This window comes from Zingiber officinale, chromosome 9A (genome assembly GCF_018446385.1).
Source record: "Zingiber officinale cultivar Zhangliang chromosome 9A, Zo_v1.1, whole genome shotgun sequence".
Taxonomy (NCBI): Eukaryota; Viridiplantae; Streptophyta; class Magnoliopsida; order Zingiberales; family Zingiberaceae; genus Zingiber; species Zingiber officinale.
This window is the reverse complement of record NC_056002.1, coordinates 130,199,750-130,271,838: the sequence shown is the minus strand read 5'-3', so window position 1 is coordinate 130,271,838 and position 72,089 is coordinate 130,199,750. Positions and strand designations below refer to the sequence as shown.

Sequence of the window (72,089 nt, the reverse complement as noted above, 5' to 3'; positions counted from 1 at the left end):
GGAAGTCTTCCTCGAGACGGATTGGGACACAATGATGGTCGTCGAGGAACCATTTGAAGTCCCAAGAGACAAGAAAGGAAAGAAGCTCCGATCACAACATTGGACGGAGGAGCAAACGACACGATCGGAGGCAAATTCAAAGGTAATATCAATATTGATTGAAATTTTGCCTTCTAACGTGATAAGTCGTGTAGGTGAATACAAGAATGCCCACGAGTTGTGGAGCAAGGTAAAGAAAGTTCTAGGAGAAGAATTTTTGCCTACACATGAGGAGATAGAGCCCAAGGAGATGGGCTTAGTAGCTCAAGAAGAGGAGAAGGAGAAACCGGAAGTTGAGTCATGCTCAACATCCGAGGAGGAGAAGCAAGATGAGGCATCATCTACATCCTCAAAGGTTGAAGATGAATCCAAGACAAGTGAAGAGGATGAAGAAGAAATCTTGGATGAGGTCAACCTAGTGAGCACCTCCACCGAAGCAATGTCAAAAGATCACATAGTATGCTTCGGTTGCAATGAGAAGGGACACTACAAGAGTAGGTGTCCATTGGGTAAGAAGAAGGTAACTCCTAAACCCAATCAAGTTATTTTGAATACTAACATGGGTTGTAGGAGTGAAGAAGCCCAAAGGAGGAGATTGCGCATCATATGCTTCACGTGTGGAGAGAAGGGCCACTACCACACCAAATGCCCCAAGAAGGGAGAAATTAAGAAGCTAGCGCATCTAAAGAAATGGGAGAAGAAGAAGAGAAGCAAGAGTCAAGGGGGAGCTTCAAGGGTAAGGGAGGTATATCCTAACTTGAAGTTTAATTCAAATTTAAACTCCTCCATGCATGTTAGAAATAATTCTTATTATTTACCCATGCAAAATTTTGGTTTTAGATATCATGATAGGAATAGGGTAAATATCGATCATAACCCTAAGAGGCCTATGCATGATAGACCTAGGCAAGTTAAATTCTCATTACCTAAGGAGAAGAAGGTAATAGAGAACCAAGGCATTAATCCCAAGAAGGGGAGACATATGCCTAGAAAGGGTAGGTCTAGGAATGTCCAAGGTGGACATGTTGACTCTAGGGTTAGGAACCTAGAAAGGGAAAATCAAGCTTTGAAGTCAAAGCTTGATAATTTGGAGAAATTCCTTAAGAGATTCACTATTGGATCTAAGGAATTAAATATGGTGTTGGGTAGCCAAAGACCCAACCATGATAGATCGGGCTTGGGATACCGATCTAGTCCCTCCAAGGTCAAAAGGAGACCATGTGCTAGGGTGGCACATGATAAGGGCAAGGGAGAATCATCTAAAGACAATGAGAAGAAATATGCTAGGGTTGCGTATGATTATGGCAAGGATGATGTGTCTAAGGTGCACCATTGTGGCCTAGCCATTGTGGATGAGTCACCTAGGGAGGTGGCTAAGACAAAGAGCTCTAGGGGGAGCTCTAAGAGTCAATTTGGGACCCATGGCCAATGGATCTCAGGTGGGTACTACTTGGGAGTCTAGAGGAGCCATGGAGTGTGCCAAAAGGTTTGGAGATGGATTTGAGTCTCAAACCTAGGGATTTGGCACACATGGATTATGTTTCATGCAAGGAAATATGACATTGGGGTCATTTTGCATGATAATTGGTTTTGGATGTATAGATTCCATATAAACCAATGCTAGGGATGCATTGTGGGTTGGTATGGCCAAATATATCAAGAGGAAGCCAAAACTAGGACTTTAGGTCAAGGATCAATTGAACCATTTAGCTAGTTTTGGATTTTTTTTCAATCTTGGGATTGGTGATAGATATATTTTGTAAATATATTTTTCCCAGGTAGACAAGGGTACAATAGACCTCTCCACAAAATTTGGGAATTTTTGGAGGTCTAGGGAATTTCTGGTGCATTTCTGAAGTTGGCCTGAAAAGGTTGATTTTTTCAGAAATAGGGTACCAGTCGACTGGTAAAGATACCAGTCGACTGGTAACAGTGTTTTTCGATCACAAAATGGTTCTGTAAAGTTGTGTCGAAGGGGCCAGTCGACTGGCACTTAGGGCAGTCGACTGATGCCAGTCTGAAACTGTTTTCAGCATTGGTTTATGACCATGTCAACTCACTTAGATGTATGAGATCCAAGGGGGATTAATACATGAGTTTAGGGTCAGTTTGGATGAAAAGTTTTCAACAATTGGGATATTGTTGGAGAACTTTTTGGATGTTAGGCAAAGGGGGAGAATTAAGGTTTAGTTGGGAAAACCTTTAGTGCCTTTGCGTAGGGGGAGCCTTGGGATAGGTTCTTAAAAAGCCCTGTGGGAAAATCCTAGCTCAATGGGGAGCTTAGGTGTAGGGGGAGCCTTGGGATAGGTTCCAATACATTTGATTTGGCGGTTGCCAAGTGTGTAGCCTTGGCAACGTAAGTCCATTCGGCATTATAAGTCCAAGTGTGTAGCCTTGGCATCGTAAGTCCATTGTATTAGCATGTTTATTTGCTATTTGTTTTCCCTAACTTAAACGTATTGCCAAACACCAAAAAGGGGGAGATTGTTGGAGCAATCCCTATTGTCCGTGGGACCATGTGTTTTGGTGTTTGGGCAAAGGGTTTAAGTTAGGATTGCCCTCGTTATTTGATATGTGTACTTGAGTTGTGCAGGACTGCAGGTGACACATGTGACTCAGGTTGACGGCTTCGGGTCCGGTGAAGGATGGAGCATCCGAGGGACCGTGAACAAGGCAGCAAGGACAAGGGCCGAGGGAAGCGACTTCGAGGCATACGCGAAGGATGGCATTGGGGACGAGCCACGGGCTTGGATGCATCCGAGGGACGAGAGCCAAAGGAAGTAAGCTTGAAGGCAAGAGGTCAAGGCTGCAAAAGAAGAGTCAAGTGAGTCGTGAGGGTACGAGTGCATGAGAGAAATGTACTCGGGATGGGAAACCCTAAGTTTAGGGTTGTACCAGTTGATTGGTACTGGGACCAGTCAACTGGTGGTGAGCACAGAAGCTCTCTGTGCCCAAAACGGCTGGGACCAGTCGACTGGTCCAGGGACCATTCGACTGATAGATAGCCGTTGAGAGAGACGTTGGGTTGGCACCAGTCGACTAGTGCAAGGACCAGTCGACTGGTAACGGGCAAATCAGCAAGGCTGATTTCCCCAAGCTCTATAAGAGGGAGCTTGGGATGGCCGGTCAACCTGACGAAATTAGACTTGGTTAAAGCCTAATTAATAGTCATCTAGTGATCTAGCAATCCAAGTGTTCTTGATCGAGTTGTGGCGAGGTTTCTCCACCGACAAGGAGGATTGTGCTAGCCGGAGTTTCCAGGGACTAATCCACCGACGGATTGAGGGATCGTCCACCTTACGGACAGCCGTGGAGTAGGAGCATCATCTCCGAACCACGTTACATCGAACGTGTTAGCGATTTGGTTTGCATTTCCTTTCTTTGTCTTGTATTTAGTTTAGCTTGTTTGTTTTTATTTGTATTCCGCTGCGCAAGCTAACAATAGTGTAGGAAGCTAACGATTTGGGGGTGCCGTCTATCCAACACCCCTTCAAGCCGACCGCAAGATCCTCCAACAAGTGGTATCAGAGCAAAGGTCGCTTTTCAACGGACTAACTACCGAGAAGAGCAACGCATAAGAAGATGGCCGACTTGATTGTCCCTCCAAAGTTTGAAGGAGGAAGCCTTGGGGACATCTCATTTTGGATGATGAAGATGGAAGTCTTCCTCGAGACGGATTGGGACACAATGATGGTCGTCGAGGAACCATTTGAAGTCCCAAGAGACAAGAAAGGAAAGAAGCTCCGATCACAACATTGGAGGGAGGAGCAAACGACACGATCGGAGGCAAATTCAAAGGTAATATCAATATTGATTGAAATTTTGCCTTCTAACGTGATAAGTCGTGTAGGTGAATACAAGAATGCCCACGAGTTGTGGAGCAAGGTAAAGAAAGTTCTAGGAGAAGAATTTTTGCCTACACATGAGGAGATAGAGCCCAAGGAGATGGGCTTAGTAGCTCAAGAAGAGGAGAAGGAGAAACCGGAAGTTGAGTCATGCTCAACATCCGAGGAGGAGAAGCAAGATGAGGCATCATCTACATCCTCAAAGGTTGAATATGAATCCAAGACAAGTGAAGAGGATGAAGAAGAAATCTTGGATGAGGTCAACCTAGTGAGCACCTCCACCGAAGCAATGTCAAAAGATCACATAGTATGCTTCGGTTGCAATGAGAAGGGACACTACAAGAGTAGGTGTCCATTGGGTAAGAAGAAGGTAACTCCTAAACCCAATCAAGTTATTTTGAATACTAACATGGGTTGTAGGAGTGAAGAAGCCCAAAGGAGGAGATTGCGCATCATATGCTTCACGTGTGGAGAGAAGGGCCACTACCACACCAAATGCCCCAAGAAGGGAGAAATTAAGAAGCTAGCGCATCTAAAGAAATGGGAGAAGAAGAAGAGAAGCAAGAGTCAAGGGGGAGCTTCAAGGGTAAGGGAGGTATATCCTAACTTGAAGTTTAATTCAAATTTAAACTCCTCCATGCATGTTAGAAATAATTCTTATTATTTACCCATGCAAAATTTTGGTTTTAGATATCATGATAGGAATAGGGTAAATATCGATCATAACCCTAAGAGGCCTATGCATGATAGACCTAGGCAAGTTAAATTCTCATTACCTAAGGAGAAGAAGGTAATAGAGAACTAAGGCATTAATCCCAAGAAGGGGAGACATATGCCTAGAAAGGGTAGGTCTAGGAATGTCCAAGGTGGACATGTTGACTCTAGGGTTAGGAACCTAGAAAGGGAAAATCAAGCTTTGAAGTCAAAGCTTGATAATTTGGAGAAATTCCTTAAGAGATTCACTATTGGATCTAAGGAATTAAATATGGTGTTGGGTAGCCAAAGACCCAACCATGATAGATCGGGCTTGGGATACCGATCTAGTCCCTCCAAGGTCAAAAGGAGACCATGTGCTAGGGTGGCACATGATAAGGGCAAGGGAGAATCATCTAAAGCCAATGAGAAGAAATATGCTAGGGTTGCATATGATTATGGCAAGGATGATGTGTCTAAGGTGCACCATTGTGGCCTAGCCATTGTGGATGAGTCACCTAGGGAGGTGGCTAAGACAAAGAGCTCTAGGGGGAGCTCTAAGAGTCAATTTGGGACCCATGGCCAATGGATCTCAGGTGGGTACTACTTGGGAGTCTAGAGGAGCCATGGAGTGTGCCAAAAGGTTTGGAGATGGATTTGAGTCTCAAACCTAGGGATTTGGCACATATGGATTATGTTTCATGCAAGGAAATATGACATTGGGGTCATTTTGCATGATAATTGGTTTTGGATGTATAGATGCCATATAAACCAATGCTAGGGATGCATTGTGGGTTGGTATGGCCAAATACATTAAGAGGAAGCCAAAACTAGGACTTTAGGTCAAGGTTCAATTGAACCATTTAGCTAGTTTTGGATTTTTTTTCAATCTTGGGATTGGTTATAGATATATTTTTTAAATATATTTTTCCCAGGTAGACAAGGGTACAATAGACCTCTCCACAAAATTTGGGAATTTTTGGAGGTCTAGGGAATTTCTGGTGCATTTCTGAAGTTGGCCTGAAAAGGCTGATTTTTTCAGAAATAGGGTACCAGTCGACTGGTACAGATACCAGTCGACTGGTAACAGTGTTTTTCGACCACAAAATGGTTCTGTAAAGTTGTGTCGAAGGGGGCAGTCGACTGGCACTTAGGGCAGTCGACTGATACCAGTCTGAAATTGTTTTCAGCATTGGTTTATGACCATGTCAACTCACTTAGATGTATGAGATCCAAGGGGGATTAATACATGAGTTTAGGGTCAGTTTGGATGAAAAGTTTTCAACAATTGGGATATTGTTGGAGAACTTTTTGGATGTTAGGCAAAGAGGGAGAATTAAGGTTTAGTTGGGAAAACCTTTAGTGCCTTTGCGTGGGGGAGCCTTGGGATAGGTTCTTAAAAAGCCCTGTGGGAAAATCCTAGCTCAATGGGGAGCTTAGGTGTAGGGGGAGCCTTGGGATAGGTTCCAATACATTTGATTTGGCGGTTGCCAAGTGTGTAGCCTTGGCAACGTAAGTCCATTCGGCATTATAAGTCCAAGTGTGTAGCCTTGGCATCGTAAGTCCATTGTATTAGCATGTTTATTTGCTATTTGTTTTCCCTAACTTAAACGTATTGCCAAACACCAAAAAGGGAGAGATTGTTGGAGCAATCCCAATGGTCCGTGGGACCATGTGTTTTGGTGTTTGGGCAAAGGGTTTAAGTTAGGATTGCCCTCGTTATTTGATATGTGTACTTGAGTTGTGCAGGACTGCAGGTGACACATGTGACTCAGGTTGACGGCTTTGGGTCCGGTGAAGGATGGAGCATCCGAGGGACCGTGGACAAGGCAGCAAGGACAAGGGCCGAGGGAAGCGACTTCGAGGCATACGCGAAGGATGGCATTGGGGATGAGCCGCGGGCTTGGATGCATCCGAGGGACGAGAGCCAAAGGAAGTAAGCTTGAAGGCAAGAGGTCAAGGCTGCAAAAGAAGAGTCAAGTGAGTCGTGAGGGTATGAGTGCATGAGAGAAATGTACTCGGGATGGGAAACCCTAAGTTTAGGGTTGTACCAGTCGACTGGTACTGGGACCAGTCGACTGGTGGTGAGCACAGAATCTCTCTGTGCCCAAAACGGCTGGGACCAGTCGACCGATAGATAGCCGTTGAGAGAGACGTTGGGTTGACTGGTGCAAGGACCAGTCGACTGGTAACGGGCAAATCAGCAAGGCTGATTTCCCCAAGCTCTATAAGAGGGAGCTTGGGATGGCCGGTCAATCTGACGAAATTAGACTTGGTTAAAGCCTAATTAGTAGTCATCTAGTGCTCTAGCAATCCAAGTGTTCTTGATCGAGTTGTGGCGAGGTTTCTCCACCGACAAGGAGGATTGTGCTAGCCGGAGTTTCCGGGGACTAATCCACCGACGGTTTTAGGGATCGTCCACCTTACGAACAGCCGTGGAGTAGGAGCATCATCTCCGAACCACGTTACATCGAACGTGTTAGCGATTTGGTTTGCATTTCCTTTCTTTGTCTTGTATTTAATTTAGCTTGTTTGTTTTTATTTGTATTCCGCTGCGCAAGCTAACAATAGTGTAGGAAGCTAACGATTTGGGGGTGCCGTCTATCCAACCCCCCTTCAAGCCGGCCGCAAGATCCTCCAACACACACTTCCATCACACTATTTATATACACAAGATTTATCTGGACACTGAATAAATCCACAGATCTGGATTACTTCATTAAACCAGATGAACCAAGAACTTGAAGCTTTTCTTCAGTCCATAAACTGATTGAGCTTACATACTAGATGCTCTTTGCTCTTTGCAATGAACCCTTCTGGTTGCTATGTATGGATGTTTTCTTCAAGACTTCCATTAAGGAAAGCTGTCTTGACATCCACTTGCCAAAAAGAATCCGGATAGACTTTAGCACGACTGCCGGTAAAAGGTTTCCCTTTTCAACAAGCCTTCCTTTGAAAGTATACACCTTCCCGTCTGCCCTTCCTTTTTCTACTGTAGACCTATTTGCACCCAATGGTTTTTATACTATCTGGTGGTTCTACAAGCTTCCAGATTTTATTAGAATACATATATTCTAATTCTGTATTCATTGCTCTTTGCCAAGATGCTGCATCTTTATCTTGGAGTGTGTCGTCATATGTCTGGGATCAGGCTCATGTTCATTTGGGATCAAGTCCAAAGATTTTCCCAAAACATGAATCTTTTAGGTTGTTTGACAACCCTCCCACTACGATGAGACACTGTCTATAATTGTGTATCAATTATGATATGTGTTGTAGTTTCTTGTGATATTTCATCTTGTACAGTTGGTAATAGATTAGACATGTCCTTTATTAAGAACAAATTTACTTATGGGCTTGTGGTTCATTATATAGTCCTCTTCTAAAAATCAGTCATTGATGCTAACAATGACCTCTTGATTTTTAAGACTATAAACCTACTTTCGTTTCTCTAGGATAACCCACAAACAAGTGAATTCCTATCCAACTTATCATTGTCTCTCTTCAGCATATGTGCTGGACTACGCGAATCCGAATATGCTTCAAAATAGGCTTACGCCTATTCAGCAATTTTATATGAGTAGAGAGTTCTGACTTTGGAAGGTACTATGTTCACTTCCATTTTCAGAGTATATCCTTAAAACGAATTTGGTAATTTTCTGAATAACTCATCATCAATCTAATTATTTCCAAAAGAGTCCTATACCTTCTTTCTACTATACCATTCTGTTGGGGTGTACCAGGTGCAGTTAGTTGGGATTGAATCCCTACTTTTGATAAGTGACTCCTAAATTATCCCAAAAGGTACTTGCCACTACGATCTTACCATAGTGACTTGATACTTTTACTTTAACATTTCTCCGCATCAGCCTTGTACTCTTTGAACTAATCAAAGCACTTAGTCTTGCGGCACATCAAGTAAATGTATTTGTATCTTGAATAGTTGTCTATAAAATAGATGAAATATTCGATACTACCTCTTGTCTGGATAGTCATAGGATCACACAAATCAGAATGAACCAATTCCAATATATCTTTGGCTCCATACCCCTTAGACTTAAAAGCTTCTTGGTTATCTTTCCTTCCAAGTAAGACTTGCAGGTTGGAAAGATTTCCACTACTAATGAACCCAAGAGTTCATTGGTTATTATCCTTTGAATCCTACTCAAGTTAATATAACCTAGCCTTAGATGCCAAAAATATGATTGGTTTATTTCCGAAGATTTCTTTCTCTTAAAGTTAGAAGATGTGTTACTAATTTTTATTTGTTGCATCGTGGGAGTTATTGGATTTATAAATTGCCAACCAACGTACCAGAACAGATAACTTCCCTCTTTTTCTTGATAACAACTTTGTTATTAAAAGAGGCAGAATATCAAGTTATTTGAATAGTTTAGAAACTGAAAACTAGTTCTTTCTAAACTTGGTATGTAAAGACAATTACTCAAAAATCCATGTTTTATTCTTATCAAAGGATAAACATCTCCCACTGCAACAGCTGCCACTTTTACAGCAGTGCCCATGTGGACAGTGTTTTTATTTTCATTTAGTTGTCGGGTTTCCTGGAACCCTGCAATGAATTGCGGACATGATTAATGGCATCTGTATCTACACTCCAGGTTATGGTAGATAACACCACTAAACATGTTTCAACTTGTAACGACCCGGCCCTCTTGGTCCATTTGGCGGCCCATTTGGCGACCTCTCATGTCATCGACTGTCGGCCCTTATGTTTCAAGTGAGATGATCTCACTTGGTTATCAGGATTCATAAACTCTAGTACTTAAGCCTGGAGGTCTAGAGTTCGAATCCTGGGGGAGGCAAAAATCCACTGACCAGGGGTGGAAAGTCCTAGTGAGTAACGGCACGGCCAAGGGTCGTCGGTCGACGACATTAGAGGTCGCCAAATGGGCCGACGACATAAGGGCCGACGGTCGACGACATGAGAGGTCGCCAAATGGGCCAAGAGGGTCGGGTCGTTACAATAAAAAGGCGCCTTTTATTGTAACGACCTGGCCCTTTGGCCGCTTGGGCAGCCCTTATGTCGTCGGCCCATTTGGCGACCTCTAATGTCGTCGACGGACGACCCTTTGACCGTGCCGTTACTCTCTAGGACTTTCTACCCCTGGCAGTGGATTGCCTCCCCCAGGATTCGAACTCTAAACTTCCAGGCTTAAGTATTAGAGTTTATGAATCCTGGTAACCAAGTGAGATCATCGACAACATTCTGGTCTATTCAAGGACTCCAGAGGAGCATGACACGCACTTGAGGATAGTACTGCAGACTCTTCAGCAAAAGCAGCTTTACGCTAAATTCTCAAAGTACGAGTTCTGGTTAGATCAGGTGGCATTTCTAGGTCACATAATTTCTAAAGAAGGCATCCAAGTAGATCCAGCCAAAATAGAAGCGGTCAGCAACTGGAAGAGACCCAAGAACGCCAAGGAGATCAGAAGCTTCCTTGGTTTAGCTGGGTACTACATGAAATTCGTGGAGGACTTTTCCAGGATAGCCTCTCCACTAACAGCCCTCACCAGGAAGAACAAGAAGTTTGAATGGTCAGATAAATGTGAGCAGAGTTTCCAAGAGCTCAAGAAGAGACTGACCAGTGCTCCTATCCTGACAGTTCCAAAAAGTGACAGGAGTTTTGACATCTACAGTGATGCTTCCAAGATGGGCTTAGGAGCTGTACTCATGCAGGAAGGAAAAGTGATAGCTTATGCTTCCAGACAACTCAAATATTATGAAAAGAACTACCCCACTCATGATCTTGAGTTGGCAGTTATGGTCTTTGCACTAAAACTCTGGCGACATTATTTGTATGGCGTTCAGTGCAGAATTTTCACAGACCATCAGAGTCTTATGTACTTCTTCACTCAGAAGGACTTAAACATGAGACAGCGTAGGTGGCTAGAGTTGGTCAAAGATTATGACTGTGAAATCCTCTACCACCCAGGCAAAGCTAACAAAGTGGCAGATGCACTAAGCAGAAAGTCCAGTGCATCCCTGATGTCTCTGTCATCATTAGCCCTGCCACTGCAGAAGGAGTTGTCAGATTTTGGACTTGAAATTATTTATGGGCAGCTCTCCGCATTGACCTTAGAGTCTACCTTGCTTGAGGACATACAAAGAAAGCAAAGTGAAGATCCAGACATTCAGAAGATCAAGCAAGGGATACAGAAAGAAGACAAATCAGAGTTTCGAGTAACAGATAGCGGGATTCTTTATCAGGGAAGTCACATTTGTGTGCCCAATGATGAAGAACTGAGAAAGAAGATTTTAGAAGAAGCTCATAGCACACCATACTCCATGCATCCTGGTTCTACCAATATGTACCAAGACGTGAAACAGAGGTTCTGGTGGTCTGGACTCAAAAGAGACGTTGCCAAATATGTCAGTACCTGCCTGACGTGCCAGAGAGTCAAAGCAGAACACCAGAGACCAGGAGGAATGTTACAACCTCTCCCAATACCAGAGTGGAAGTGGGAAAACATATCCATGGACTTCATAACAGGTCTTCCAAGAACTACAAATGGATATGACGCAATATGCGTAGTAGTGGACAGATTGACTAGGTCTGCCCATTTCCTAGCCATCAAGGTGTCCCACTCCATAGAGTAGTTGGCACAACTATACATTAAGGAGGTGATCAGACTTCATGGAGTTCCTAAATCTATCATTTCTGATAGAGATGGGCGCTTCACCTCACACTTTTGGGAGTGTGTTCAGACTGCACTAGGCACTAAACTCAAGTTTAGCACAGCCTTCCATCCTCAGACTGATGGACAGACAGAGCGAGTAAATTAGATCTTAGAAGATATGCTCAGGGCTTGTACACTGGATTTCAAGGGAAGTTGGTGCAAGTATCTATGCTTAGCTGAGTTTGCCTAGAACAATAGTTATCAGGCGACCATCAAGATGGCACCATATGAGGCACTGTATGGCAGAAAGTGCAGATCACCCATATGCTGGCAAGAAGCAGGTTAGAGAAAAGAAATGGAAGTAGAGCTGGACATTCAGGCAGAGCTAATAGATGAGACTACTCAAGCTATCTAGAAAATCAGACAAAGAATTGAGACTGCCCAGAGTAGACAGAAGAGTTATGCTGACACACGCCATAGGCCACTTGAATTCCAAGTAGGGGATTCAGTCTTTCTCAAGGTCGCTCCTATGAAGGGAATGATGAGATTTGGCAAGAAGGGCATGTAGGACCTTACCTGATCATAGAAAGGATTGGGAAAGTAGCTTACAAGCTGGACTTATCACAGGACATGTTAGTAATATATAATGTATTTCATGTCTCCATGCTAAAGAAGTGTCTCCACGACCCGAGCCAAGTGATTCAGCCTCAGTCAGTGCAGATCCAAGAGGATCTTAGTTATGAGAGCAGACCTACACAGATAGTGGACAGAGCAGTTAAGAGACTAAGAAATAAAGAAGTACCACTAGTGAAGGTCATCTGGCAGAACCAGAAGCACGAGGAAGTCACTTGGGAGCGGGAGGACAGTATGAGACAGAAGTATCCAGAACTATTCTAAGTTCGAGGACGAACTTTTTATAAGGTATGGGGGATTGCAACGACCCAATTTTCCCTATTTCAAGTTCTAAAAGTCCATAAAAATATTTGGAAATACTTTTAAAATATTTTAGAGATTTTTAGGAATTTTTAGAGTATTTTTACGTAATTTTTGGAGGTCATTTAGTATGTTACAAAAAGAAAGAAGTTTTGACCAAAAATGTTGAAGGTGAGATTCGAACCCACGACCTCAACTTGAGCCGAACCCAGCCAACCAACTGGTTTGTGGTTGATTTGTGATTAAGAAGGGGAGCGAATTTAATTAAGTTGTAGTTGGAGCAGAATTTAAACCTAGTTATAAGTTTTCCCTTTCTCGCCGAAAACCCTATCTACCCTTCTCCCCGATCCCGACTGCGTGCGGCGCTCCTGCTCGGGCGACAGTGAAGAAGAAGCTAGGTTTTGGTCTCCGGCGGCTGGCGAAGGCCTTCTTCCGGCGAACCTTGCGGATCCGAGCTCCCCTCGCCTAAGAGAACGTGTGAGCACGAAAGGGAAGCCGAAGTCTTCATCTTCCCGGAAGCCCTAGCAGCCCTACCGCCGGTTGTAAGTCAAAGAACAGTAGGTAAGTACTACTCACCTGCGGTAGGAGTAGTTTCGCGATTTTGCTTTCTTCTTTTCCTTGCCGAGCATGAACAGATTCTGTATTGACTTTGATCCGGCGGTAAGAACAAGGGACCCCCGTTCTGGGAAGTCAACGCCACATGGAAGTCAAAGGGCAAGTGGCCGACCGGATAAGGGTGGGTCGACCGCCCGGACGACCCACCGATGTCTAACGGCAAAAGGCGCCCCGGCAGGAAGCTGGGTCCCGGCGCTCATGGAACAGGATCGTAGGGCCGAGCGGGGGGCAAGCTCAACCGAAGACAGGAGGTAGCATACTGCTAACATTCTCCACAGAGCACATTACTGAGAATCTCCCAAGTAGCCCATTATAGGTGTCCGGTCGGCTGATGGGCGTAGGCCGGCCGGCCGGACGCCCGGCCAGGAGTAAGGGGAAAAGGACAAGGGACATCTTTTCTGACAGCGGGCATGTTTTACGTTTAGGCCATACTCAAAATCCTTCGACAGAAGGATCCGCTGTCCCATCAGAGACGTGCTCAAACTGTAGCGATATGGTGTCAGGTAAGCTTCTCTGACAAACCCACACTACGGTATGGGAAAGGACACGTGTACACCTTAGCATGTGTGCACTCTCTTCTCCATAACCCTATATAAAGGCCCTCACCCTTCGCCGGAGGTACGCATTCGATGATTCTTGGAGCCACTTTCTTGTTGAGCTTTGCCTGACTTGAGCGTCGGAGGGTCGTCGCCGGGAACCCCTTCCCGGCCCGACTTCTGTGCAGGTTCACCGGAGGTCCGGGCGAATAGTCAGCAGATCTACGTTAGCCGCTTGGAGAGCGCCACGTGCCCAGCGTCCGTTGATTCAGCTTTCGGACAGGATCAATTTGGCGCCGTCTGTGGGAACGCTCCTGCATCCGATCGGAAGCAATGGACGAAGCTGGATGACAACACTCGGTGATGCTCTCCACAGAGGAACTTGACGCTTTGATCGAGACAAGAGCCGCCAAGCTTATGGAACAGAGACAAAAGTCACAAGCCAAGCGGGCTGAGCAACAAGCAACATCAGCCTTAGGAGGCCGAGCGGAAGCACCTCAGGCCACCGTTGCATTCCATCGGGCCCTATTCCGCACTCCTGAAGCCGCAGCAACTAATCGGGATCGGGGATCTTCTTCGGATGAAATGCCAAGACGAGATAACAAAAAAGGGAAAGCCCCCCTGAGCGGACGCCTCGCACGAGCGGATCAACCGTCAGTTTTCAGAGGCTATTCTATGAGACCCTTTGCCCAAGCACTATGTGCCCCCGGCGATCGGTGAATACAATGGAACCACCGACCCGGATGATCACTTGGGTAAGTTTGATAACACGGCTACCCTTCATCAATACACGGATGAGGTGAAGTGTCGGGTTTTCCTCACCACCCTTTCTGGATCGGCTCAACGGTGGTTTCGGAGGTTGCCGGACGGATCTATCACAAGCTTCAAAGACTTCCGTACGTCCTTCCTCCACCACTTCGCCAGCAGTCGGCACTACCAGAAGACGAGTGTCAGCCTATTCGCCATCAAATAAGAGCCCAGGGAATCGCTCCGAGCCTATATCCAGCGGTTCAACTAGGTGGCCATGGACATTCCAACAGCCACCTCGGAGACCATGATGAATGCCTTCACACAAGGCCTCGTGGATGGCGACTTCTTCCGATCGCTCATTCGGAAACCGCCCCGAGACTACGACCATATGCTACACCGGGCCAACGAATACATCAACGTGGAGGAAGCCCAAGCGGCCCGAAGAAAGGAAACCCCAACCGAGCGGGCTCCCCATGCCGAGCGGAAGCCTCACACTTCTCATCAGCCGCCCAGAGGACCGAGGGCCGAAGCGATCCGCTCCCCCCATGTGAGGACCCACGTGCAAGAGGTAGCTGCCACGCGGCCCAAGCCAAAGAAGAAATGGACCCCAATGTTCTGCTCTTTCTACCGGACGGACACCCATAACACCAGGGATTGCCGGAGTCTTCCTCTAATCGCCCACCCCGTTCCCCGGAGTGGCGGTCGTCGATCGCCATCAGCCGATCGGGCGATAGCCGACAGGCGACAACAACCGACTCCCGATCGACACCACACTCCGAGGCATGAAAATCCTCGGATGTCTAGGGAGCGGCCCCGACCGTCCGCTCGGGAAGAAGAAAATAGAAGTAATACTTCCCGAGGAGAAATCAACATAATAGCTAGCGGGCCGACCGGAGGCGACTCTAACCGAGCAAGGAAGTCGAGCGTCCGGCAACTCCAGATCCATGCGGTCGGCTGCATCCAGGAACGGGCAAGCGGACCCGAAATCAGTTTCGGGCCCAGGGACTTGGAAGGGGTTGAAGTTCCCCACGACGACGCTCTTCTCATCAAAGCGGTAATAGCCAATTATACTATTCACCGCATTTTTATTGACACAGGAAGCTCGGTCAATATCATATTCAAAAAGGCATTCGATCAACTGTAAATTGATCGGGCCGAGCTGCTGCCCATGACGACCCCCCTTTAAGGGTTTACAGACAACGAAGTTCAGCCGGTCGGACAAATCCGACTGGCTATCTCGCTGGGAGAGGAGTCGCTCAGAAGGACGCGGACTGCAAACTTCGTCGTGGTGGACTCTTCGTCAGCATATAACGTCATATTGGGGCGACCAGCTCTCAGTGAATTCTGAGCGGCCGTCTTCAATTTTCACCAGAAGATCAAGTTCCCCATTGAGGACAAAGTGGGAGAAGTACGAGGAGATCAACTAGCAGCTCGGCGATGATACGTCGAGATGGTCCGAGCAGAATCCAATGCCGCTCGGAAGACGCCCCGGATCGAGGTGAACGCTATCACTGAAAAGCCACCCTCTTTGATTTATGAAGAAAAAGAGGAAGTGCAGATTCACCCGACCCGATCGGAGGCCACGACATTCATTGCGTCCGATCTGGAGGCGAGCCAGAAGGAAGAAGTGATCCAATGCCTCCAGAGAAACCATGATGTCTTCGTCTGGTCGACGCATGAGCTGCCTAGAATTTCACCAAGTATAGCGCAGCATGAGCTCCATGTCCGACCGGACGCTCGGCCGGTGAAGTAGAGAAAGAGGGATTTTAGCACCGAACAGAATGTCATCATCCGAGCGGAGGTGGAGAAACTCCTAGAGGCCAGCCACATACGCGAAGTCCAGTTCTCGAGTTGGTTGGCGAACGTGGTGCTAGTCTCCAAGCCCGGCAACAAGTGGAGAGTGTGCATCGATTTCCGGGACCTTAACAAGGCGTGCCCAAAGATTTTTATCCACTGCCCCGGATCGATCAACTGGTGGACTCCACGGCCGGGTGCGAGTTGATATGCATGCTCGACGCTTATCAAGGCTATCATCAAGTGCCGCTTGCCCGAGAAGATCAAGAAAAAGTCAGCTTCGTTACAGCCGATGACACCTATTGCTATAATGTGATGCCGTTCGGACTGAAGAACGCGAGAGCCACTTATCAGCGCTTGATGAACAAAGTGTTCAAAGAGCAGATCGGGCGAAATCTGGAAGTATACGTGGATGACATTCTCATCAAGTCCGTCCGAGCGGCCAACCTCTTTAAAGATATGGAGGAGACTTTCCGAACGCTGCGGAAATATGGCGTTAAGTTAAACCCACAGAAGTGCCTGTTCGGAGCAAAAGGAGGGTGTTTCTTGGGTTATGTAGTGACCGAGCGGGGCATCGAAGTAAATCCCAGCAAAGTGAAAGCCTTACAAGATATGCCTGTTGGGTTCTTCGGGCCGCGAAAACCGCTTTTCGTGTCGCGGAAACCCCGAATCACCCAAAGCCGTAGGATCCGTGCAAGGAAAAATTTTGAAAACACAAGTACGAGTTATAAACAACGATCTACAGTAGATCTACAAAGTAAAACACTTTATACCTTTGATGCGAGCCCTTTTGCGTTCCCGCTCGTCCAAGGAGTTGCCGGATCTCGAGAGTGTCAACGTAGACACTCCTCTAATGATATCCACACGAACAAGGAGTGTCTCTCACACACAAATGATGGAGAAGAGAGCCCCAAGTGTGCTAGCACTTTCTAGAGCTCTCGGATGGGATTGGAAAGGAAGAAAAAGAGAGAGTACAAAAGAAACTCATACACTCAAGTAGTAGTATCCCTCCTTTGTGACCTTCACTCTTCCTTTGCTCTTGGAATTCACTCAACCACCTTCTCCTCTCTTGGAAGTTCACGGCAACAGCAGCAAGGAGGAGGAAGAAAGCTAGGAAGAAGATGAGACAATTACCACACATCAATTGCCACAAAACAAAAACTCCTTTGCATTAGTGTGGCCGGCCACAACATTGTAACCTCCCCATTAATGTGGCCGACCACATTAAAGCCAAGGGGAGAGTGTAACCCCCATGAGGTGGCATGTCTCATGAGGTGGAGGTGATGTGGCAAGGATGAGTCATCCTTATGATGTGGCAATACATCAAGTCAAACATGATGTTTCAATTTCTACTTGGTCAAGTCAAACTTGACCAATTGTCTTCCTTGTTGAGTTAAATCCAACCTTTGATTCAAGTCAATTTTAATTTAATGAATCTCAATTCATTAATATAAATTAACTCAATGAATCAAATCTAAATTAGACTCATTCAACAATTGAATCTAATTGAGTCTAACTCAATAAGTCTAATTTGAATCCAATCTTTGGTGCATCATATGAACCTAATCCAATTGGTTCATCATATGAACATAATCTCCATCCACTTGTTCTTTGTGTGTGACCCAATAGGTTCTTGTAACGTTGGCAATGCCCTAAACTCATTTAGGAGCATAAGTAATGAGCGGTATCTAGCAACACATCATTACTACCCAAGTTACAAGAAATGTCGAGATCCAACATCACCTTGTGACTACTAATTGTGACTCCTCACAATATGTGACATTGTCCTTCTATCCTAGACATCTAGATTGATCAATATGAGGCATAGACCGTGTCATCCTCTGATCAATCTAAATCTTGAACTCCAAGTAGACTCACTCAATCAAATGAGCTCAACATCTAATGTTGACTCATTTGGGCATGACCATGCACTTAGTGGTCTCACTCTATCAAGAATAGCGATGTTGCTCCCGTCATATGGGAGGGATAGATCCCATCTACATCACTCACATCCCTCTGCATAATTCGTTATATACCCAGTAATCGCCTTTATAGTCCACCCAGTTACGGGTGACGTTTGACGAAACCAAAGTACATAACTCCTTATGTAGGGATCTATGGTGACTTCAGGTCTAAGGACTAATAGTCATACTAATAGCCACAAGAGAAAGTATATGACACTCATATAACGATCCATGATACTTTCTCATGGCGGGTCATTCAGTATACATTCTCCAATGTATACCCATGTGTCAGCTTGATATCTCTATATCCATGACTTGTGAGATCAAGTCATCGAACTGACCTACATGCTAGTCTTATTGCATTAACATTGTCCCTGAATGTTAATACTCGACTAGGAATGATTTAGAGTAGTGTTCCCTATATCATCTCACTATCGATTCAACTAATCGATTGATATAGGTATGAACCTTCTACTCAAGGACGCTATTATACTTAGTCTATTTGGCACTAATACAAATAAGTATAATAACCAAACAAATGCCTTTATTAATATACAAGAATATGATATACATGAGTCCATACAATCATCAAATGATTGGCTCTAGGGCTCTAACTAACAATCTCCCACTAGCACTAGTGCTAATCAGTATAAGGCTTAATGACCTAGTGTGACCATCATGCTTCCTCTGTGCCAAAGCCTTGGTCAAGGGATCTGCGATGTTAGCCTCTGTAGGTACTCTGCAAATCTTCACATCTCCTCTATCGATAATCTCTTGAATGAGATGGAAGCGCCGTAATATGTGCTTGGTCCGCTGGTGTGAGCGAGGTTCCTTCACCTGTGCTATAGCTCCATTGTTGTCACAATAGAGCTCAACTGGGTCAGCGATGCTAGGAACCACCCCAAGTTCAGTGACGAACTTGCGGATCCAAACTGCCTCCTTTGCTGCCTCTGATGCAGCAATATACTCGGCCTCTGTTGTAGAATCAGCTACTGTGTCCTGCTTCGAACTCTTCCAGCTCATAGCACCACCATTTAAGCAAAACACGAACCCTGACTGCGATCGGTAATCATCCTGATCGGTCTGGAAGCTGGCATCACTGTAACCCTTTACAGTTAGCTCATCATTGCCTCCATATATCAAGAAATATTCTTTAGTCCTTCTTAAGTACTTAAGAATATTCTTGACCGCTATCCAGTGACTTTCACCTGGATCTGACTGGTATCTGCTCGTCATGCTCAAAGCATACGAGACATCAGGTCGAGTACATAACATGGCGTACATGATCGATCCTATGGTTGAGGCATAAAGGATCTGATCCATGCGGTCTCTCTCCTCTCTAGAAGAGGGACTTTGAGTCTTTGAAAGACTCACGCCATGTGACATCGGCAGAAATCCCTTCTTGGAGTTCTGCATGGCAAACCGAAGGAGTACCTTGTCAATGTATGTACTCTGACTTAGGCCAAGCAATCTCTTAGATCTATCTCTATAGATCTGTATCCCTAGAATGCGGGATGCCTCACCTAAGTCCTTCATTGAGAAGCAACTCCCTAGCCAGGTCTTGAAAGACTGAAGCATAGGGATGCCCTTCCCAATGAGTAGTATGTCATCCACATACAATATGAGGAAGACAACTATGTCTCCTACAACCTTCTTGTAGACACAAGGTTCATCTTCGTTCTTAATGAAACCAAACTATTTGATTGCATCATCGAATCGAAGATTCCAGCTCCGAGAAGCTTGCTTTAGTCCATAAATGGACCTATGCAGCTTGCATACTCTGCTAGTATGCTGTGGATCTACAAAACCCTCAGGTTGTGTCATGTACACATCCTCGAGTAGGTTTCCATTCAGAAACGCGGTTTTGACATCCATCTGCCATATCTCATAGTCATGGTATGCTGCATAGCAAGCATGATCCGAATGGACTTAAACATCGCTACTGGAGAAAAGGTTTCATCATAGTCAATACCATGAATCTGCTTGAAACCTTTAGCTACCAAGCGACCCTTATAGATAAGTCCATCCATGTCAGTCTTAAAGACTCACTTACACCCAATGGGTTTTACCCCTTCAGGTGGATCAACCAAAGTCCATACTTGGTTGGTGTACATGGATTCCATTTCGGATCTCATGGCCTCTAGCCATTTCTCGGAATCTGGTCTCATCACAGCTTCCTGATAGGTGGTAGGCTCATCCTCTATGAGCATAACATCATCATGGTCAGACAAGAGAAATGAGTATCTCTCAGGCTGACGACGTACCCTATCAGACCTGCGAAGAGGTATGTCTACTTGAACCGGTTGTTGTTCCTCAACTCCTTGTGGAACATCATCCACAACACTTTGTGGCTCCAGTTCAACTTCCATCGAGGCTTCAGTGCTAGTATTCGCATCTTGAACTTCTTCAAGATCGAACATGCTCCCACTAGTCTTTCTAGAAACAAAGTCCCTTTCTAGAAAGACCCCAGTCTTTGCCACAACTACCTTGTGCTGACTAGGAATGTAGAAGTAATATCCCTTAGTTTCCTTGGGATATCCAATGAAAAAGCACTTGTCGGATTTGGGTCCTAATTTGTCTGAGACTTGACGTCTAACGTAAGCCTCACAATCCCAAATCCTCATGAAAGACACCTGGGCATCTCTCCCAGTCTATATCCTATATGGTGTCTTTATCACGGCCTTTGATGGAACTCGGTTGAGTATGAAAGCTGCCGTGTCTAGAGCATATCCCCATAGATATGTCGGAAGATCTGTGTGACTCATCATAGATCGTACCATATCTAATAAGGTACGATTCCTCCGTTCGGATACACCATTCCACTGTGGTGTTCCAGGAGGAGTGAGTTGGGATAGAATCCCACACTCAGCTAGATAGTCACAGAACTCATGGCTAAGGTATTCTCCACCTCGATCGGATCGAAGTATCTTAATACTCTTGCCAAGTCGGTTCTGCTTCATTCTTGAATTCTTTGAACTTTTCAAAGGATTCGGACTTATGTGTCATTAAATACCTACTGAAGTCATTAATAAATGTGATGAAGTACCTATAACCGCTCTAGCAATGACATTGAAAGGGCCACATACATCACTATGTATGAGTCCTAACAAACCGATCGCCCTCTCACTGTGCCCACTAAAGGGAGTCTTGGTCATCTTGCCTCGTAGGCATGACTCGCATACCTCATATGATTCAAAATCAAATGAGTCCAAGATACCATCCTTATGGAGCTAGGATAGCGCTTGTCATTTATATGACCCAAGCGACAATGAGGTAGGTTTGGTTCATGTCATTTGACTTGAACCTCTTGGTATTTATGTTATAGATAGGGCTCTCAAGGTCTAGAATATAGAGTCCGTTTATTAGAGGTGCACTACAATAGAACATATCGTTTAAATAGACAGAACAACATTTGTTCCTTATTATAAACGAGAATCCTTTCTTGTCCAAACAAGAAACTGAAATTATGTTTTTAGTCAAGGCAGGCACATAACAACAATCATCTAATTATAGTACAAGCCCAGAGGGAAGAGATAGATGATAAGTTCCTACAGCAATAGCAGCAACTCGTGCTCCATTGCCTACTCGTAGGTCCATCTCACTCTTCGTCAATGCCCTGCTATTCCTCAACGCTTGTACATTAGTACAAATGTGCGAAGCACATCCGGTATCTAATACTCACGATGAAGAAATAGAGAGGTTGACTTCTATAACATGTATACCTGAAGTAGAAATCTTATTTCTCTTCTTCTTAAGATCTTCCAGGTATTCTTTGGAGTTCCTCTTCCAGTGCCTTGCTTGTCCTTGATATAGGTGACAAAGATGCTCAACCATATCGTAAGCACCCATCAACTCATGTTGCTTCTGAAGCTCAGAGTTCATGGTCGCGAGCATAAGACAGGACACATCTAATGCGTCATCTTGATGCTTCTTGTAAGCATCTCGGTCTGCTCGCGTGGCAGTGGCAGGAGGAGCCTCCGGAATGGGCTGCTCCAGAACGTACAGTTTACGTTCCTGAGTGAGAACAATTCTCAGGTTCCTGTACCAGTCCAGGAAATTTGCTCCATTGAGCTTGTCCTTCTTAAGGACAGAACGCAGGGAGAAAGAGTTCGTATTCGACGTCATGGTTATCTACAACAGAAAATTTGCAGAAATAAATATCATATTCTTTTAAAATCATTTAATTAGGCCTTTAATTAAATGATGCTCCCACTGAATTCTATAATTCTTGTGGGACAAGATCCACATCATACTAACCCTTGAGTTAGCTTTGGCTAATACGCCCAAGGCTTAGTATGATCGGTAGGTAACGATTACCAATTACATCTCTATGCAACTCTTGTTTATAAAATCAATATCCGCATTTATATTAAAACTCGAGTTAGCTTTGGCTAATACGCCCGAGATTTAATATAGATGTGATTTTGACCTATCATTCCAACTATTGGAAGAATGCCTATAGTTGACTCGATCCAACCGAGTAACTAGGAATACTCAATCTAATTGAGTTTGTATTCACCCATGCGTTGATAGGCGGGACCAAGATTGTCCCTCCATACCCTACCAAGATAATATGTATTGCTCTGCTTTGGCAGATTCAACAATACATGTGATCGTGGTAGTGATAGGTATCATGGCACGGTTAGGCATTTAGAGTTGGTTCGATCAAGATCTAATCTAATCGAAAAGGATGCATCTTGTGCACGACTTAGATATAATCTAATCGCAAGGGTGCATCATGTGCACGACTTAGATCTAATCTAATCGTAAGGCACTAATTAATTAATTACTTATTAAACATGCATCATATACATAAGCAATTAACTAATTAATATATTTGTGATTTAGTCATGGCCCTACTACGATCTTCTCAAGCCAATGAGAAGATCGAATGGTCAACCTAGGGTCAACAGCTTCTCCAAGCTCCTCCCTTTGACCACCTTGTGTTGCTCGTGCCCGCCTCGGAACTCCGTCTCGTGTGGACCCTCCACCGCTCCAATTTGTACATTACAATTTGAAACTCGAGTTACATTCGATCCTAAATCTAATTTACAACAAGAATATAAGAGAAAGGCACGACGCGCAGGTCGCGGAAAAATAAAACATACAACACGCGCAAACACATAACGACACGTAGACCGTATTATGAATTACAACATAATCCAATCATATTGGGTTTTTGGGCCATGACTATCACAAAATTAATATATAATTCAAAATTATATATTTTCATAATTTTCTATAATTTTAAAAATAATTTTTACAATTTTTACGAGTAAAATTTCCCGGCGGTCCCATTTAGCGGTTTCGGGCGTAATCGCGGAACGGATCCCCTTGCGGGGCCAGGGGCAGCGCCCCTACCCGCGATCTAACCATCGCGAGGGTTCCTTTGCGATCCAACAGCGCCCAAACTCGCTGTCCCAAAATGATTTGGGTCGAGACATTGCCGTTTCGGAAAAATCTTCCCGACAGGTTCGTTTTTTTAGCGATTTCGGGTGCAATCGCGGAGCAAATCCCCTTGCGGGGTTAGGGGTAGTACCCCTACCCACGATCTAACCATCGTGAGTTGCTCCTTTGCGATCTAATGGCACCCAAGCCCGCTGTCCCAAACAAATTTGGGGCAAAACGAAGCCGTTTTGGAAAAATCTTTCCGGTAGCCGAAGCCTACAAGTGCCGAGACACTTGTGCTTCGCTTCTACGGAAAAATTACCCATAAAAACTATAAAAATCATAATTTTACAGAAAATTACAGAAACTTTAGTTTTCATAAAACCAAAAATTAAACTCGTACAAGCCTTGCACGTGGCTCTGATACCACTGTTGGGTTCTTCGGGCCGCGAAAACCGCTTTTCGCGTCGCGGAAACCCCGAATCACCCAAAGCCGTAGGATCCGTGCAAGGAAAAATTTCGAAAACACAAGTATGAGTTATAAACAACGATCTACAGTAGATCTACAAAGGAAAACACTTTATACCTTTGATGCGAGCCCTTTCGCGTTCCCGCTCGTCCAAGGAGTTGCCGGATCTCGAGAGTGTCAACGTAGACACTCCTCTAATGATATCCACACGAACAAGGAGTGTCTCTCACACTCAAATGATGGAGAAGAGAGCCCCAAGTGTGCTAGCACTTTCTAGAGCTCTCGGATGGGATTGGAAAGGAAGAAAAAGAGAGAGTACAAAAGAAACTCATACACTCAAGTAGTAGTATCCCTCCTTTGTGACCTTCACTCTTCCTTTGCTCTTGGAATTCACTCAACCACCTTCTCCTCTCTTGGAAGTTCATGGCAACAGCAGCAAGGAGGAGGAAGAAACCTAGGAAGAAGATGAGACAATTACCACACATCAATTGCCACAAAACAAAAACTCCTTTGCATTAGTGTGGCCGGCCACAACATTGTAACCTCCCCATTAATGTGGCCGGCCACATTAAAGCCAAGGGGAGAGTGTAACCCCCATGAGGTGGCATGTCTCATGAGGTGGAGGTGATGTGGCAAGGATGAGTCATCCTTATGATGTGGCAATACATCAAGTCAAACATGATGTTTCAATTTCTACTTGGTCAAGTCAAACTTGACCAATTGTCTTCCTTGTTGAGTTAAATCCAACCTTTGATTCAAGTCAATTTTAATTTAATGAATCTCAATTCATTAATATAAATTAACTCAATGAATCAAATCTAAATTAGACTCATTCAACAATTGAATCTAATTGAGTCTAACTCAATAAGTCTAATTTGAATCCAATCTTTAGTGCATCATATGAACCTAATCCAATTGGTTCATCATATGAACCTAATCTCCATCCACTTGTTCTTTGTGTGTGACCCAATAGGTTCTTGTAACGTTGGCAATGCCCTAAACCCATTTAGGAGCATAAGTAATGAGCGGTATCTAGCAACACATCATTACTACCCAAGTTACAAGAAATGTCGAGATCCAACATCACCTTTTGACTACTAATTGTGACTCCTCACAATATGTGACATTGTCCTTCTATCCTAGACATCTAGATTGATCAATATGAGGCATAGACCGTGTCATCCTCTGATCAATCTAAATCTTGAACTCCAAGTAGACTCACTCAATCAAATGAGCTCAACATCTAATGTTGACTCATTTGGGCATGACCATGCACTTAGTGGTCTCACTCTATCAAGAATAGCGATGTCGCTCCCGTCATATGGGAGGGATAGATCCCATCTACATCACTCACATCCCTCTGTATAATTCGTTATATACCCAGTAATCGCCTTTATAGTCCACCCAGTTACGGGTGACGTTTGACGAAACCAAAGTACATAACTCCTTATGTAGGGATCCATGGTGACTTCAGGTCTAAGGACTAATAGTCATACTAATAGCTACATGAGAAAGTATATGACACTCATATAACGATCCATGATACTTTCTCATGGCGGGTCATTCAGTATATATTCTCCAATGTATACCCATGTGTCAGCTTGATATCTCTATATCCATGACTTGTGAGATCAAGTCATCGAACTGACCTACGTGCTAGTCTTATTGCATTAACATTGTCCCTGAATGTTAATACTCGACTAGGAATGATTTAGAGTAGTGTTCCCTATATCATCTCACTATCGATTCAACTAATCGATTGATATAGGTATGAACCTTCTACTCAAGGACGCTATTATACTTAGTCTATTTGGCACTAATACAAATAAGTATAATAACCAAACAAATGCCTTTATTAATATACAAGAATATGATATACATGAGTCCATACAATCATCAAATGATTGGCTTTAGGGCTCTAACTAACAATGCTACCTCCAAGAAATCTGAGGGAAGCGCAGCGCTTGACCGATCGGATAACTGCTCTGTCCAAATTCATCTCCAAGACTGCTGATCGGAGCCTGCCTTTTTTCAAAATCTTGCGCAAAGCCACCAAGTTTCACTGGGATGAAGAATGCGATTGGGCGTTCGAAGATCTGAAGACATATTTGAATTCTCTTCCGGTACTAGCCAATCCAGCTGCGGGTGAGCCACTTTGTATCTACTTATCTTCAACCGAGCAAGCCGTCGGCTCGGCACTAGTAAGGGCGAGCGGAGAAGAGCCTGTATATTTTCTGAGCCATATTTTAAAAGATGCTGAATCTCGCTACACTGGGCTCGAGAAACTGGCTTTCGCTTTGGTCCTCGCCGCTCGACGCCTCCGTCCCTATTTCTTGGCGCATACTATCATCGTCCGGACGGACAACCCATTGGGAAGAGTACTGTTGAATCCCGAAGCGTCCGGGCGGCTCATCAAATGGACAACGGAGTTGAGCGAATTTGACATTCAATACCAGCCCCGTTCGGCGATAAAGGCGCAGTCCTTTGAGGATTTTGTCACTGAAGTACAAAGGCCAGAACCCGAAGCCATGTGGAAGATATTTGTAGACGGATCATCTACTCGGCTCGGGAGCGGAGTTGGAATACTGCTGCTCTCCCCTTAAGGAGAAACGATGCACTTATCCGTCCGGCTGGATTACAAAGCTACAAACAATGAGGCATAATATGAGGCCCTTATAGCCGGTTTACAGGCAACTCGACACGTGGGAGCCGGACGGGTGACGCTGCATTTAGATTCTCAATTGGCCGCTCAGCAACTTTCTGGTACTTTTGAGATTAATAACGCGCGGCTCAAACTTTATGCTGAAGCCTTCGAAAAGCTCACAGCCAATTTCAGAGAAGTCACTATCCAGAAGATACCCCGAGCGGAAAACCAAGCGGCCGATGAGTTGGCCAAACTCGCGAGCTCAATAATGCCAGTCGCCATCCAACAGCCAATTGAACAAGTATCTTTGGTGGCGCACGTCGATCGGATGGAGGGCCTCTCGTTTCCGAGCAACTGGCGGGCACCCATCATGGAGTTTCTCTGCTTGGGTGCTACACCGTCCGATCGAGATGAGGCCCATCTACTAAGGAGGAGAGCCGGTCGGTTCACGCTCATTGGAGACCAATTATACAAGAAGGCTTTCTCTCGCCCACTGTTGAAATGCGTGAGCTCGGAAGACGCAGCGTACATCCTCCAAGAAGTGCATCAAGGATCCTGTGGAGGGCATCCGGGCAGACGATCACTGGCTAAGAAAATCCTGCTGGCTGGATACTTCTGGCCAACTTTACAAGCAGACGCCGCTCAGACCGTCGCGACGTGCCTTTCTTGCCAAAGGTATCATAATTTCTCTCACCGACCGGCAGAAGAAATGAATGCAGCTACTGTGTCCTGTCCGTTCGACCAATGGGGAATGGATATTGTGGGTCCGTTTCCTATGGCGACCGGACAGCGAAAATTTTTACTGGTGGCGGTAGATTAATTTTCCAAGTGGGTGGAAGCCGAGCCTTTAGCCAAGATCACCGAGCAGATGGTCAAGAAATTTATCTGGCAACATATCATCTGCCGGTTCGGCATCCCCCGTCGACTTGTTTCAGACAACGGTCGGCAATTCACAGGAAAGTTGCTCGAAGATTGGTGCAAAAGCTATGGCATCGAGCAACACTTCACGTCCGTGGCGTATCCTCAAAGCAATGGTCAAGCCGAAGTAGCCAATCGGGAAATTCTTCGTATTCTGCGTGCTCGGCTCGACCATTTGGGAGGAAGCTGGGTGGATGAAGTGCCTGGCGTCTTATGGGCCATCCGCACGACCCCAAAGGAAGGAACGGGCGTGACGCCTTTCCATCTGGTGTACGGCGGCGAAGCGGTGATTCCTGTCGAAGTCGGCGTCGAGTCCGTCCGGATCCAGAATTATGATGAGGGCAACGCCGAGCGAAGGAACATGGAGCTGGATTTGGTCGACGAGGAGTGAGCCAAGGCGTCCGTTCGGCTGATGGCGTACCGGCAGCGGATGAAGCAAAACTACAATCGGCGCGTAATCCCCAGATCATTCCAAGTTGGCGACCTTATCTGGAAGAAAGTAAAGTCGGTCGGCGACGTCGGCAAACTGGAGGCTCCCTGGGCAGGCCCCTTCAAAATCATCGAAAAGCTCCGTTCGGGCACTTATTATTTGGAGGATGAAGACGGGCGACAACTGGATCGACCATGGAGCGCGAATCATCTCCAACCTTATCGAGCTGGGTGAAAGGTGCACTGATGTAACTCATTTTTGTGTATATTTTGGTCGCCTATGTCCTTGTAATGCAGGAAGCAAAAATGATTTAAAGGATGGCTAATAGCTTCGCCGAACGACAGTGTTAAAATTAGCCTTAAAGGTCGTCGAGCTCCGACGTTAAAAATCGAGAGACGAGCCGGCGTCTATAAACCCTCCGAGTGGAAGACCGTCGAGCTCCGACGTTAAAAATCGAGAGACGAGCCGGCGTCTATAAACCCTCCGAGCGGAAGACCGTCGAGCTCCGACGTTAAAAATCGAGAGACGAGCCGGCGTCTATAAACCCTCCGAGCGGAAGACCGTCGAGCTCCGACGTTAAAAATCGAGAGACGAGCCGGCGTATATAAACCCTTCGAGCGGAAGACCGTCGAGCTCCGACGTTAAAAATCGAGAGACGAGCCGGCGTCTATAAACCCGCCGAGCGGAAGACCGTCGAGCTCCGACGTTAAAAATCGAGAGACGAGCCGAAGTCTATAAACCCTCCGAGAGGAAGACCGCCGAGCTCCGACGTTAAAATCGAGAGACGCGCCTATAAACCCTCCGGCGGAGGACCGCCGAGCTCCGACGTTAAAAATCGAGAGACGAGCCGGCATCTATAAATCATCCGAGCGGAAGACCGCCGAGCTCCGACGTTAAAAATCGAGAGACGAGCCGGCGTCTATAAATCCTCCGAGCGGAAGACCGTCGAGCTCCGACGTTAAAAATCGAGAGACGAGCCAGCGTCTATAAATCCTCCGAGCGGAAGACCTTCGAGCTCCGACGTTAAAAATCGAGAGACGAGCCGGCGTCTATAAATCCTCCGAGCGGAAGACCGTCGAGCTCCGACGTTAAAAATCGAGAGACGAGCCGGCGTCTATAAACCCTCCGAGCGGATGAGGCCAATAAAAAGTACTGCAAGTGTCCAAGAAACTCGCCGTCAATATCGTTCGACCGTCTCTACGTTCCGCTCGGCCCAGTACCCAAAGATACTTCATCGACATCTAGTGAGCGATCTCTGCTATCAAAGCGGAATATTACATATTTAGCCGAGCGGGAGGGTCACGCCAAATACTTCGTAAAAATCCCTTTCGGATGCTAGAGGCGTCATAATAGATGAGCGGACAACACATACATTGGCTAGCAAAAGGGCAAAGTACGCGAAAGGAAAGCATTGCATTAAAAATAAAACTTTAAGCCGAGCGGCTTAAGTACAAAAAGGATCATTTTTGGCCGAGCGGCCTAATTACATATAAAAACGCCTATTCAATATAATCGTAAAGGTCCTTGGGAATGTTGTTCAGGAGCGCCACTTGATCGCCGGCCGGAATAGTAGTAGAGTCCGGAAGAAGATCCTTAGACTTTAGATACGTAGTGGTGGCGGCCATAGCCAGGTCGAAGGCTGTGTACATCCGCTCGCAGACTTTCTCCGAGAATTCGGGCGAGCGGATGTAGCTTTGTCTTAGGGCAGCTACTCGACTCGGCTCGGCCTCTTGGTATTCTTTAAAGGCCAATTGAGACGCAGCGAGGGACTCCTGCAAAGTTTTCAGCTCGTCTATATGCTTGAGTGCATCAGCCGAGCGGCCTGCTTTCTCGCCATCGAGCTGGTCCCTCAGTTCCTTTACTTTCTGCTCTAGGCCCCGAGCCTCCACATTCTTTTTCTCCAGATCGGAGATGGCCGTGTTTTTTCGAGTGGTGGCCAGGGTCATTTTTGTGTCGAGCGACTTGACTTGTCGCTCGGACTCGGCCAAGGCGTGGGCCTGATCGGCCGTCTTCTTCTACTCGGCCGCCAACAGATCTTGAGCTTTCTTCAGCTCCTTTTGCAGTTCAGAATATGAGGGGCCTTGAGGGCCGGACGGACCAACTGCCACCTTCAATTGCTTTAGTTCTTCATCTACTAAGGCCAGGCGGTTGGAGACAGCAATCTCCTCCACCCATCTCTGACAAAAGAAATAAGAAGTTGTTATTGGCCGATCGGACGGAATGCATACAAAACTCGGGAGAAAATAAACTTACCCCCGTGGACTGCTGCATATGGCTATTGGCCAAATTTCGGAGGGGGATCAGCGCAACGCGTGCCCGAGCGTCGGCCCACATCTCAGCTAGTGGGCCCTTCAGAGTGATGGTATGCTCGGGCGCTGTAGGTTGGTCAGCCTCTGGCAGCAGCTCTTCAGTTGGAAGATGAAGAGTGACTCGTATCGTGCGGCCGTGACCTAGGGTCGTCTGACCGGTGGTCGGAAGAGGATCAGAGGTCGGCGCCGAAAACTGAGATCGGATGGTTGAACGTTGGACTGGTTAAGGAACGGGCGGAAGGGAGCTGACTGGAACGACCTCAACAGGGGCCGTCGGCTCGTCCCATTTTGAAGGAGTCCGATCGGACGAAATGGCTTCGACCTCCGGAGCCTTTCCGCGAGCACTTGCAGTGGCTCGGGCGGAAGGTTGGACAGCAGACGTGGCTGAGCGGATGGGAGTCTCCGCTCGGCGCCTTTTCGGGCGAGGCTGCTCTTCTTCCGGAGTTGAGTTGTCACCCCGACCGGAAGGCTCGTGGCTGATGGTTGCTCCAGCCGCTGGCTCTGGGAGAGAAGCCTGAGCGGCCGACTCCCCAGCATGTGTCCCGCTCTCTTCTTCATGCGAGCCGACCGGCTGGATGCCGAGAGCCTCCATCTCCCTGGCTGCCGCGGCTTCGAGCGCTGCCGCCTTTTTCTTCAAAATGCCGGCCATTACCGATTCCATGATGATGTCCGCTGCAAAGGAAAGAAGAGAAATCATTTAGCAATCAAAGCATATGCCCAAGTTAAATTCTTACCGAAGCTGCTCGGAAGAGGAGTCCGTATGGGACTCAGGCCGAAGATGTACATCACTCCTTCGTGAAGAAGCTTATTGATGTCAAGTCGCAGACCGGCTAGCATATTTGCAGCATGGAGGTAGTCCGGTTGGGTCTTGAACTTCTTCAGCTCAGGAGTGGGGGGTAGGTCGACCTGCCACTTGGTCCGAAAATTGGCCTGATCGGGCATACGAATATAGAAAAAATACTCCTTCCAATGTTTATTGGAAGAAGGCAGTTTGTTAAAGAAGACTAGGTCGGGCCGATCTTGGAACATGAAGGTGCCCGGCTCGGACTGCTTGGGGTAATAGAAATAAAAAAGACGTCCGGTCGGAGGGGGATGTTGTGGATTTTGAATAAAATGACAACACCACAGAGGAGGCGAAAGGTGTTGGGTACTAGACTGCCGAGCGGAACACCAAAAAAGTTACAAACATCTATAATGAAGGGATGTATAGGAAAACGCAGACCGGCAGTAAACTGGTCGCGGAAGACACAGAAAGCTCCGCGCGGCGGCCTGTGTGGCCGAGCGGAGGGACCGGCTAAAAGAAGTTCAAAATCATCAGGGATTTCAAAATTATCTGTCAGAACATCAAAGTCACGCTGGTCGAATCGTGACTGCATGGTAGTGTACCATGGGCCGAGGGACTGGTCTTCAGGATGAGAAGAACTAGCCATGGTCCGAGCGGGAGAAATCAAAAAGGTAAAAAGGCAGAAGAAAGACGACAGCAAGCGAAAAGAGTACCCTGGAAGCGAAAACTGGGGAAAGAAATGCAAAGAAAGCACCGGAAACGAGAAAGAAAAGAGGAGAATCTTACGAGAAAAAGGAGGATCGGAGGAAGAACACCTGGGATTGACGGAGGCAGGAGAATACGATCGCCGGAGCTCTAGAACGCGAGGGATAACCGGGAGCACACGAAAGAAGGAGTAAGGCGACGGAGGAGAAAATGAAGATTTGATAGGGTGGAGGCCGGGCGGCCTCCACCGTTGGATCCAGGTCACAGGAATCAAAGCGCGCATCACGCCGTTCATTTCGAACCGCTTCGATCCCATCAAAGCACCACGCCGCCACCGCCGTATGATGACGACAGTGCGCCACGTGGCATTTAGCCATTCGAAGCATTTAATGAGCGCATGCTCAGCCTTAATGTCGAAGATTGGCGCAGATTACGAGGAGATTCAAGAAATGTTGCTGTTGACTATAAGGCCATCCTTGCGGTCGGACGAGCAGAGGATAATGGCACGAAGGCGCCGCTCAGCTAGATTCGCGGTCCAGTCAGTCGAACTAATCGCCTCCTTCGACTAGACTTGAAGGGGAGGCAAGTAATCCAGCGGTAAGAATAGGGGACCCCCGTTCTGGGAAGTCAACGCCACATGGAAGTCAAAGGGCAGGTGGCCGACCGGATAAGGGTGGGTCGACCGCCCGGACGGCCCACCGATGTCTAACGGCAAAAGGTGCCCCGGCAGGAAGCTGGGTCCGGTGCTCATGGAACAGGATCGTAGGGTCGAGCGGGGGGCAAGCTCGGCCGAAGACAGGAGGTAGCATACCGCTAACATTCTCCACATAGCAGATTACCGAGAATCTCCCAAGTAGCCCATTATAGGTGTCCGGCCGGCTGATGGGCGTAGGCCGGCCGGCCGGACGCCCGGCCAGGAGTAAGGCGAAAAGGACAAGGGACATCTTTTTCTGACAGCGGACATGTTTTACGTTTAGGCCATACTCAAAATCCTTCGACAGAAGGATCCGCTGTCCCATCAGAGACGTGCTCAAACTGTAGCGGTATGGTGTCAGGTAAGCTCCTCTGACAAACCCACACTACGGTATGGGAAAGGACACGTGTACACCTCGGCATGTGTGCACTCGCTTCTCCACAACCCTATATAAAGGCCCTCACCCTTCGCCAGAGGTACGCATTCGACGATACTTGGAGCCACTTTCTTGTTGAGCTTTGCCTGACTTGAGCGTCGGAGGGTCGTCGCCGGGGACCCCTTCCCGGCCCGATATCTGTGCAGGTTCACCGGAGGTCCGGGCGGATAGTCAACAGATCTACGTTAGCCGCTTGGAGAGCGCCACGTGCCCAACGTCCGTTGATTCAGCTTTCGGACAGGATCAGACTTGTTTAAGCATTTCAGTTGGATTTTTGCTAAGCACAGTATGGTTTAAGGAGCTTTGTTTTAGGTTGTGACCTTGATGAGCATGCACTGTTGTGTAGGGTTTTACTGTTTCGAATTTTACAGTATCAAGTTTTATGGTTCATGTAGAGCTTCGTGTAGGGCATGAGGATTGTTCTCCAGGCTTGAACTTAGTATTTTAGTTGGCATGTTCGGGTTGTATGGAAGCTAGCAGATTTTTCGTATAAGTTTTGTACAGGTTTCAAGTTTAAACATATTTTAGTTTTTGAAAGGTTATGTGTAGCGTTGTTGGTTCTTTGTTTCCTTGCCGTGGCATTGAACATGAAGAAGAATTATTATTTTAGTTTCGTATGAGACAGTTCTATGTTTTTAAGTTGCTTGTGCCCTTAACCAGATTTAGTTTTAGGGCAGATTTAATGAGCATTTCAGAGCAGCTTTAGTTTCTTTCATTGCTACCAGTTGAGCATGTGCAGCCTTCGGTTTCTGTTAGCTGAACACCAGTAGCTTCCATTTTGCTATTAGATATGCATGCAAGTTTCCTAAATTTCACTGGTTATTAGTTGGGCATGAACAACCCTCAATCCAAGTACACAGTGTAGCTTTCTTCCTGTTTAATAACATTGCAAATTTAGTTTATATGGATATACATGGACAGATAATCCAATTATGTTAAGGATTATAGCATGTAGTAGTATGCTGATTTTTGCTTCTCTTTGCTTTAGGGTATGCATGAACAGATTATAACATGTAGTAGTATGCTGATTTTTGTTCCCTTTGCTTTAGGATGTGCATGAACTGATTATAGCATGTAGTAGTATGTTGATTTTTATTTCTTTTTCTTTAAAATGTGCATGAACAGATTTTAGCATATACATATATGCACATAACATTTAGTTTGGACCTTCCTTGCTGTAATAAGCAACTATAAGTAAGAAAAAGGCCAAGGTCTAGTTACAAAAAGAGCTAACCAGTAAATCATTTAAAGTAAGAGGCTAGTACCCGACTTCCAAGGTTGTCGTTAAACAAATCTAGGTGACCAATTCCAAGGTCTTGGCCCTGGTAAGACCAAGGTCTTTATCTCATAGGACTAGAGGCTCGCTACCTCAGTCTCTATTAGAGAGCGCGTAAAAGATGGTACTAAGCCTGGGCCCAAAGAAAAGAAAAAGAAAGAAAGAGTAAAACAAAAAGAAGAAGAAAGAAAAGTAAAAGTAAAAGAAATTAAAAGATTAATTTCAAGTATAAATCTATAAGTAAATGAAACATGTATCACCTATGTTTAGAATCAACAGAAGTTTAGTTTCTTTATTTCTAAGCATACAACATTTGTTTTATTACTTTCTTATCAGTTTAGTGAGCATGTTTAGTATTATTTCCAGTATTCAGCTTTATTCTTATATATCATGAGTATGCAGTTTATTTGAGTACTTTGCTATTAGATGAGCATGAGTAGATTTCTTTTAGCATTTCAGTTTCAGTATCGTTTGCATTTTTATGCACTTCGAGTTTTTGTGAGATAGTATAGTACTTACTAAGCGTTTCGCTTATAGATCTATTTTTTCCTCCTACTGCAGATAAAGGAAAAGCTAAAGTATGAAAGGAAGGCGACAAGGTGGTGGTGATGAAGGTGTGTGATGACTAGACTATGGAGAGATCCAGAATGAGCTGGTAAATTGCCAAGACTTTTCTGTTTAGTTCTTTTAGTTCTCTTTTAATGTTATTATGCAATTGGGATTGTAGTTGAGTTTATTCCGCACTTGTAATTAGTTTTCTTTTATTATTCGTGGAGTGATATAGTTGTTTACTATTGCTAGAGTAGTTTCTTTCTTCTTATTGTGGGTTTTATCATTGCGTGATTATGAAAAATATGTTCCAGCCGCCTGTGGCTGTGTATACATTATTTGTATTATTGATTTGGTCACCGGTACAGGGGAGCACTACAAGAAAAAAGCTAAACAACAACGCTTTTTCAGTAGGAATTCCTCTGAGCCGTGATAAATCTAACTGATGCTAATAACAGCATCAGTGACACTAGTAAGTAGAGTAGTAGTTAGGTAACGGTCGCCCTTAGAGAGTAATAGTAAGAAGGGTGGTCGTTACACAACTAATGAATTAAATACACCTATATTGTTCTTAGTTCTAAGAAGACAGTCTACCTTAATGTCCAAGTCCTATTTCCAATCATTACAATTGGAACTACTAAGTCTTTTCTATAGTATAACAGCTAGGGGATTGACAAACATTTTAAATCATAAGAATCACAAAAATATTTGGTCAAGATCAACTCCTTAAAATCCCCATGAATTTTGTATGCCACAATAGTGTGGACGTATACAAAATCAAAGAGGAGATTTTATCCATTAATTTTATTATCTCGTCAACTTTACTTTATGACGAATTAATAGTTGATCTGTCTTTGATCAAATATTTGGTCAAAACTTTTGAATTTAAAATAACATTGATTCCTCAAACAATATTATTTAAATTCACCAACACCTCAAACACCGTGAATTTTGCATGCCACGATAGTGTGGACGTATACAAAATTAAACATTTGTAAGAGGAGGGTTTTACCCATTAATTATCTTGTCAATAAATCTTTATGACAAATAAAATTACCTTAAACATCGTGAATTTTGTATGCCGCAATAGTTTGGACGTATACAAAATCAAACATTTGTAAGAGGGGTTTTTAATTTTATTATCTTGTCAACCTATTTATTTGACAAATTAATAGTTGGTTTTCTTCGGTCACACAAATAATAGCAGTGACTCCGATGGGGAGGATACTATTAGACGTGTCTAAGTGTATACCATTACTTGACACTAAGTCCATTAATAAGATTGTGTCCCTTCCGATGGGGAAGATCACACGCTCTTAATTAACTGCCTATAGTCATCCAAAATGGAAGTTTAATCTAGTGATCCACAAACAAGCTCATCCGATATGGAGGAAGGCACTCAGAGCCAACGCGCAAGCTTGTTGCATCACTTACAAACCAGTAATGGAGACCGTGGAATTTATTAAAATAAATCTCTCTCCCACTTAGTTATTTAAAGTGAGGAATTTTAAACTATCTTAGCATACATCACATGCATACACACACATCATAGTAAATAAAAGCAATAAATATGGAAATTTATTTTCCAACTATTATGACCTTTTCCATCACTGTCTTCCGTGTGCTCCAACCCTAGCTGCTGCCATCTTTCACCACCGCCATCGGGTCGAGTTGTCGCATCCATCTTGCTTCTTATTTCGCTGCGCCTCTGGTGCTCCAAAAGTACCACGCCTCGCAAGAATCCGATCCGCGACAAAAATAGAATTTTACATATATCGATCCTATATTCCACGAGGGAATGTACATATAATCTAGATCAAAAATAAAATTCTAAAATCCTACGGCTAATACAGCTCCTGCTGTATTAGTTACATACAATCATGCACACACAAAATAATGCCCTTGACATGTCCAAGGGTCCAATCACACACAACATCTATAATCCATAATAGTTGGAGCCTGCTGTTGGAGCAATCCCAATGGTCCGCGGGACTATGTGTTTTGGTGTTTGGGTAAAGGGTTTAAGTTAGGTTCACCCTTGTATTTGATATGTGTATTTGAGTTGTGCAAGTTTGCAGGATACACATGTGACTCAGGTTGATGGCTTCGGGTCCGGTGAAGGATGGAGCATCCGAGGGACCGTGGACAAGGCTGCGAGGACAAGGGCCGAGGGAGGCGACTTCGAGGCATACGCGAAGGATGGCATTGGGGACGAGCTGCAGGCTTGAATGCATCCGAGGGACGAGAGCCAAAGGAAGTAGGCTTGAAGGCAAGAGGTCAAAGCTGCAAATGAAGTGTCAAATGAGTCGTAAGAGTGAGGGTACAAGTGCATGAGAGATTGTACTCGGAGTAAAACCCTAGTTTTAGGATTTTACTGTAGCGTACTGTAGCAGTACTGTAGCGTTACCGTAGCGTTACTGTAACAGTACTGTAGCAGTCGACTGTATGTTTTAGCAGTTGACTGGCAGCGAACAGAATGTCTCTGTTCGTATAGAATCGAGCCGTTGGGATGTAACGGTCGAATTTCCACTGAGGGCAGTCGACTGCATGTTTTGGCAGTCGACTGGTAAGCGAGGTTTTCAACCTGCGCCCTATATAACCAAGGCTTGGAAGCTTGGTTATCCCTGATGAAATTAGACTTGGTTAAGGTCTAATTAGTAGTCTACAAGTGTTCAAGAGTTTCCCTTGTGTCCAAGAGGTCTTGGTGAGTTTGTGGTGAGGTTTCTCCACCCACAAGGAGGTTTGAGCTAGCCGGAGGTCTTCCGGGGAGTAATCCACCGACGGATAGGGATCGTCCACCTTACGGACACGCCGTGGAGTAGGAGCTTTATCTCCGAACCACGTAAATGATCGTGTAGCTTGGTTTGCATTCTTTCCTTTAGTATTTAGCTTTCTACTTGCTTTGTTTGCATTTCTGCTTGCGCACTAACATTGTAGAAAGAAGCGAGGATTTGGGGGTGCCGTCTATCCAACCCCCCTTCAAGCCGGCCACCGATCCCCAACACCTGCAACCACAAAGTTAGCACATCCTACTATTATCCTGCCTAAATTATATATGACATGTGCATAACCTAATTTGAAAACCAAATACATAGAGGCAAACCCTAGCTCTGATACCAATTGTTGGTTAGTCCTAGGAAAATCGTATCGACTCCACTGTACAAAAATTTTGTACAAGTGTCGAACCTTTCCTTAAATAACCTATTGTGTTCTTTAGAAGTTAAATTAGGAATCGCAGACGGAACTTAACATCATTGATTCCAAATTTAACTTATCTGTTCTTAATGGTTTAGATTTGAATCGCAAGCGGAACTTAACACTATTGATTCAAATCCACATATGTTATTAATTTATTAAATATTAATTTCCAAAATTAGCTTCTAGGATTGCATGGCGAGGCACATGACCTTCTTGGATATGGGAGCAGCCACCACCGCCTAGACAAAGCCTTTTAAGGAAAGCTAATATTTAATTTCCTTAAATAACTCTAGGTTAACCAAAAAGAACAATCGAATCACAAATTCGACAAAGTAAAAAAAAAACACAAACTCAAAAATAAATTCAAAAACTCTAGAATCTTATGCCTCTTGTGTTTGGTATTTCCAAAAATAACTATACAAAGAAAACTAGTATGATGCGGAAAACAATTACTAGTTATACCTTTCTTTGTAAGCAAATAACCTCTTGATCTTCTACCGTATTCCTCTTCTAACCTCGGACGTTGTGTGGGCAACGATCTTCCGAGATGAGAACTACCAAGCACCTTCTTCTTCCTTCTAGGTTTCAGCCACCAAAAACTCCTCCAAAGATGAAGAGGTTCGGCCACCACCAAGCTCCAAGGGATGCTAGAAATATCACCTCCTTTTCTCTTCTTCTTCTCCAAGCAAGATCCGGCCACCACAAGGACTCCAAGGAAGAGATGAGGTTCAGCCACAAGATGGAGATGAGAGAAAGAGGAGGGGCAGACCACATCAAGGAGGAAAAGAGAGGAAGAAAAATAGAATAGAGGTTGTACCACATGAAAGCTCCTCTACCTCCTCTTTTATAATCCTTGGTCTTGGCAAATAAGGAAATTTTAATAAAAACTTCCTTAATTCTTTTTCCATGAAAAGGAAAATTTATTTAATTAAAAATCAATTTTCTTTTCATTATTTCAATGGCCGGCCACTTTAAAATCTCCAAGCAAATAAAATTTTAAACACAAATTAAAACTTCCTTATTTGCTTCCGGAAATTTATAAAAATTTCTCCAATAATTTTTATCCCTTCATGATTAGTTAGTAAAAAGAAAATTTTATAAATTAAAATCTTTCTTTTAAACATGTGGATAATTTCCAAAAAGGAAAGTTATCTCTAAAAATTAAAATCTCTTTTCAATCTACAAATAAGAAAAGATATTAAATCTTCTCTTAATCTTTTTTAGAAACTTATAAAAAAAAATATTTAATTTTTAAACTCTCTCTTTTTTAAAAAAATCATGAATATGGTTAAAAAAGGAAAGCAATTAAAATCCTCCTTTCAATCTACAAATAAGGAAAGATTTTATATCTTTTCTTAATCTTTTGTCGAAAGCTATAAAAGAAAAGATTTTAAATTTTAAACTCTCTTTTAAAACCATGTTATCCACATAAGAAAAAATTTTAAATAAAATAAATTCCCTTTTAATATGGCCGACCAATCAAGCTTGGGCTCCAAGCCATGGCCGGTCAATTAACTTGGCTCAATCCTTGGGTCTTGGCCGGCCCTAGCTTGGGTTCCAAGCTAGCTTGGCCGGCCACCAAAGAGTGGGTAAGAAGGTGGGTATGTGGTGGGTATAAATCTCTATATTCAAGAGGCTACGATAGGGACCGAGAGGAGGAATTGGTTTTGATCTCCCGATGAAATTAAGCATCTCGTGTTCGCCCCGAACACACAACTTAATTTCATCAATAATAATTCATTCCACTAAAGAATTATTATTGAACTACCGCACCAATCCCAAATTACATTTTGGGCTCCTTCTTATTATGAGTGTGTTAGTCTCCCTGTGTTTAAGATGTCGAATACCCACTAATTAAATGAGTTACTGACAACTCACTTAATTAATATCTTAGTCCAAGAGTACTACCACTCAACCTTATCGTCATGTCGGACAAAGTCCACCTGCAGGGTTTAATATAACAATCCTTATGAGCTCCTCTTGGGGACATTATCAACCTAGATCACTATGACACAGTTTCCTTCTATAATCAACAACACACACTATAAGTGATATCATTTCCCAACTTTTTGTTCTTATTGATTCATCGAACTAAATCTCACCCATTGATAAATTAAAGAAATAAATATCAAATATATGTGCTTGTTATTATATTAGGATTAAGAGCACACACTTCCATAATAACTGAGGTCTTTGTTCCTTTATAAAGTCAGTATAAAAGAAACGACCTCTAATGGTCCTACTCAATACACTCTATGTGTATTAGTGTAATTATATAGTTAAGATAAACTAATACCTAATTACACTACGACCTTCCAATGGTTTGTTCCTTTCCATCTTGGTCGTGAGCTACTGTTTATAATTTATAAGATACTGATAACATGATCCTCTGTGTGTGACACCACACACCATGTTATCTACAATATAAATTAATTGAACAACTACATTTATCATAAATATAGACATTTGACCAATGCGATTCTTATTTCTAGATAAATGTTTATACCAAAAGCTAGACTTTTAGTATACACTCTAACATCTAGCTTGTAAAGGAGGTATTCAACCCTTTCAAGCTTCTTACTCAAGTCTTCTGTTAATTTCACAGCTCTTTCTTCAACAGGTTTAGGTTGTTCTACTATTTTAGCTAGTAGGCTATAAATTTGTCTTTATGTTAAAGGTCTATTTTCAAGAATTTCTTGGGTTAGGTCTTTTAGTGCTTGAGTTAGCCTTTTGTTTTCAGATTTAAGGACTTCCAACTCTTCCTAGATTGGTTTGAAGTTCTTTAGATTAACTCTAGTTGACAGACTTATCCTATCGTAGGTTACTGCGATGTTATGAGCTAGTTCTTTTAAGGTTGGCTCGGTTTTTGCTAGGTCGAGATATTCAAGGTTTGCCGTTGGTGATTTAGAATACCATTCTTGTATAGCTATTTCCCAACGTCTAGACATATAGTTGTCTCTCGAGTAGGTTGGCTTCTGGCTATTCACCAATCATACCCAGCTAAGGCTTCTGGCTATCCACCTTAACCAAAATTGCTAGGCTTGCGGGCGATCAAGCAATTTCTTTTTCAATTCAGACTTTATGTTTTAACACTCATAATGATATACCTTTCTTTAGACTTTTATTTCCTTACTACTTACAGCTTAGAGGGTTCTAAGAGCTTTCTTGCTCATGTAGGTGTGCCCTTGGACTTACCTATTGCCAAGTTAGGACCTACCCTTTTGCAATCCACTTATCGTTCCCCGGTCGCTTTATCATAGCAAAGATTTCAAAGTCTGTTGAAAGATGGATCCTTAGGATACTGTAAAAGATATCCGTTTAGAGTTTTGGGAAATCACTAATGCCTTTGTATTATCTTATCCTAATTATCACCAGTGCCGCTCACCAAGAATACCTCGTTAAGTGTTTACTCAGCCATGAAACTAGCTCTGATACCAAAAGTGTTGGCGGAAACGCTTCTTTACAAACAAACAAAGATAATGTACAAAAGAACTTAAAAGTACAAGACTTAAGTGTGTAAGAAAGGAAACTTGGAATTGAAATTTAGAGAGCAAACTTACAGAGAAATCTCCTTTGCATGTTTTTTGACCAAGATTTACTATCATTATATTATTAATGATTTAGATGTAAATATTACTTGTTAGTTAGAGCCCTAGAGTCAATCATATGATGATTGTTGTATGGACTCATTGTATCATATTCTTATGTATATAAAGACATTTGTTTTTGGTTATTATACTTACTTGTATTGGTGTCAAATAACTAAGTATAATAGCGTCCTTGAGTAGAAGGTTCTTATCTATATCAATCGATTGGTTGAATCGATAGTGAGATGGTATAGAGAACACTACTCTTAATCATTCCTAGTCAAGTATTAACATTCAGGGACAATGTTAATGCGACGAGACTAGCATGTACACTACAACAAAAACCCTCATAGACATCGGTTTTCCACCGGTGTCTATTACATTTTCGACCGATGTCTATGAAGCCGATGTAAAAGGTCTGTCATTTTAGACATCGGGTTAAAACCGGTGTAGTATCACTTAACGATATCGGTGTTCGAATCAGTTATTAACCGATATAGTATCACTTAACGACACCGTTTCATCAACGGTGTAAAACTGATATAATATTATATGTTAATAACACCAGTTTTGACAACGGTCTACAACCGATGTAAAATTAGTTAATAACACCGGTTTTGCAGTGGTGGAAAATCGATGTAATATCTATATTTTTTAACAGCACAAATTTGATTTTCGAAATAATGAAAAACCGACAGTAACAAAAAAAACACAAATATTCATAAATTACACAAATATTCTTCATTCAACAGTATCCATAAAATACATAAATATTCACAAATTACATAAATAATCTTCTTACAACAGTATCCATAAAATACACAAACATTCTTTTTACATCAAAAGCTAATAGATATCAGAATCAAGGTAAAACATTCTTTTAACAACACATCAAGGTAGAACCACACTTCAAATGTAATCTAGCATGCATTCAGCCCACTTGAACCGCACTTCATCAATTTCAACTCTGGAGTACTTGAGATTTGTAAACTGTAAAAACACATAAATAATATATTAGTAAACCAAGACCAAAAATCATAGTTGAAAAAGCAGTAAGGGCACCAGGTAACAAGATGACTAACTGAAATGCTTAAAAAAAGAAACATTCATCAATTATCACATAAATATAAGGGATTAATTTGTAACAACAACTCAACAAAATGAACTACCTCCCTAAACTAAGGGATTGGTGTGCATTGAGATCAAGGAAGGTGAAACAAACAACTATATATATCCACTAAAGAACTTGAGCTTTTCTGACTTGTAATTCTCTCCCCTAAATAATCCAAAACTCTTGTACATATAAAAAGTGACAAAGAATAAATTTCCTTTAGAACCAACAGAACTATGAGAGCAACTTGATAATCAAATTACTAATATTGTGGTCAATATGTAACTGTATATAATTTCCAAGGCCTATAATATATGGATGAGGATGCTCAATAATACATCAAGTAAAACAAGAAATAAGTAAAGAAGTAAATTCACCATATATCATTATTGCTTATTGTATATTATTTATAATGTGCATGTGTAGATCATATCATAAAAGAATGAAGTGGTAATTAATAACATAGAAATTACTTGAAATAGGGAAACAAGAGAGGATTTGTATTCTTGTCCCACTGTCTTTAGTGCATGCAACTGATCAATGGAATCTTTGAACGGTAAGGTCTCTTAAAAAAAAATCAAGAAAATCCCAAAACACTTTTTGTTGGATTCATAAACCCCAAGCGCAACAACTAGAGCAATGAATATGATACTGAAGTAGTGTTGGAAAATGCAACAAATTTTCTTTAGGGCTTATATGCAAAATGGAAGATATTGTATTATTACCATTGCTGGAAGTGAATCCTTGTAGTCAACTCCAAAATTTTCAATTATATCTTTCATATATCGCATGATATAAAAACCACATTACTCCGTATCCGGTTGTTGAGGAGCCTATGTTAGAAAAGAAATATTGGAATAACTCCTTCGAGGATAGTGAAACAGTTGCTAATCAAAAGGACATACATTGACAACTACCCATGTTGGTTGTTTTTTCCCTTTCCTTCCCGCCTCCACATTATACATTTTCAAGGCCCTTCATGCATATAATCAGTGGGACTTGTATTGCCACATCAAAATGTTAGTTAGAGCCCTAGAGCCAATCATTTGATGATTGTATGGACTCATGTATATCATATTCTTTTATATTAATAAAGGCATTTGTTTGGTTATTATACTTATTTATATTAGTGCCAAATAGACTAAGTATAATAACGTCCTTGAGTAGAAGGTTCATACCTATATCAATCGATTAGTTGAATCGATAGTGAGATGATATAGGGAACACTACTCTAAATCATTCCTAGTCGAGTATTAGTATTCAGGGACAATGTTAATACAATAAGACTAGTATGTAGGTCAGCTCGATGACTTGATCTCACAAGTCATGGATATAGAGATATCAAGCTGACACATGGGTATGCATTAGAGAATGTATACTGAATGACCCGCCATGAGAAAGTATCATGGATCGTTATATGAGTGTCATATACTTTCTCATGTGGCTATTAGTATGACTATTAGTCCTTAGACCTGAAGTCACCATGGATCCCTACATAAGGAGTTATGTACTTTGGTTTCGTCAAACGTCACCCGTAACTGGGTGGACTATAAAGGCGATTACTGGGTATATAACGAATTATGTAGAGGGATGTGAGTGATGTAGATGGGATCTATCCCTCCCATATGACGGGAGCGATATCGGTATTCTTGATAGAGTGAGACCACTAAGTGCATGGCCATGCCCAAATGAGTCAACATTAGATGTTGAGCTCATTTGATCGAGTGAGTTTACTTGGAGTTCAAGATTTAGATTGATTAGAGGATGACACGGTCTATGCCTCACATTGATCAATCTAGATGTCTAGGATAGAAGGACACTTGTCATTATTTTGTGAGTAGTCACAATTGGTAGTCACAAGGTGATGTCGGATCTCGACATTCTTGTAACTTGGGTAGTAATGATGTGTTGCTAGATACCGCTCATTACTTATGCTCCTAAATGGGTTTAGGGCATTGCCAACGTTACAAGAACCTATAGGGTCACACACTTAGGACAATTAGATGGAGATTAGGTTCATATGATGAACCAAGAGGATTAGATTCATTTGATGAATCAAATTGGATTAAGAGTAATCCTAATTGGGCTAACTTGAGTTCGACTCAAGTTGATTCATGTGTTCAATGAGTCTAATTTAGATTTTGACTCATTGAATTAATTTAATTTAATGAATTAGATTCATTATATTAAGTTGGCTCGAATCAAATGGTTGGATTAGATCAACCATGGTTGAGATTGGGTCAAGTTTGACTTGACTAGAGATGGAAGACCAAAGGTCAATTTTGACTTGACCTTTTGCCACCTCATTGGTGAGTTGGCATTAGGTGGACCAATGATGATATTCCACATCATCATGGATGCCACCTCATGGAAGTTACAAAGCCATTTTCTTATTAACTTCACATTAATTGCATTTAATGGGGAGTTACTCTAGATGAAAGTGGCCGGCCACTTTGTGAATGTGTGTGAATTCATTTTCATTCAAGTGTGGTGATTCTTCCTCCTTCTTCCTCTCAAGCTCTCCCTCTCCCTCTCCTCCTTGCTTGGCCGAATCTCACCAAGGTGCTAGCACACCTTTGTGTGAGGTTTTCTCCACCTACGTGTCCGTGTGGATACTTCTAGAGGACCGGCGCTTGACAGTCTAGAGATCCGGCAACTCATTGGACGAGCGGGATAAGCGAAAGGCACGCTTCGAAGGTATAACCCTTATCTAGTGTAGATCTAAGGTTTTACAAACTCGTACAAGAAAAGGTTTTTCGAAAAGTTTTTGTTTTCAAATCTTTGCACGGATCTACGGCTTTGGGTGACTCGGGGTTTCCGCGACGCGAAAAAGCGGTTTTCTCGGCCCGAAGAACCCAACACAAAATACATCCATGTTTCAACAAAGGTAAGAAAAGAAGTAAAAAAACTTACATGTTGACAACATATTTCTAATACTATCACCTATTTCCTGTCATCTATTAATTTCTGCCCCCTTGATTTTCCTCAAAGGACTGTGTAGGAATTCCATGACCAGCATGAGGAGACAAAGACATGCTCTGCATATGATCCTTAAACAGTCTACACTCAATCCTGATTGGAGAATAAAAGAAGGAAAACATATAAAACACAGTTTAAGTTTTAAAGAATTCATAAGATGGTGATGTCTTAAAGTTTGATTAGTGCATCAGCAAGTTGGATAAAATGTTTTAAAGTCTACAAACAAATAAGCTAGAAACCTGGTCTAATCACTGTAGGATCAATAAATTAGAAGTAGCTTGACATCTACATTTGGCAAAGTCAAGCAGGCAATAACCACTGAAAAAAGAGATTAAATTAATTGAGAATCTTAACTTGTAAACAACCACATTGGACCATACTATATTGTAGGAGAGAGACTCACCTGCTGCCATAATATTTTTCCTTAATGGAGTCCATGCTGTAGTACGTTCAGAGGGGAAGCCCTTCATAGCAAGAAAAAGACATGAAGGATTAATAGGTTGCCCTCTTTTTAGTATAACTTTCTTCAAACAAAATGAAAGCATAATAGCACACTAGCTCCAAATTGGAAAAGAAAAAGAAATATTTGTTTACACGGAGCCCATGAGAGCACTGGGCTCTATTGGGATCTAATGCAGTTGAGCAAATAGAACAGAACCAAAAAATATGCAGTGAAATGATAGAATTTTCTGAGTGAAGCTAGCCTAATTTAGGAACTGACAGCGACCAAATAAATGATTTTGATGCAGAAAAGAAAGACAATATGCCAAAACATGTATTAGTGAAAGATTAATGTTGCCGACCAGAAAAAAGAAGTCTTTAGATGAAGTCCCGGAAGGATTCATATAAATGATTGTTGCTGAAAGGAGGAATCTTCTGGTAACTAGAAGAGAGATTATAGCACAAGATTTGTTTCACTCTGCAAAATCACTGTGATTAGCCACACAAATACAGTCGAAATCTAGAGAAAGCATCAGCTCGAACAACAACAAACCCTGAGCTTACACTAGACACCTCCAGAAGAGAAGAAACAGATCGAGAGGTGGGAACTTGTGGTCAACACGAAAATGAGAGATCGAGAGGTGGACACCTCCAAAAGAGAAGAAATCAAACCCTATTCACCGACAGCAGCGAACAACACAATCTACTCTCCTTCTTCCTCGTCGGCTGCTGCCTCCGTCGCCGCCGCCGTTGCTAGCGTTGGGCAATATCAAAGTCAGTCAAATTTGTGAAAATAGTTCTTCACTTGAAAAATGGTAAATCTATATAATTAGCATCACATAACACAGGGGTAGTATACAAGTACTACCAATCTACCATTAAGTATAAAAACTGTAATATGAAATCCAAATCAACTGAACTGGTTAAGAATGTTAGAAATACAAGCTTAACCTTTTTTATCCCAATCAAATTAAGCCTATCATCATTGCCAATTGCAAGGATAGCCTCCGCAACCATGTTTGCAAAAAACTCCTTCTCACCACCAATTAACTTTGAAGAAAGTGTAGTAGCTGCACATTTAGCCAGCAAGGATTTCTTCTCTTCAAGACTTTTTCCCTCTATGCTTACGGCAAGATCTTTAATTTTGTTGATGGCCTAGAAAATATGACATGTGATCTTTTTCCCTCTTTTTATGACTTGTGATTTTTAGAAGTTTCTAAGATACATTTTTAGTATGATAAGAAAGGTGATCTTTAATTTTGTTGATGGCCTAGAAATATCTCAAACATTTCTTGTATGAACAATTAGTTTTCTACACACTGCAGACTATTACAAAGAGCACTGTGATATATAATGCAAGTAAATATTCAACATCTTCATGTTAATCCCTAAAATTTTTACCTACTTTTTCAAAATGCCTTGCAGAAATTTAAGATGATCAAAAGGCTCTTAGAGTTTGAAAATTCTTGAGTCTCTGATCATTTTACACTTCAACCACAAACTACCAAGTCACCATTTTGTTGTTATTTAACAGTTTCATTGGTGAAAGAGTAAAATAACAAGACTTTTCATATCCTAGGGTATTTTGAAAATCCTAGAATTATAGTAGGCATTTTTAAAAAGCAATCAAACCTCGATGGTAAAATGAAATTTCCCTTAACATATATAGGGACTTACTGAATCTTTGAACAACCAGATCATTAGCAATGAACCTATAGTTTAGTAACCTTGCACAAATATTTCAGAAAGGATTGAATAATGATGTCACAGCAGTAATGTTTAATGGCAAGAAGATAACAAAAGCATATATATATATATATATATATATATATATATATAAAGCAGAAAGCTCCTATAACTCACATTTCTTAAATGAACCAGCAAGACAAGTTAGTCTAGATTTCGTATCAGCCTCAGCCAAATGATTTGGTTTATCTTTAGCAATCATCCTAGCATCCCACACGCGTATCATACCATCTGAGGATGCAGAAGCAATCATATTTGATTCATCAGAAGTCTCGGACTTGCTTCTATTTTTCAAAACAACAAGTCCTTTCACCCGAGTTGAATGTGCATTTTCAAAGCTATATGCGATTTCCCCACTTCTCATATCCCCAGAGCACTGAGACAGCGGTCCTCTCCACTAGTAAACATCACTCCATTCTGATATCATGTGGCATAAGTAAAAACTCATGGGCTATACTAATATGGAACATATCAAAACTTAATCTTAACATGTAAAAGACATTACACCAGTTTCCTCAAATTGAAGAACTATGCGTACTAGAAAATATATTGCAGTGCAAGAACTAATGAATCAGCTTTTATATGGGTGTTATACTTATTAGCATCCTATTATCGAAGACCACATAATATGATAATCTAGAGAACATTCACCAGAGCAATAATACATCAACCAGAAGTTCAACAAGCCTTCTAAGATTCGTCTTGCAACTTAGTAATCCATCAAAATTTCAAATCGCTAGTACTGTCTTGCAATTAGCAAGCTGCAAAATTTGGTTAACCACATTGAAGTACAAGCACATAGTTTAAACAAGCCCACTTCCTGTTCAAGTGAAAATTCACTGGTGTGTTCAAAAATAGCTAATAGGGAAATTGAACCAAATTGCAGTAATTCTGAACTATCAGTAGGGAAACTGAAAACAGAAGATTGATATCTGATGTACTAACACTTGCTCTTGTTCGATAAATTTCAAAGAAGATATGCCTAAATATAACTCTAGCAAAGGACATGGAAAAGATTCCCCGACAAATATCCTAAAAAGAGGTGAAAATCTTGATCATTAGTATATCTAACTAAATAGTAGCAAAAGGGCGCCATTAAAGAAACAGTAAGGGTACCTCGGCAGGAGCGATGCAAAGTACCCTCTTCTGCCCGTTCAATTCACGGATCATCTTCGCGTCCTCTGAGTCATGCACTATAATCCTTTCCTCTGACACCGTGAAGAACCTTCCCCCGTATCCGCAACCATATCTCACGATCGAGGCCGCACGGTCGAGCCGGCAAGAGAAGCTCTTTCGGCCTCTCACCAGATTGATTAACGCGAGGAAAGATTCCCTACCGACCGTGATCGCAGCGCAGCTAGATGGGTGGACGGAGAGATCCATTACGCCATTTCGGTAGACGGGAATGATCTTTAGGTGAAAGAAAGGATCAGTGTTGAAGATGCACACGGAGCCATCGTCGGAGGCGGAGAGGAGGTTACGGGGTAGGCCGGCAGGGAAGGAGGGAGAGAGGAAAGAGGGCAGCGGTGAGGTTCCTGCAAACTTAGAATTTAGAAATAAAAGGCACGATTTGATCGTCTTCATTGGATCGGTGGAACTTAGTATCACCTTTCCCCCTAGTCGTCTTCATCTTGCCTCCCTCCGCCGCTACTACTCTGAAACCCTAGAAAACAAGACCAACTCGTCACCTCTCCTTTCTCGAAATGCGAAGAAAGGTTCCTCTTCTTACCCAAAGGGAGGAGGTGGAGGAGATGCGTCGTGAGTCAATCCTGATCGGAAGAGGAAGAGGCGTCAATCTAAGAAGGGGAAGAGGAAGATGAAACTGAGAGAGATGGTTGGACGGCCTAGGCGAGGAGGACGGCGCGATATAGGTTTAGGTTTGGAGGGAAGAGTGAAGTGTTGCAAATTTTGGCTAAGTATGGGTGGGAAAAATAAATTATTTTATTTTATCATAGACACCGGGTTTTAAAAATCGCTGTTAAAATCGGTGTCTATTAACGAAAAAAAGGCGCTCATAGATATCGGCTTAAAAAACCGATGTCTATGAGCGAAAATCTGCACTTATAGACACCGATTTTTGAAAAAATCGATGTAAAATACTCAAAGACATCGGTTTTTGCTTAAAACTGCTATTGTTCCACCGATGTCTATGAGGGTTTTTCTTGTAGTGGTAGGTCAACTCGATGACTTGATCTCATAAGTCATGGATATGAAGATATCAATTTGACACATGGGTGTGCATTGGAGAATGTATACTACATGACCCGCCATGAGAAAGTATCATGGATCGTTATATGAGTGTCATATACTTTCTCATGTGGCTATTAGTATGACTATTAGTCCTTGGACCTGAAGTCACCATGGTTCCCTACATAAGGAGTTACATACTTTGGCTTCGTCAAACGTCACCCGTAACTGGGTGGACTATAAAGGTGATTACTGGGTATGTAACAAATTATGCGGAGGGATGTGAGTGATGTAGATGAGATCTATCCCTCCTATATGATGGGAGTGATATCTTGGTTCTTGATAGAGTGAGACCACTAAGTGCATGGACATGCCCAAATGAGTCGATATGAGATATTGAGCTCATTTGATTAGCGTGAGTCCACTTGGAGTTCAAGACATAGATTGATTCGAGGATGACACGATCTATGCCTCATTTGATCAATCTAGATATCGTAGATAAAAGGACATTGTCACATATTGTGAGAGTCACAATTAGTAGCCACGAAGGTAATGTTGGATCTCAACATTCTTGTAAGTTGGGTAGCAATGATATATTGCTAGATGCCGCTCATTGCTTATGTTTCTAAATAAGATTTAGAAACATTGCCAACGTTGCAAGAACCTATTGGGTCACACACAAAGAACAAGTGAATGGAGATTAGGTTCATATGATGAACCAATTGGATTAGGTTCATATGATGAATAAAAAATTAGATTAAGAGTAATCTAATTTAGGCTTTTTGAGTTAGACTCAATTAGGCTGGATTTAACTCACCAAGGAAGATGAGTGATCAAATTTGACTTGACCATATGGAAGTGGAAATATCAAGTTTGACTTGATGCCACCTCATGAAGGATAACTTATCCTACATGGCATGGCTAGCCAACACATCCTTGCCAAATCATCAAGGGAGAGCAAGATTCCTAGTGTGGCCGGCCATATGAATGGAAGATTCATTGGCCGCCCAAATGAATGCATTAAGATTCATTGAATGCAATTAATTGCATTCCTAGTGTGGCTAGCCACATGAATGGAAGTTTCATTGGCCGCCCAAATGAATGCATTAAGATTCATTGAATGCAATTAATTGCATTCCTTGTGTGGTCGGCCATATGAATGGAAGATTCATAGGCATTGAATCCATTCATTCATTTTGTATCATCTCACTTACTTCTTCCTTGCTCCTTCTCCTCTCTTTGCTGAGAGCTCCAAGCAAGCCAAGAAAGTTAGTGAGTTTATCCAAGAAGAAAGGTATAGTGATAGTCACATAGAAAAATAAGAGGAGCGTTTGAGATTATATCTTTCTCTTTTCTCCTACCTTTCTTCCAATTCCACCCGAGAGCTCTAGGGAGTGCTAGCACACTTGTGGTGCTCTCTTCTCCATCCTTGAGTGTTAGAGAACCACTACAAGAAAAAAGCCTAACAACAACGGTTTTTCACCGTTGTCGTAGCCTCTTTCGGACTGTTGTTAAAGGCCGTGTTGTTAAAAGGGGTGCCTAAAGACAACAGTTTTTAACCGTTGTCTTTGAAGACAAAGACAACAGTTTTACAACGGTGAAAAACCGTTGTCTTTTCCTTCAAAGACAACAGTTTTTCACCGTTGTCTTTGAGCGTCTACCTTTAATAACAGGGTCGTCAACAACAGTTTTAAACTATCTACGACAACGGTGAAAAATCGTTGTCTTTTTTAGATAAAAAATAAAAAAATTAATACACAATTTTTCAATATTATAAATCATTCAAAATACTAAATTTCAAAACAAAATTTAATATACAATTTTCTAACATTCAAAAATAATATCTATAACATTCTGAAGAAATTTCATAAGCAACCAACAAAATTTCATAAGCAATCAACAAAATGATAACACTATTAAAACAAAGGTAGAACAATATAACACGAGATTTTCTAATCTGCTTTGACTGTTGAACTTTTGCTCCTAATCTGTTTCAAGGACCTCAGCGCTGCTACGGTGCTCTTCATGTATAAGCTCTGAATATATTTAATCTCCTCCAACTCCGGAACCCTCCCACCTGATTGTGCCGGCTTTGGCACTCCATTTTGTCCTTCGCATTCTGCTGAAATTGACAGGTTGTTGCTGGGGAAGAGGTGGTCGAGCATAGCCACACACTCCTTCACGAGTTTGTATAGGAGATCAGTTGTAAAGAATGGCTGCTGCAGCACCTTTTCGATGAAGGGCTGCCTGATAAGTGCTCCTGTTCTCTTGTCATACTTCTTCAGTATTTTCACTAGACATGAATTCATCACAACAAGAATAATAAACCATCTAAATGAGTGCACAAATTTAAAAAAAAAAAGAACCAGAAGAAAGGACAGGACAGTTAATCAATAACACTCAGATAATTGTAAACTATAATTAGGCTCTGATCATGACTATGCTAACATGAGTTTCCTTGTTAACAAATTGAGAAATAATGGTTTGGAGAAATTAACAAACAAGACATGTAATATCTAAAACAAATGAGAGAGTTTGATACCTAAATAAAATCAACCTTGTTCAGTCAATGTAAAATCAATTAAACTGCATTGGTAGTAGGCAAATAACATAAAATTTTCTGTTGTGGAAATTATAATGAGAGTGGATTGATTGTTTCACTAATGACAAGAGAAATATTACTGTGTGATTTGAAGAAGAAATCCAAACATCTATTCTGCTGAATGCTAATTTATCATAACCTAGCAAAACAAATTTACCAAGCTACTCCAACGCCCTTCTTAATCAATCTGATCAATTAGTAAACATGATTGTAGAATAAAACCCATAAATTGCCTCTAAAGTGAAAGTGCTAAGTTTATACTGGATTGAATGTAATTCATACACCATATAGATTGTTTGCAATGAAAATTACAAGCTCCAAAAAAAAAAAAAAAAAGGTTTGGAACATAAAGGGATATCAATCCATCACAACTTAGATTGTTTGGAGGATCCACAGAAGTGTATTAATTTACATGTTAGAATATTGAAAATAAGCTACAGTGAAATCTTTAATGTGTACCATGGACTACATAAGAATAGATCAAGAAAAAGTTGAATTCTTGCGGAAACCTACCCGTGTAGTTAATTACGTGATCTTCTCCTTAGCCTTTACTTTCCTTTGAACATTCTTCCTTGATAGTGATCTTCAAAATTATATTAATTGTCAAGATGCATGCTATAAAACTGTTCAAACAATCACTTAGATAAAGTACAAAAAATCACTTTGTTTGTGCTTCAAGATCCTACAAAGATTGAATTGCACATGGCAAAGATGTCGTCAGCCTGCAAACTTCTCGCTTAAATCAATTCCAAACATGAAATACTAGTAGTGATATTGAACTATTTTTCTAGTTGTCAGTCTTTCTTGCAAAGGATGCAGTTTAATTTTCATTGACAGATAACATGTTGCATAAATACTTGACTAGCTGTAATATGAGTATGAAGTACTCGGGGATTAACTGTTGGAGTTATCTTTCAAATGTTGAATTAATGGAGAAGGACCTAACCTATCATAGTTTTCAAATAAAACATCTCAATAACCTGGGAAATGATGGGATAAAATGATTATCACGGCAATTTATATTAAACAAAAAGAGATTCCTACTTACATTGCAGGATAAGCCTATGAGTTTTTTGAATTAGATGATGATGCAGATTGACTGCCTTTTGTTTCCTTGACATTCTCTTTCATATCAGGACAATCTTCATTTTTTGGGTTCAAGGTACTTGAATCCATCTTCTGGACCTCCTCTTTTGTGTATATAAAAATCTGACGGACCATAGCACAAAATTCCCTGCAGAAAATTATACAACACCAGTTGTCAACATATCCACTTTATACATAGAAAATGGAAGATATATATACATAAGAGAAGAACATTAGGAATATAGAAGCATGCTTACTGCCAAGGGTCATCTCCAACAAGCATCATATCATCCTCATTATCAGTAAATACAATCATCCAATTTTTATTTGGGGCCATCAATTCTCCTTTGAATTCAAATAGCTGATCTAACTCCTCGATCAATTGGTCATAACCATCAAACTTTGTCAAGTCAACAGATCTTCCAAGTGCAACACCCTGCTTATGAACTTGATATCAAAATGGAAACAGAATCATCTTCTCCAATAAAAAAGAGGTACATTCTATAACATGACATTCTTGATCTACTAAGGGACTGCATGGAGATGGACACTACACATTAAGTCAAATCTGAAAATGTGATTTAAAATCATTGGATCTTGCATATACACCAAAATTCAAAAAGCAAAGGAACTAGAAAGATATTAATCAGTCAGAAGTGAAGAACTAAATGGATGTTACTGCAAAAGAGAGAAATCATTTGATTTTAATGGAAGTTATCAGTTCTAGAATAGGCAGCATAAAGACTGTTGAAGAGTCAAAGAGAAGTGGAGGGGATCGTCTTCGCCGTCGGCGGAGGAGGCGTCAGGGTGCTTCTCGGTGAGGGCGCGGTGGGGGAGTTGTGGCTGGCGGTTGAGAAGGCGGCATATGTTTTTTGGCCGGACGGATCTGTAATAAATGATCACACAACCAAACTCAACATCCCAAACAATGTATACAATCAAGTCCACACAAATCTAGCACTAAAAACAACTTACCCTCGAGCCATATCTGATATCTCTCTCGGAGGGCTCGGGAGGTTATTGTGGCGGTGAGCTGGGACAGAGGAATAGGGCAATGCCAACACTAGAGTAAAGATCAGTTAGAGCAAACCTGGTTCGATCGTCGAAGCTGCGATGTGTAGAGAGGCGCCGCAGGAGGTTAGATCTAGGGTTCAAACCCCTCTTAACCGGAGATCCACCAATGTAGGGTCGGCGACTCTAGGAGAAGAGAAATCTCCGGATGGACTCCAGTGATCAGTGGAGAAGAGCCTTAGCCGGCTGTGGATGCTTGGTGCTAGCGCGATCGATTTCCTCGTGGTTCCGGCGTCGGGGAAGAGTTAGGGCTCGGCGACGGCAGCTATGGCGTTGATCGGAGCAAGGCACGACTCAATGAGGCTTCAGCCGGCGTTGAGTAACTCTTGGCTGGTGGTTATATATGCAGGAAGAAGAACTATCGCGACGTCGATAGGCGGCGAGGATCAGCGTCGGGTTGGGAAGGAGGGGAAAGGGGAATCAGCAGTGGTGACCTAGCCTCACGCAAACAAAAAAACTCTTTGTTCGTGAGTTTTTTTTCGTGAAGTTAAAAAAAACTATTATTTTTTTGGGATTCAACAACATTCAATAGACAACAGTTTAATAAACTGTTGTATATTATCATGTAAGCAACGCTAAAAGACAAGAGTTTTCTAAAACCGTTGTCTTTGACATACATTAGACAACAATTTTTTAAAAATCGTTGTCTTTGACATACATTAGACAACAGTATTTTAAAAACCGTTGTCATTTAAAAAAAATTATGGTGAACAACAACGATTTTCAATAAAACCGTTGTTAAATGGCAAAAAGACAACAATTTCTCGAAAAACTATTGTCTATTAGGTATGGTTAAATCTAAAATTTCTTGTAGTGAACACTTCTTGTTCATGTGGATACTACTAGAGGTGTGTACGCTTGAACACACTCGAGATCCGAAGGATCTTGGACGAGCGGGATTTGCGAAGAAGGTATAACACTCACCATGTAGATTTAAAGTAGATTGATCTAGAGTAGGAAATAAGTACAAGAATTTTATTAATTTTTCTCACGGATCCATGGCTAGCATTCGGGGTTTCCACAACGCAAAAAATAATTTTTGCAGCTCAAATTGCTAATAGTGATATCAGAGCCACGTGCGAACTTGTACTTGTTTCTATTTTTGTTTTATGAAAAAGTTTTATTTCTGTAAGTCTCTGTGATTTTACTAATTTTATGATTTTTTATGAGTATTTTTCTCGTAGAAGTGAAGTAACAAGTGTTTGGTCACTTGTAAGCTTCAACAACCGAGAAAAACCTTCCGAAACGGCAAGGTCTCGCCCAAACAAATTTATTTTGTTTGGGACAGCGACTTAAGGTGTTGTAGGATTGCTTAGGAACACTCACGATGGTTATATCGCGAGTAGGGGTGCTGCCCCTAACCCCGCAAGGGGCTTTGTTTCGTGATTGCGCCCGAAAATCGCTAATCAGAACCGTCGGGAAGTTGTAACTCGTAAAATAGATAAATTAGTAGTAAAATTATAGAAATTTATATAAAATACATAATTTAGAATTATGTGTGATGTTGTGATAATCATGGCCCAAAAGACCCAATACGATTGGCTAATAATGTGTTGTAATTCATAATATGGCCTGTGCGCCATCTTTGTGTCGTGCGTGTTGTATTTGTTACGCGACCTGCGTGTCGTGCCCTCTCTTTTATATTCTGGTTTTAAAATAGTTTTAGACTCGAATGTAACTTGAGTTTCACATTTGTAATGTATAAAATTGAAACTGTGGAAGGTTCACTCAAGGAGGAGTTACAAGGAGGCTGAAATCAACACATGGTGGTCAAAGAAGGCGCTTGATGAAGCGGCTAACCCTAGGTTGACCATCCGATCTTCTCATTAGCTTGAGAAGATCATAGTAGGGCCATGATCTCATCACAATTTAATTAAATAGTTAATATAAATATATATATATATATATATATATATATATATATATATATATATATATATATCATTGCTCTTGTATGTGATGCATGCTAATTTATTGAAATTAGTGCCTTTATGCGTATTTGATACACATCCTCGATTAGATTAGATCATAATCGAATCAACTCGAAAAATGCCTAACAAGTTTTGATACCCATCACTACCTCGATCATATGTTGTTGTTGAATCTGCCAAAGCAGAGCAAAGCATTTTATCTTGGTAGGGTGCGGAGGGACAACCTTGGTCCCGCCTATCAAAGCTTGGGCGAGAACAAACTCAATTAGATTGAGTCAAACTAGTTACCTCAATTGGATCAAGTAAACTATAGGCATATTCCAACCATTGGAAAGATAGGATAAAGTTCGTATTTATACTAAAACTTGGGCGATTTAGCCAAAGCTAACTCAAGTTTCATTATAAATGAGGGTCGTTATTCTATAAACAAGAGTTGCATAGAGATGTAATTGATAATTAGTTATCTACCGATCATACTAGGTCTTGGGCGATTTAGCCAAAGCTAACTCAAGGCGTAGTATGATGTGGATCTTGTCCCACGAGTATTATAGTTACTTGGTGGAATCTAGTAGTGTGGTTTGACCACATCCATGACTTGATTCTACAAAGACCCTATAATTCAGTGGGAGCATCATTTAGTTAAAGGCCGAATTAAATGATAAAAAGGAATATGATATTTACTTTCTACTTTAATTTCTGTTGTAGATTGTCATGACGTCAAATACGAACTCTTTCTCCCTGCGTTCTGTCCTTGAGAAGGACAAGCTCAATGGAGCTAATTTCCTAGACTGGTACAGGAATCTGAGAATTGTTCTCACACAAGAATGTAAGCTGTACGTTCTGGAGCAGCACATTCCGGAGGCACCTCTTGCCAATGCGACGCGAGCTGACCGAGATGCTTACAAGAAGCATCAAGATGACACATTAGATGTGTCATGTCTCATGCTCGCAACCATGAACTCTAAGCTTCAGAAGCAACATGAGTTGATGACTACTTATGATATGGTTGTACATCTTCGTCAACTATATCAAGGATAAGCACAAGATGAGAGATTCGAGATCTCTAAGGCACTATTTCAGTGCAAGATGCAAGCTGGGACTCTCGTAGGTCCATATGTACTCAAGATGATTGGGTACATAGAAAAACTACAGAGGTTGGGATTTCCACTTGTCCAAGAGCTGACCACTGACTTGATCTTGCAATCCTTGCCAGAGGGTTATAGTCAATTCGTCATGAATTACAACATGAACGAAATTGATAAGCCACTACCTGAGCTACTTAGCATGTTAAGAACTGCTGAGCTCAACCTTAAGAAGGTTAAGCCTAACTCTATTTTGATGGTGAACAAGCATAAAGGCAAGGGAAAGCCTAAGGGTAAGGGAAAGTCCCAAGCCAAGGGCAAAGGGAAGGTACTAAAACCTAAAGGAGGGGTTGCCAAGGATGCTACCTGCTTCCACTGCGGTCAAACTGGGCATTAGAAGAGGAACTGCAAAGTATACCTGGAAGTGTTGGGACCGAAAAGTAGCTAGAGGGGGGGGGGGGTGAATAGCTCGTCGCGTGCTTGTGTGCTTGGCGTTGCTTGTTTCTTCTGAGATGCGGCAGAAATTACAATAAACAAACTATAACAATGCTAACAAAGTAGATTTACTTGGTATCCACCTCCAAAGGAGGTGACTAGTCCAAGGATCCACACACTCACACACACCTCCACTAATGAAACACTCCTTTTCGGTAACTACCGAAGGCGGAGAAGCCCTACAAGACTCTCAATACAAGAAGAAAGGAAAGGGAAACAAAATACAAGTGCAAAGCTTACAATGAGTACAGAAAACCCTAACCCTAGCTTCTCTCCTTGGCTTTGATCCGCCTCTTGACTTGGAAAACCTCCAAGATCCTTCAAGAACTGGCGATCTGAGCTTTGAGAGCGCTGTGGAGGATTTGGCAAGAGATCTGAGATGAAACAGTGGAGAACTGCCGAAGGAGACGCCCGCCTGTAGCTCAAATACGACGCAACGGTCGGATCCCGATCGATTCGAAAACTCCCAATCGATCGGGGAGGCTTTGGATCGATCCACGGATCGATCTAGAGCGCCTCTGTGCTCTGGAAAAATGCCTGGATCGATCCACGGATCGATCCAGTGCTTATCGCACGAACCAGCAGCGTCCCAATCGATCCACTAATCGATTGGGACCTCTGGATCGATCCACTGATCGATCGGGACCTCTGGATCGATCCAGAGGCTCTCTGTTCGCTGGGAAAGGCCTGGATCGATCCACTGATCGATCCAGAGGCTTTCTGTTCACTGGGAAAAGCCTGGATCGATCCACTGATCGATCTAGCTCCTGGATCGATCCACTGATCGATCCAGCTCTTGGTTTTTGCCCAAAAACCAAGTCCCAAGCCTCTCAAACCAACATCCGGTCAACCTTGACCTGTTGGTACATCATGCCTAGCATCTGGTCACTCCCTTGACCTGCCAGGACTCCCCACCAAGTGTCCGGTCAATCCCTTTGACCCACTTGGACTTTTCTCTTTGTGCCAAGTATCCGGTCACTCCATTGACCTACTTGGACTTCCACCAGATGTCTGGTCAACCTTGACCCATCTGGATTCCCTCGTGCCAAGTATCCAGTCAATCCTTTGACCTACTTGGACTTCCCAACACTAGATGTCCGATCATCCTTGATCCATCTGGATTTTCCCTTGCCTGGCTTCACTCACCAGGACTTTCACGTAGCTTCACTCACTAGGGTTTTCCATCTGCCTAGCTTCACTCACCAGGACTTTCACCTAGCTTCACTCACTAGGGTTTTCCATCTGCCTAGCTTCACTCACCAGGACTTTCACCTAGCTTCACTCACTAGGGTTTTCCATCTGCCTAGCTTCACTCACTAGGACTTTCCATCTGCCTAACCTTCCAATTAGGACTTCCCAGTCAGGTATCCGGTCACTCTTGACCTACTTGACTCTTCTTCATCCACACTGATCAGTCCCTGATCAGAATCTCCTCACATGAACAACTGCACCTGCATTGTCCATGTGTCTACATATATTGTCAAACATCGAAACTATGACCAAGACTCAAGCTTGGTCAACTCAGTCAACCTTGACCTAAGGGATATTGCACCAACAATCTCCCCCTTTTTGATGTTTGACAATACCTTTAAGTTAGGACCACTCTGAGTTGAGCTAATCTCATAGCCTTAACTCTCTTCATGCCAAAGTATGAATGTTGGTTCCCTTCATTCTCCCCCTATGACCTCCCCCATAGGTAATGAAGGTCTAACTTAAACCACACATTCTCCCCCTATTGGCACACATCAAACAAACACTATCTCTCCCCCTGAAGAGATACCCATCATTGGTTACAACTTCACTCGTTGAACCTTTATCCCTTTTGAAACTCTCCCCCTGAAGAGTTACTCATCATTGGCTACAACTTCACTCGTTGAACCTTTATCCCTTTTGAAACTCTCCCCCTGAAGAGTTACTCATCATTGGTTATAACTTCACTCGTTGAACCTTTATCCCTTTTGAAACTCTCCCCCTGAAGAGTTTCTCAAGGTTGTGATCAACATCATAATGAAGGTCTCATACCCTTCATTTTCCCTACATTCTCCCTCAATGTAGACAAATGCCCAACCTTGAGCATTTTTCAACCACTTGAAATAATGAGGATATCCACTCCCCATTTCCAGTTCAAATGCTCATTCATGAGCATTTTCTCTAAAAAAGGTTAACCACCCTCCAAGGTTCATGAAAAATAATTTTTCATGTCTTTAAAGAGTCCCTCCCCCTAAAGACATGGTGGTAAATTCTGTCATTGCACCAACAATGACTTGGAATCCCTAAACCTTTAGGAAACCCAAATTTAGAAGTTTTGAGGTTCAAATGTTCAAAATTTGAAACAAACCTCAACCTAAACTTCAATTTAGTCTTCCTTGACCAATCCATCCTTGTTTTCAACATGAAAACACTCTTTTTATGTATACAAATGTATTTTGAGGGGTTTGGAATGGTTACATTGACTAAACAAGGTTCAAAATGTTGAAATCAGGCTTTCTCAGCTAAAATCAGCATCCTGGATCGATTGGAGTTGGGTTCCAATCGATTGAACCTAGCCGAATCGATCCACTAATAGATTCAGGATGTGTAGATCGATCGGCTGATCGATCCAGCGAGCTTCTGCTCGCGAGAATTTCCTTCTGAATCGATCCACTGATCGATTCAGGCACTCCAATCGATCCATGGATCGATCGGAGCTCTGATAGTTGCTGAATTTCAAATTCAGCCAACTTCAGAAACCCCCAGACAATTTTACAAAAATCTAAAAATCATGAAATTTCGTGTAGACATTATTTAGGGCATACTTTATCATGGAAAAAATAGCTTTCTATGAAAATACATCATATTTTCAAAGATTGACACAAGCTTGAAACTTTGCTAAAACTTTAGTGTTTTCTTCAAGTTTGTGTCTAACTATTCAATGGTGATTACTACCAAAAGATAGCCTTCACCAAGGTTTTCCAAAAGCATTTTAAAATAATTTTCAAAACCAATATCCCATCACATTCCTTGGGCTTAATGCACATGACTTGTACATTAGCTTTCCCAATGATGGGAAAACACATAACTATGTGTTTTGATGAACCTAAAACTCAAAAGAATGCATTAAATCAACATCTTGAGTTTTTTTCATCTTCCTAACATCTCACTTGTATCTAATGTGCACTAAAACACATACAAATCACCTTATGGTCCTTGTGAGATGTGAGATTTTGGTTTTGCCCTATTCTAGTGATCATGCATATCTATCTAGGCATTTTAGAGATATTAGACATCCACCTAGGATGTCACTTGTTAATAAGTGTTGTTAAATGCCATTTGTCCTTAATTACAAGGAATTAAACTTAATGCATGATTATGTTATGGCATACATCAAAAGGAAATAATTTTCAAAAGAAAATACCTATAACTACATGATGTATGAATGTCATGACATGATATTTTTGGATTTTTCATAATAAAACATGAATGCAAAAATAGACATGATGTCATGGCATATGATGGGCAAATAATCATGGCAAGGTTTAGCATAAATAAAATATACCTAGATTACCTATCTAAGTATCCTTAACCACTTAGCTAACTCAAAATATACAACTTGTTTTAACTTAAAACGTTAAACCTAGATTGCCCTAAATGCTTCAAAGAAATGCCAAAACCTAAATTGACATTTATATTTCTCTTGATTTGTTTATGCCACTTAAAAATTAAGCATATCTTCAAATGTTAGCATATTCCATTTTTCCTCAAGAGTAATCACATAAATCAGGGCCCGGATTGCCTTAAATTTCTAATAGAATACCAAAATTCCAACTTGGTATTTCTCTAGGTTTTCCCAATTTATGCCATTTTAAGATAAAATCAATTTTCCACCATTAGGCACATTTTACTTTTTCAAGGAGTAAATAATAATTCCATTTCATTTTTAAAGGTTAACAAAAACCTTGAAAATGCTCCTTGAGTGTCAAGTTCCTCAAAGTTGGGTTAACAACCCTTCTAATTGGAGTTGACACTCTCTAACCCGTCTATGGGGTAGAGAAGATGCTCCTAGGAATCCAACACCTATTGGTGCTCCTTGGATGCTCTAGGTACTCACTAGGGATAACTTCCCTAGATACCTTCCTAGTGACCTTGTTGGGCTTCTTAGAAGCCTTGGTCACATTTTCTAGGTCAACTCTAGGGATAGCCTCCCTTGTGACCTTGTTAGTGACTTTCTTAGACTTCTTAGAAGTGTTAGTCACTTTGGTTGCAAAGATACTTCTAGGGATATCTTCCCTTGTATCCTTGACTTGACCTCTAGACTTAGGGTTTGTTCCATAACTATATGGAACCTTATGATAACTAGGCACATCCTTTTTAGCTTTGAGTTTGTATCCCAAACCTCTATGGTCATTGGATGGCTTTTGTACCCCTAAACCTAGGTTATGCTCATTTTGCCCTAATAGGATATTTTCCAATCTTTTTAGGGTCTTTTCTAATTTATCAAGTCTTGATCTCAAGACTTGATTTTCCCTCACTAAGTCTTTAGTATTTGATTTTTCATTTGATCCATGAGCATTTTTATTCTTGGGCTTGTATCTATTATACTTAGTGTTCTTGCCCAAATGTCTATCTATCTTCCTAACCTTAGGTTGGGTAGTCTTGGCATGTAGGGCCACATGCTCTTCCTTAATGCCCTCATGCTTTCTATTCTTATGGTAAATTGCATTAAAATGATAAAAATTAGAACTATCATGCTCTTTACCATAACGTAAAGGGGTAGGCTCAATAAATGTAACCTTCTCCTTTACCTTGGAGGCTCCCCCTTGACTAGTGCCTCCTTGAGCCTTGACCATCTTCTTCCCCTTGGGGCATTGACTTCGGTAATGCCCTTTTTGTTGACACACGAAGCACACAATGTGCTCCTTGCTCTTCTTTGTCCCGGGGGTGGTCTCCTTGGGCTTCTCCTTGCCCTTTTGTGTCACTTGACCCTTCTTCTTGGCCAAGTTGGGACACTTGCTCTTGTAGTGCCCACTTTCCCTACACTCAAAACATATTATATGATTTTTATTTTTAATTGAAACATTTATACCTTCTTGTGTAGGGATGACACTTGCTCCTCCATTTGATATTTCTTGAATTTTGGAGGTGGCACCATCTTCTTCTTCTTCACTTGACCTGGATGTGGAGGCCTCTTCTTGCTCCGGGTTCATTGATCTACACTCCCCCTCAATCCTAGAGGTGGAGGCTTCATCATCTTGTACATGGAACAAGGAGTATGCTCCCTCCTTGTTCTCTTCATTGCACTCCCTTAAAGATGAAGCTTCTTTTTGGACTTCTTCTTCGGAGGTTGAGCATCTCTCAACCTCGGAGTCCTCCTCTTGGTCTTGCTCCAAAGAGTCACCCTCTCTGGATTCTTCTTGCTCTTGTACAGTGAAGGGGACCTCTTCATGAAGCTTGGCCAATTTACTCCATAATTCCTTTGCATCTTCAAATTCTCCAATTTTGCAAAGGATGGTGCTTGGCAATAAATTGACCAAAAGCTTGGTCACTTTGTCATTGGCCTCGCACCTTTGGACTTGCTCTTGGCTCCACTTGCTCCTCTTGAGAACATTGCCCTTTGAGTTTGTTGGAGTCTTGAAGCCTTCCATAAGAGCAAACCATTGATCTATCTCCATCATAAGAAAATTTTCGATTCTTGATTTCCAAGAATCGAAGCTCGTGGAAGTGTATGGTGGAGCCACCCTCGTGTCGAGTCCGAGCCCATCTCGGAATTCGATTGTAGAAGTTGAGCTTTTGAATTTCTTTGACTTTGACAATTTTGCTTCAACTTCTTCACCCTCTAGCTCTTCTTGTTATGCTTGACCCTTCCGGCGATGATTCCGGTGAAGAGCGGCCTCGCTCTGATACCACTTGTTGGGACCGAAAAGTAGCTAGAGGGGGGGGGGGGTTGAATAGCTCGTCACGTGCTCGTGTGCTTGGCGTTGCTTGTTTCTTCTGAGATGCGGCGGAAATTACAAGAAACAAACTATAATAATGCTAACAAAGTAGATTTACTTGGTATCCACCTCCAAAGGAGGTGACTAGTCCAAGGATCCACACACTCACACACACCTCCACTAATGAAACACTCCTTTTCGGTAACTACCGAAGGCGGAGAAGCCCTACAAGACAATCAATACAAGAAGAAAGGAAAGGGAAACAAAATACAAGCACAAAGCTTACAATGAGTACAGAAAACCCTAACCCTAGCTTCTCTCCTTGGCTTTGATCCACCTCTTGACTTGGAAAACCTCCAAGATCCTTCAAGAACTGGCGATCTGAGCTTTGAGAGCGCTGTGGAGGAGCTGGCAAGAGATCTGAGATGAAACAGTGGAGAACTACTGAAGGAGACGCCCGCCTGGAGCTCAAATACGACGCAACGGTCGGATCCCGATCGATTCGAAAACTCCCAATCGATCGGGGAGGTTTTGGATCGATCCACGGATCAATCTAGAGCGCCTCTGTGCTATGGAAAAATGCCTGAATCGATCCACGGATTGATCCAGCGCTTATCGCGTGAACCAGCAGCGTCCCAATCGATCCACTGATTGATTGGGACCTCTGGATCGATCCACTGATTGATCGGGACCTCTGGATCGATCCACTGATCGATCCAGAGGCTCTCTGTTCGCTGGGAAAGGCCTGGATCGATCCACTGATCGATCCAGAGGCTTTCTGTTCACTGGGAAAAGTCTGGATCGATCCACTAATCGATCTAGCTCCTGGATCGATCAACTGATCGATCCAGCTCTTGGTTTTTACCCAAAAACCAAGTCCCAAGCCTCTCAAACCAACATCCGGTCAACCTTGACCTGTTGGTACATCATACCTAGCATCTGGTCACTCCCTTGACCTGCCAGGACTCCCCACCAAGTGTCCGGTCAATCTCTTTGACCCACTTGGACTTTTCTCTTTGTGCCAAGTATCCGGTCACTCCCTTGACCTACTTGGACTTCCACCAGATGTCTGGTCAACCTTGACCCATCTGGATTCCCTCGTGCCAAGTATCCAGTCAATCCTTTGACCTACTTGGACTTCCCAACACTAGATGTCCGATCATCCTTGATCCATCTGGATTTTCCCTTGCCTGGCTTCACTCACCAGGACTTTCACCTAGCTTCACTCACTAGGGTTTTCCATCTGCCTGGCTTCACTCACCAGGACTTTCACCTAGCTTCACTCACTAGGGTTTTCCATCTGCATAGCTTCACTCACTAGGACTTTCCATCTGCCTAACCTTCCAGTTAGGACTTCCCAGTCAGGTATCCGGTCACTCTTGACCTACTTGACTCTTCTTCATCCACACTGATCAGTCCCTGATCAGAATCTCCCCACATGAACAACTGCACCTGCATTGTCCATGTGTCTACATATATTGTCAAACATCGAAACTATGACCAAGACTCAAGCTTGGTCAACTCAGTCAATCTTGACCTAAGGGATATTGCACCAACAGGAATATCTTAAGAAGAAGAGAAGTGAGACTTCTACTTCAGGTATGTATGTTATAGAAGTCAATCTATCTATTTCTACATCATGGGTATTAGATACTGGATGTGTTGCTCACATTCGTACTAATGTGTAGGTGCTGAGAAATAGCAGGGCATTGACAAAGGACAAGTTGGACCTACGAGTAGGCAATAGAGCACGGGTTGCTGTTGTTGCTGTAGGGACTTATTTTCTATCTCTACCCTCTGAGCTTATACTAGAATTAGATGAATGTTGTTATGTGCCTACTTTAACTAAGAACATCATTTCAGTTTCTTGTTTAGACAAGAAAGGTTTTTTATTTATGATAAAGAACAAATGTTGTTCAGTTTATTTAAATGATAGGTTCTATTGTAATGCACCTCTGATGAACGGACTCTATATTCTAGACTTAGAAAACCCTATTTATAACATAAGTACCAAAAGGTTCAAGTCAAATGACATGAACCAAACTTATCTCTGGCACTGTCGCTTAGGTCATATAAATAAGAGTCGCTTATCCTAGCTCCATAAGATGGTTTGCTAGACTCATTTGATTTTGAATCATATGAGACATGCGAGTCATGCCTACTGGGTAAGATGACTAAAACTCCCTTTAGTGGACATAGCGAAAGAGCGACAGACTTGTTAGAACTTATACATAGTGTTGTATGTGGCCCTTTCAATGTCGCTGCCAGAGGTGGTTATAAGTACTTCATTACATTTATTGATGACTTCAGTAGATATGGTTATGTGTATCTGATGACACATAAATCAGAATCCTTCGAAAAGTTCAAGGAATTCAAGAATGAAGTACAAAACCAGCTTGGCAAGAGTATCAAGACACTTCGATCAGATCGAGGTGGTAAATACCTTAGCCATGAGTTTCGTGACTATATAGCTGAGTGTGGGATTCTATCCCAACTCACTCCTCTTGGAACACCACAGTGGAATGGTGTATCTGAAAGGAGGAATCGTACCCAATTAGATATGGTTTGATCTATGATGAGTCACACAGATCTTCCTATATCCTTTTGGGGATATGCTCTAGACATAGCAGCCTTTACACTTAACCGTGTTCCATCTAAAGCTATGATAAAGACACTATATATGATATGGACTGGGAGAAATCCTAAGATGTCTTTATGAGGATTTGGGGTTGTGAGGCTTACGTTCGACGTCAAGTCTCGGACAAACTGGGACCCAAATCCGATAAGTGCTATTTTGTAGGATATCCCAAGGAAACGAAGGGATATTACTTCTGTAGGTCCCTTTGCAGGCCGGCAAGAGGGGAGGGGTGAATTGCCCTACAAAATAAAATCAAAAACCCTTCTCGGATATTCAACTAACTTAAAAAAACTTGTAATTAAAAAGGCAGAGACTAATTAAAACAGAAAGTAGACACAGAGGAATTACTTGGTTTGCAATCAGAGGATTGCTAATCCAAGGCAAAGAAGGCGCACTAATTGATTCTCCTCTGGGCGGAGTAGCCTCTTACAGCGTTGAAAGCACAGAAAGAAATAACACAAATTGAAGCACTGGATTACAAGTAGTTGTTCTTAATTGATAATTGCTTCTGGACCAAGGCTATATTTATAGTCTTGGTCCGGGCGCCTGGAAGGGTTCCGGGCACCCTGGGGGGGATAAATTTTATCCCCCAACGGTCGGATCGAGTCAAAACTTGATCCTATTGAAAAGTCGATTCCGGGCGCCCGGAAGGGTTCCGGGCGCCCCGGTCGGTTCCGGGCGCCCGGAAGGGTTCCGGGCGCCCCGGTCGGTTCCAGGCGCCCGGAATGGTTTCGGTTCCGGTTCAGCTCGTCTCGATCCAGCTCATCTCGGTCCGGGTCTGTTTGCTCCGGCTCCGTTTGCTTGGGTGATCTCGGCCTTCCGGAATAGGGCTCACCCGAACCCATGTTCTGGCCTTCTCCTCGAGCAGCCTTCCTTCCCGGTTTCTCGTCCCTCGAACGCCGCACACGTTCTTCTCATCCGCCGGTGTACTCTTCCGCGGTCACCTCGTCCCTCGGACGCACCGAGCCCGTCGGCTCTCTCCCCGTGCCGTCCTTCTCGTTAGCTGCGTCTTCCGCTCGACTTCCTGTGTTCCTAAGCTCCTGCATACTTAGACACAAGGGTTGAACAACGTAGGACCTAGCTTAACTTGTTTGATCACATCAAAACACCACGGGGTTCCAAGAATCTCCCCCTTTTTGATGTGAGCAACCCAAGTTAAGCTAGGGAAAAACAGATACAATAAAAACAATTTATTTGCAATTAAGTCCAAAGATATTTCATAAAAAAAATTTATATACCTCCCCCTAGACTTAACATTCTTCTCCCCCTTTGATCACATTAAAAATAGGGGTTCTTTAAACAAGTCTAAGGTAAACAAAATTTTAAGTGAATTTTCATAAAAAAAATTCTAAGGCAATTAATATTAATTTGTAAGGCAATGTTTCAAAAGAGAATATCTAGTTTAATAAAAAAAATTCTAAGTCAATATTCAGAAAAAATTTTAAGTTAAAAAATATCTAAGTCAATAATTTTCAGAAATTTTCTAAGTCAATTAAAAAAATTTATTTTCCAAAAAAAAATATTTTTTTTAATTATAAATTAATTTTAAATATTTTCTAACACAAATTGAATAACTCTTTTAAAGCATTAGGTAAATTAAATTAATGCTTTTTCAGTTAGTCAATTAAACTTTTTATCTCGATATTTGGCTTCCAGGTCGTGGCGAGGCACTAGGCCTTCTTGGTTATTGGAACAACAACCACTTCCTTAGCCAAAGCCTCATAATGAAATTAGTCGTTTAATTTCCTTGCTGAAAATGCTAAGTCTAATTTTAATTTTAAATTAAATAGGTTTTTGGAACCTAATAGAGCTTCCTACCTACAGGATTAACCAAGTATTTCCTAGGTATATAGATTTTTGATATATTTCTAATTTGACTTTGATGAAATCTATAATACCAATTTAAACCTCCATAATTTCTAAAAGTAGAAATATTTGAACCATTAGATTTTTTCAATCTTTCTATTTCTTCTTTTAGTTTTCCATTTTCAATTTTCAATTTTTCAAAATCCTCTATAAGACATGATTTTGCCAAAATTCTCTTTGTTTCTAAAATTTCATTTTCTAATTTGGCATTTTTATTTTCTAATTTATACATGGATTTAGTCATACCTTTGATACCAAAGTAAAGTTCATCAGGGGGTAAGAGGCATACCTCACTTACCATATCAGACTTGAAGCCTGAATCTCCCCCTGCTTCTTACTTCCATCTGAGGTCGCTCCCCCTTCATCGATGCTGGGTTCTGATGTACTTTGTCCTTCGTGGCTTGCCATCAGTGCAATCCTCGCATATTCTTGAGCTTCTGATTCAGATGAAGAAGTGTCGTCCCAAGTTGCTCTTAGGTTGTATTTCTTGGGTGTCTTCATTTTGACCTTCTTGAGTTCTGGGCAGTCTTCCCTTAGGTGTCCCTCCTTCTGACACTGGTAGCACCGTACCTTTCTTCTACCTTTTTGATTCTTGTTATTCTGCATTTTAAATTTATTAGATCTAAAAAACTTTTTAAAGTTTCTTACCATGTACGCTTCTTGATCGTCTTCGGAGTCTGACTCGGGTTCATCCTTATTGGTTGCGTTCAGCGCCATAGTCTTGGTTGTGTCCTTTGATATCTCTGCACATCTAGTTTCGTGTAATTCAAGGGTAGAAAACAACTCTTCTAAAGTACTTACCTTCAGGTCTTTTGAGATGTAGTAAGCATCGACGATTGATGTCCATTCCGGAGTTCTTGGAAACGCATTGAGCGCGTAGCGTATAGTGTCCCGGTTTGTTACCGTTTCACCAAGATTTTCGAGACTAGTAACTAGTTCTTTTACCTTTGCATGTAGACCGGCTACTTTCTCACCTTTCTCCAGACGGATGTTCATCAGTTTGTTGCGGAGGATGTCCCTTCTAGCGAGCTTTGCTTCGGACGTGCCTTCGTGGAGTTCCAAGAACTTCTCCCAAAGTTCTTTAGCAGATAAGTAGTTTCCGATGCGGTTGACCTCTTGAGGCGGTAACACGCTCAGCAGGTGATGTTCCGCACGACTGTTTGCTACCGACTCATTCTGCTCCTTCTTTGTCCAATCGCTTTCTTCTTTTTCTTTTCCATCTTTATCTATTGGAGCTACAAAACCATATTTCATAATAAACCGAATTTCAAAATCTGTTTTTAGGAATACCTCCATAAGACGCTTCCAGTCTGCGAAGTTCCCCTCGAATTTTGGTGGAACAATGCTTGGTCCAGCCATCTTTGTTGCTTCGATCGGCGGTTAGTTCTCCTGAAGCGCATTACTCTGATACCACTTGTAGGTCCCTTTGCAGGCCGGCAAGAGGGGAGGGGTGAATTGCCCTACAAAATAAAACCAAAAACCCTTCTCGGATATTCAACTAACTTAAAAGAACTTATAATTAAAAGGCAGAGACTAATTAAAACAGAAAGTAGACACAGAGGAATTACTTGGTTTACAATCAGAGGATTGCTAATCCAAGGCAAAGAAGGCGCACCAATTGATTCTCCTCTGGGCGGAGTAGCCTCTTACAACGTTGAAAGCACAGAAAAAAATAACACAAATGAAAGCACTGGATTACAAGTAGTTGTTCTTAATTGATAATTGCTTCTGGACCAAGGCTATATTTATAGTCTTGGTCCGGGCGCCTGGAAGGGTTCCGGGCGCCCTGGGGGGGGGGGGGGATAAATTTTATCCCCCAATGGTCGGATCGAGTCAAAACTCGATCCTATTGAAAAGTCGATTCCGGGCGCCCGGAAGGGTTCCGGGCGCCCCGGTCGGTTCCGGGCGCCCGAAATGGTTCCGGGCGCCCGGAGCCCTAAGGTCAACATAGGTTGAATTTTCGACTCTGGTTCAGCTCGTCTCGATCCAGCTCATCTCGGTCCGGGTCTGTTTGCTTCGGCTCCGTTTGCTTGGGTGATCTCGGCCTTCCGGAATAGGGCTCACCCGAACCCATGTTCCGGCCTTCTCCTCGAGCAGCCTTCCTTCCCGGTTTCTCGTCCCTCGAAAGTCGCGCACGTTCTTCTCGTCCGCCGGTGTACTCTTCCGTGGTCACCTCGTCCCTAAGACGCACCGAGCCCGTCGGCTCTCTCCCCGTGCCGTCCTTCCCGTTAGCCACGTCTTCCGCTCGACTTCCTGTGTTCCTAAGCTCCTGCACACTTAGACACAAGGGTTGAACAACGCAGGACCTAGCTTAACTTGTTTGATCACATCAAAACACCTCGGGGTTCCAACAACTTCTATATTCCCTGTTAGCACAAAGTGTTTGTGGCTAAGACTGGGGTTTTTCTAGAAAGGGATTTTATTTCTAAAAAACTAGTGGAAGTACGTTCAATCTTGAAGAAGTTCAAGATATGGACCATAGCACTGAGGCCTTGATGGAAGTTGAACTGGAACCACAAAGAGTTGTGGATGATGAGATTGTTACACAAGGAGTTGAGTAACAACTAGTTCAAGTAGACATACCCCTTCGCATATCTGATAGGGTACGTCGTCAGCCTGAGATATACTCATTTCTCTTGTCTGACCCTGATGATGCTATGCTCATTGAGAATGAGCCTACCACCTATCAGGAAGCTGTGATGAGACCAGATTCTGAGAAATGACTAGAGGCTATGAGATCCGAGATGGAATCCATGTACACCAACCAAGTATGGACTTTGGTTGATCCACTTGAGGGTGTCAAAGCCATAGTGTGTAAGTCGGTCTTTAAGAGAAAGACTGACATGGATGGACTTATCTATAAGGGTCGCTTGGTAGCTAAAGGTTTCAAGCAAATTCATGGTATTGACTATGATGAAACCTTTTCACCAGTAGCGATGTTTAAGTCTATTGAGATCTTGCTTGCTATTGGAGCATACCACGATTATGAGATCTGGCAGATGGATGTCAAAATCGTGTTTCTGAATCGAAAGCTGCTCGAGGATGTGTACATGACACAACCTGAGGGTTTTGTAGATCCACAGCATACTGGCAGAGTATGCAAACTGCATAAGTCCATTTATGGACTAAAGCAAGCTTCTCGGAGCTGGAATCTTTGATTCGATGATGCAATCAAACAGTTTGGTTTCATCAAGAATGAAGATAAACTTTGTGTCTACAGGAAGTTTGTTGGGAGCACAGTTATCTTCCTTGTATTGTATGTGGATGACGTACTACTCATTGGGAACGACATCCCTTTGCTGCAGTCTGTAAAGACTTGGCTAGGGAATTGTTTCTCAATGAAGGACTTAGGTGAAGTAGCCCGTATTCTAGGCATACAGATCTATAGAGATAGATCTAAGAGAGTACTTGACCTAAGTCAGAGTACATATATTGACAAGGTACTACTACGGTTTGCCATGCAGAACTCCAAGAAAGGATTTTTGCCGATGTCACATGGTGTGAGTCTTTCAAAAACTCAAAGTCCCTCTTCTAGAGAGGAGAGAGGCCGCATGGATCAGATCCCTTATGCTTCAGCCATAGGATCTATCATGTACGCCATGCTATGTACTCGTCCTGATGTCTCGTATGCTTTGAGCATGACGAGCAGATACCAGTCAGATCCAGGTGAAAGTCACTGGATAGTGGTCAAGAATATTCTTAAGTACTTGAGAAGGACTAAAGAATATTTCTTGATATATGGAGGCGATG

At 42.4% G+C, this 72,089-nt stretch overlaps 1 protein-coding gene, 1 long non-coding RNA gene and 1 pseudogene across 2 annotated transcripts; all 3 read right to left on the bottom strand.

Annotated features, from left to right (window-relative positions):
* Positions 1 to 47,578: 47,578 nt before the first annotated feature.
* Positions 47,579 to 48,969, bottom strand: LOC122019583 (annotated as a pseudogene).
* Positions 48,970 to 51,611: 2,642 nt separating this feature from the next.
* Positions 51,612 to 51,968, bottom strand: LOC122019582 (SPX domain-containing protein 1-like). The gene has a single exon (XM_042577037.1). The coding sequence runs from the start codon at positions 51,966 to 51,968 to the stop codon at positions 51,612 to 51,614; it is 357 nt and encodes a 118-aa protein (XP_042432971.1).
* A 931-nt stretch (positions 51,969 to 52,899) lies between these two features.
* Positions 52,900 to 53,876, bottom strand: LOC122020715. Its single transcript, XR_006122302.1, has 3 exons — positions 53,605 to 53,876; positions 53,310 to 53,495; positions 52,900 to 52,943 (listed from the first exon to the last, which is right to left on the bottom strand). It is a non-coding gene; the product is annotated as an uncharacterized LOC122020715 (long non-coding RNA).
* Positions 53,877 to 72,089: the final 18,213 nt, after the last annotated feature.

What these genes read in the sequence shown, in the direction of transcription:
- LOC122019582 (XM_042577037.1), bottom strand. Translation starts at nt 51,968, where the DNA reads ATGAATTCATGTCTAGTGAAAATACTGAAGAAGTATGACAAGAGAACA.